The 72,089-nt window shown below is 42.3% G+C and overlaps 3 non-coding genes across 3 annotated transcripts; 1 reads left to right on the top strand and 2 right to left on the bottom strand.

Annotated features, from left to right (window-relative positions):
- Nucleotides 1-19,395: 19,395 nt before the first annotated feature.
- Nucleotides 19,396-19,502, top strand: LOC120272876. Its single transcript, XR_005540409.1, has one exon. It is a non-coding gene; the product is annotated as a small nucleolar RNA R71 (small nucleolar RNA).
- An 8,619-nt stretch (nt 19,503-28,121) lies between these two features.
- Nucleotides 28,122-28,228, bottom strand: LOC120272791. Its single transcript, XR_005540327.1, has one exon. It is a non-coding gene; the product is annotated as a small nucleolar RNA R71 (small nucleolar RNA).
- A 21,243-nt stretch (nt 28,229-49,471) lies between these two features.
- On the bottom strand, nt 49,472-49,578 carry LOC120272752. Its single transcript, XR_005540291.1, has one exon. It is a non-coding gene; the product is annotated as a small nucleolar RNA R71 (small nucleolar RNA).
- Between the last annotated feature and the right edge of the window lie 22,511 nt (nt 49,579-72,089).

Below are 72,089 nucleotides of genomic sequence, written 5' to 3'. Positions count from 1 at the left end.
AATGCTCCCAATAGGACTATTGTTTCAAGTGCAAGACCAACTATTATATCTCCTAATTGATGCTTAATGAGTCATGGACATCCTTAAATACACGGTCCTAAACCTAAGGACATCCGAGACTAACTGTACACTATATCTCGGTGGAGAAATCAAACAGTCTCAACAATTCACACTGTGTAAAGTTACAAGATCCTCTAGGGATTTTAGGTGATAATCCCTATTCCTATGTGTAGATCTAACACTTTGGTCCAGGCAAAAGATCCCTAGTCACAATTAAGCCCCAGGTGCTAAAGTCACTTCAACGCTTCACTTTGTTGCTCACGCAACTAAGCCCCAGTGGAGTTCATCCCTTAGCCCTTTACTCTACTATGACAAAAAAGAACACTTGGAACATGGAGGTAGGATAAATCACATTGAAAAGGAGAGGGGATGCTCCAGTACCTCTTGAGTCATCCTCTCGACCCTCTCCAACCTTGCTTTGTCCAACTGATAACGCCCTTTGTGTGTTACCCATAAGTACATGGGTTTGTCGAGTAATAAATTCCCACATGAGTGGGGAGTAGGAAGTAAAAATAATTAAATTGCTACTTAACCAAGTGAAGATGACCAGTGATTGTGTTGATAAGGCATGGTATAAACAAGAGTAAAAGAAACAAGAAAAAGAAGCACAAGTAGTGAGAAATAAGGCAATTGATAGAAGTGGGGTACTTGGATATTGTTCCACCTAAGATAATCACTTCAAGTGCAAAACCAACTATTATGCTTCCTAACTAATACATTAATGAGTTATGGAGACCGTAAGATACATTGTCACAAATCTATGGTCAACCATGACTAACTCTACACCAAGTCTTGGTAGAGAAATTGATCAGTCTCAACACCTCGCACTATGTATAGTTGCAAGGTGCTCTAGGGATTCCAAGTGATAAACCCTATTCCTATGTGTAGACCTAACCCTTTGGTCTAGGCAGAAGGTCCCTAGTCATAATTAAGCCCTAGGTGCTAAAATCACTTCAACGCTTCACTCTATTACCTGTGAGATGGGCCTGTGACAGTCCACGCCCGTGTGTAATTTTCGCATGGGTATGCGAAACACTTAGATGATTCTCTCGGTTGGACAGAGAAGCCACATAGGTGTGCGACTGCCCTGTGGGTGGGGCATACGGGTATGGGTATTTTTCGCACGCCCGTGCGGTTGCAGTAAGAGATAATGAGTGTTTTCCCCAAGAGAGCACAGGGGCCCTATGAAGCTCACTGATGGAGGCGCACGGGCATGGGTAATTCCACAAGCACGTGTAGATGCACAGAATTCCAAGAGACGCGAGTTTTTCTCTAAAAGCTTCTTGAATTCTCTTCTTCTTCACTTTCAATCACACGAAGATCGACTTTGATCAGTCTCCTAGCCCACATATCACTGTTTTGGAGGTTTTTCTAGTCAATTTCCATGCCGAATTCGAAGTTTTCATACCTATTTCATCCGTAAACCTTTTTACCTTCTCTTCTTCACCAATTCTTATTTTTAATAGATCAAAAGTTTTGAGTTGCATGCAATTTCCACTTTATAATAGTATATGCATGATCAGAAAGCATTTAACCATGGTTTTAAGTTGTAATCTTGGAATATTGTTGTTAAACCGTGCGGATTTCACGCCCTGCAGATCCACACAGGCGTGGATGATTTCCACAGGCACATGTGGAATTCTGCACTACTGTTTCTAGCGCTTTGTTGATCATTTTCTCATCAATTCTTGCAGATATGGCACCTCGTTCGAAGAAGCATGAAGTTAAGCATCTCATAGAGAACGCACCTGAGTCAGTACACATGGAGTTCTTGAATCCCGAGCATCAGGCTCGATTTGAGAGATTATCAACACTTAGTTTTGGTCAATCTCGCTTTGTGGATTTGAGTGTACTGAGAGAGATTCGGCGGGGTAATGACCTAGCTGATGAGATTGATGAGATTCTAGTAGTGGGAAGCTGTTGAAGATTATTGAGCATACAAGAGCCTGCTTTCCATGTGGGACGCAAGAGGTGTTGGCGTCTTTCAAGTTTGATCAACCATATGGGAGATTTGACAACGTGAATGCTATACAGTTCCGATTATTTAGACATCCATTTTGCATGAGTGTCACTGAATTCTCCGTTCATATGAATTTGTGTGATGAAACCTATACAGGTACAGAGGAGTATGGACGCTTGCCAACGGATTTCTCAAGCATAGTTACTCCTCAGCAAGCGTACTGAGTTTTGTGTGGATATAGGCAGTACGAACTAGGAATGTCCAAGACCACCAGTCTATCCTGGCTGAGCTACAGATACTTATACTCAGTCCTCAACAAGTCTGTGTCCGGTCGAGGTGATAACACAGCTATTTTGAGCAGGCAGGACCTACTCTATTTATACTCCATGGTCTGCAATGTGACGATTCACCTCGGGCACATAGTGATAGACTTCTTGAGGCACCATGGCTAATTTGCAAAAGTAGGAGTATTATTCGCTAGTCCCTAAATCACTAGACTCATCCTGGGGATGGGTTTTCTGGATGCCATTCACGGTGTCGAGAGGTCTGTCGTGCCATCTCCTCTGTCTACTCAGTACCATTGTGCTATCACCATGCTCGTTCACTGATCTGCTAAGATCAGCATAGATAAATCTGTATGATAGGTGAGAAAGGAAAGTAGCCTTAGACACTCCTGGCTCATTCTGCCTCTCCCCACAAAGTGTCCTATATGCTCTCTGGGGCATCAGACAGCAGGGCTAATCAGTGTGTAAATCGATCCTACTCCTCTATATTTGTATAAACCTCATTATAAAAGACCAGATAAATGGAAAACTATGTAACACTGATACTGTAATAATGGCCGAATGCTCTGAATTGTATAACATTAACACTATCGAATCTCGAGTAGGATCGGCCAAACTCAAAGGATAAAAGTACCTCCAAAGTGAGCTGATGAATAACTGGCTCACGAATAGACAAGAGAGGCCTCCAGCTACCCATATGCAATATCCCCTCGATCTTATCTGCCATATCCTATGTTGACTGAACATCACTAAGAATGCTCATGTCTGGAAATCGGGTTTGACCAATCCTGAGCTTCAACAACCTCTCGAAACGAACCTGATACTCAGGAATAGCGAAGTCCATGTGACCTGACTCAGGGGAATGCTCCGGTGGATGCTTGTCGGCTTGCTTCTTTGACCGGGAGGCCATTCCTACAACATTTGAAAATAAATTTGTTCAAGACTGCTCATAGTTGATTGCTGCAAAAATCCACACAGTCGTGTGGAATTTCCACACACCTGTGTGGATCCACCATGCGTGAAAAATGGACGGCGCATGCCAAAAACTCACAAATACATCGTCAAAACTACTCAAACTTTTTCCTAAGGATGCATTCCCCCTCTAATTGTAGAAATAATGCAAAATCCAACAGTTTTAACAAGTAAAATCAAGAATTGTCGAAAAAAGAGAAGGAAGAAGGGTTTGCCGATGAGTTAGAGATGCAAAGCCTCAAACCAGCCATAAAAATTGAGAAAAACTCTCTTAAAATGGTGTTGCGAGGTCGGGCGAGTGAGTGTGTGTTTTCTGGGTAGTTGAAAGTGTGAAGAAGGAGAAACTCGATTAGATTTTAAAGAAAACCTGTGACTCTCGAGTTTCTGTACATCAACACTGCATGTAGAAATTACCCACGCCCGTGCGGGAGTCACAGGGGCAGATGTACGCCTCTGTGCGCTACCGGGAAAACACTCGTCTATCTTTGAACGCAACCGCACGAGCATGGAAATAATACCCACGCCCATGCGCCCGACACACAAGGGCAGATGCACGCCCTTGTGGCTTCTCTGTCTAATTGAGAAGATTCACTGACTGTTTCGCACACACGTGCGAAAATTTTGCACGAGTGTGGATCATTACTTGGTAGTAAAAGGGGCAAATGCACGGTCCTGTGAATTCTTTGGCTGGAAGAGAGCTCTTTCGTAGAGATTCACACTAGTGTGCGGAAAATACCCATGCCCATGCATTTATCATAGGATCATCTACAGGGGCGAGTTCACTCCCCTGCGTGCTATCAGGAAAAAATTTCTAAGTTTCTGCAGGAAGACGCACGCCCATGCAAAAATTACCCACGGGCGTGCAGATATCACCAGGTCTCTCTCAGGGGAATTCCAAACCCCTGTGTCTTCTCTGGACGAGCTCACAATGGAGATCCATGGGCTTGCGGAAATTTCACACGCCCGTGTGTTTTCTTTGGATGGCTTAGAAAACTCTGCAGGCTCTACAGAAAATTCCTGAACATGTATACACACTCAGAGCCTGCCCTATCATGCGAACTACACCAATGAAAACATGAGAAACTAGCTCACACGACCAAAATTTCACCAAAACACTTTAAAGCGCACAATGACACCAAAATATCTAAAAGAAAGCTCATAGCAATGTATCAAAACATATAGACACCAACACTCAATACCTTATTCAAGCAAACCCTAGACTAGAAACTAAGAAAAATAATAAACACTTGGGTTGCCTCCCAAGAAGCACTTGTTTAACGTCACTAGTCTTCATGTACCTTGTCTTACCTCACAGGTGTTCATAGATGAAGGTTTTCCTCTTACCCATGACTTGAAAGCATGATAAAGAAAGTCTCTTGAAGGTAGAGGGGAGTTATCAAGCTTGGTACAACTTAATAATGGTTCATCCAACTTGTTCGATTCTTGCACATCCTCAACAACCTAGGGCCGTTTCTTACGGCATCTCTTAGCCCTCTTCATCTTCCGGAGCACTTTTTTCATGATCCCTCGAGTAGATGGTACCTTTTTCTTTAGACCAAGCATCATTAGTTCTTCGTTATTAACTTCTTGGTCTAGCAACCCCTCGCACAGGTCTGGATTAAACATTTCCTGCACATATTCATCAATTATCTCATTAGTAGTGTCGAGAAAATAAAGAGTATCATCAAAGTAAATAGAATGCCGCATGGCGTCAGCGAGGCGGTATGTCAGCTTATCATCTACAACCCTCAGTGTCAACTCCCCACCGTCCATGTCACTCAATTCCTTGGAAGTACGCAAGAATGGCCTCCCGAGTATCAAAGGAACATCGGCATCCTCGCTGACATCCAACACTACAAAGTCTACAGGAAATATATACTTGTCCATCTTGCAAGCACATCTTCAATGATGCCCCTCGGATGTCTCACCATTCGGTTGGCCAATTATAATGTCATCTGAGTGGGCCTAGGCTCTATGATAAGTGGTTGTGTGATAAGAATGTGAAGTGTTCTTTCCTTATAATGAGCATCACTTTTCTCAGGTTTTAGCGCTAATATGTGTGCATTTATGTTACTTTCATGCATATAGGGTTATGAAGCCAAATGTTAGAGAAAGAAGACAATGTAAATCGTGAATGTACCATTTGGAGGAAATCTGGAGAAGGATCAAACCCGAAGACATAAGTCAGGCTCAAGATGCGAGAATGTGTGCCAACCTCCGTGTATTCAAGTTAGCACAATGATTTGGAGGGGTACAAAGGCAGTCACATTCGAGTATCCCGGCTTGTGTAATAATAGCAATATCTTCACTGATGAAGCTATTGTTGAAGAAGCAAAGCGACCTACGACGTAAATGTGTGCTTGTTTATGTTACCTCGATGAAAACATTGATTCGGGAGTGTTTCGGCCCCGTCAACGTAAATGTGTACCCGTTTAAATGTGTGCCTGATTTAAACAATGAATCTACGATGTAAATGTGCGCCACATTTAAATGTGTGCCCGATTTCAGCATTCTTTTCTCCATCTTTCCCCAACTTGAGAGAGGGTGGCCGCTAGGGTTTGGAGAGGTTTCAACTAGGGATTGGGAGAGGTTCTACGGCTCTGACATCATGCTCTGTTTATAAGAAGGTTAGTGGAAGAGCTTTTGTCGGCACCGATCCGGCGAGGAGTATCCTAGGCCGGACAAAGGGACCCTTCGACAAGTAGAGGCTTCTCCACAAGACCATCGTCATGAGTACCGAGGGGGTTTTCTATGGATTACATGTTTTTATATTTGATTTCATTGATTGTAACTAGCTCTATTGAGAGCTAAACCCCTAGTAGGTACTTGGATTTGTGAACCCTAGGATGTATTTATTTTATTAAACCTTGCTATATTGCTTTCATTAATTAATGTGTTAATTGAGTTCCAATCTTGTATGCTTGATTGTATGAATACTCCCTTAGAGTGTGATAAACGTCTAAAAGTACGTACTCTGCATGTATTTATTTTGTAGGATTCTTTATATTTATTTGTTGAATCGATGCCCTTTTGGTTTAAATTGTGTTATTTTTACATTTCAGGCCCATTTGAAGCCTTGGGGCCTCGGCGACGCGATTGGGGATAAATTCAGCAACAAAGCGGCGTTTCCGGGGGCCGGGATTACTGTAGTAGTTTCACTGTAGCAGTCACTGTAGCTCATCGCGGGCTTCTAGGCAGAAACTGAAATTCCCGAGGGGTCGGTATACGGCCGGTATACTGACCCGTTTACCGGTCGGGATCTGGGCACTTATATGGTCTTGAAGGGCATTTTTTGGGGATCTACTTCTTGATTCTTCATCTTCTTTGGGGGTAAGGCCGGCTAGGGTTTGGAAGACACTTCCACATCACTTGAACCCAAGCTTTAGGAGGGCAAAAAGGGAGGAAAATCCGAGCATTTCTCGGCGGGGAGAGCAAGAACGAGGAGGATCTACTTCTAGGGCATCATTGCTTGGAGGTTGAAGACAACGGGAAGCCACCCTTTTGAGTGGCGTCTTCGGAATGCTTTCTCCGGGGATTCTTGCGTCATTCGACCTTCATCATTTGAGGGAGTGTTCCTCATGTTTACTTTAGTTGTTTGTATGGATTATTTGGTTTTCTTGTTGAGCATGAACAACTAAACCCCTAGGTCACCGGATGTAGGTGAACCTAGGGGGTGAACTTGTGATGTTTTGGATTATTTGAGTAGTTTATGCATGTTTGGCTTGTTGAGATCCTTGTTTGGTGTTCTTACTTGTTTTGGTACATTTGATTGAGTGATGTATCAAATTCTTGGTAGCACTTTGTAGCATGACCATTGCCTTAGTGCTAGACTCCACCAAACTAGGAAGGGTTCATTGTATAAATACGGCGTGCCCATCTGGTATTTGTACCCCTCCAATCCTAGGGTTGAAAACTACTTGTGTTTCCATCCTAACTTGTGAAAACCGACATTCTCCTTGCAACCGTGTGGGAAGTTGGGTGGAAGAGATTCCGCGCTCAACACTTGCACCGGGTTAGGGGTCAATTGCTGTGACCATCAGGTTGACCTAGGTTTTGGTTTTCTCGGTCCAACTAGCCACGTGCTTAATTACTCGGTATCCTTTGCATTTTAGTAACCCCCTTGGGAATCCACATCCGTGACCATTTTCCAACCTTGAGCATCTCCCGTGTTTTGCTTGTTTCGTATTTCTTAAGAATTCATCTTGCTTTTCATTTTGCTTTCTTTTCTTCTTTTCTCCTACCTTGGAATCGGTGAGCTAAACAACAGGTAGAAAGTGAGTAGGGTAGCACCTCAGGCCCCTTGGGAATACGACCCACTCGTGCATGCACGAGTGGTTTATTACTTGACGACCCCATGCGCTTGCGGGTGTACACACTTTGTGTCGATCAAGTTTTTGGCGCCGTTGCCGGGGAATCCAAGAATGCTAGGAAAACCTTTAGCTCACTGCTCTAGTTATTTATCTTTGTCGTTATGAATATTTGTCTTTGTATGTGTCATTTACCATTTTGTGCATATTTACTTATTTTGTTTCTTTTGTGTTTTCTGTGATAGCTTATTTTTGTTAGTTTTATCTATTTACACAGGGCCATGGACTTTGAAAGAAAACTGCTTGGCGCTAAAATGTATGCACTTGAGAGAGAAATGGAAGAATTAGATGCCAAGAGAGCATACCAAAGTGATCCAGCCCTGGATTTTCAAGGAAAATTATTGGGTGCTTAGATGTATGCACTTGAGAAAGAAATGGAAGAATTAGATGCCAAGAGAGCATGCCAAAATGATACGGCCCTGGATTTTCAAGAAAAGCTCTTGGCCTCGAAAATCTATGCACTTGAGCAACAAATACGCACGCACACCGCGAATACCTATGCACTTGAAGAACGGTTGGAAAAATTTTTGGCCATGAGAGCAACCCCAACCTATCCACAATAATTGGGTCCATATCAACCCCAAGTTTCTCAATTTCAGCCCCAACAACAACCAAAAAAAGAATTTTTCACCATCGAAGATATTCTAGCAAGGTTTATGATCGGCACAGAGCTACGTTTTACGCATAATGAAAAGAAACTTGATGAGCTTGTTACAGTACTAAAGAGTGTTCAAACGTCGATCCAAGCACTCGAGAACCAAGTCGGGCCAACTTGTTAAGGCAAAATTTCGAGCCTTCTTCAAGTAGCCCATCGAGCAACATCGAAAAATAGCCCAAGTGAAACCTTGAAGGCTGTTGATTTTTAGTGGTGAGAAACAAGTAGTGTTGGTGGCTAAAGAAAGCCTAAGTGTCATGGAAGTTGGGGTAAAAGCAAGATAGTGTGGATAGCTTCATGGACGTGGAAACATGTGAGGAAGTGGAAGAAGCTCAATCGACTACAATTGAAGAAGCCACTTGCCTCAATATTGATCTTTCCATCAATCTACCCATTTTGGTCAAGTGCAAAAACAAAACTTCGGGAATTGTATTTGAAGATGTGTGAAGGAAGCTAAGATCATCATTGAACCCACCAATGCCGGGCTTGGACAATTCCCAACCAAAGATTTTTCCTTGGCGGCCCAAGCAAATGTTATGGGCACTTGATGTTCATCACACTATGGTTGAGAAAAATATTGTGGATAGGATGTTAAAGCCAACAATTGATCCACCTATGCAAAGCTTGACAAGTTCTCAACCATACTTGTTCCCTTGGAGACCCAAACAACACTTTTGGGTAGTTCAAGGTATTTTAAAATGGGTTAAGGAAGCAAATGCGGGTAGGAGATTGAAACCTTCCAAGGACCCGCCAATGCCGAGCTTAAACAACTCCCGGCCCAAGCTTTTTCCTTGGAGGCCAAAAGGTGACTCATGCTTGACCTCCAAATTTGCATCATCCCGGAGGGTAAGTTTCATATTTCTTGGTAGTTCTTATGCAACCTCAAGCCGGGATGAACACACTATTTTCAAGCCTCCCTAGGTAAGAAAGAGGTACGTCGAGCTAATGATGATAAACAAGCGCTTCTTGGGAGGCAACCCAAGTTCCTTACATTTCTTGTAGTCTTTTTCTCATTTGTGTTGTTTTGCTTAACTTGTGTTTTTAGTGTGGTTTGGCTTTAGTTGTGTTTTCATCATTTTTCTTAGTTCATTAGCCTTTGTATTATTTTGTTTGCCATGTGATCTTTGAGTAATTCTTGTTCTTGATGCATTCTTGTTGATATTTTAAGTGTTTATTTGATGTTTCCGGCTTTGATTTTCAAGGTTTGATCCATAAGCGAAGTGTGCGAAATGTGCAAAGTGTGGAGAAAAGTTGTTGTGTGTCAGGAAAATCCCAAGGACCATCCTTGCGGCCGCAAGGATGCCCCTCGGGACTCATCAAGAGAGTCTTGAGGACCATCCTTGCGGCCGCAAGGATGCCCCTCAAGACTACCCGAGTGGGGGCATTATATGTGGGGTTTTGAGACTGCTACTATTCATTCTTCTTCCCCATTCTTCTAACCGTTTCTCCCTCATTTCTCCACCGTTTTCCTTCATTTTTTTTGCTCTAGTTCGCTTTTCTCCTCCTCTTTTCCATTTTAGTAACAAAAATTTGGAGTTTGAGCAAGCTTTTGGCCAGATCCAACCATTATATTTGCTCATCTTACTCTTGGTTGAAGGTTTGATCTTTCACTCAAAACTTTAAGCTTTTCATGCTTTTGTGGGTGAAGTTTCTTGGATTTTTGTTGTTGAATGAATGCGTAATGATTATCAAGAATTTTTCCTTCATTTGTAGAATTTTTGGCTACTTTTACAAGCAAAGCTCTTGAAATTTTTTTCCGAAGTTACTGTAGCACTGGCATTTTCTTGAATTTTTTAATTCTTTTGGTGCTTTCTTTGCTTGTAAGTTGATTGAATGATCTCCACTTTACTTGTGCAGGATGCCCATCAAGAGATTTGCTTCCAAGAGGGCTAGGAGGGAACCTACTCCTCCCGTGCAAGAACCAAGGTTTTCTAAAGAAGAACACAAAACACGTTATGCACTCTTATCACGCAAGGTGTTCGGCACAGTGAGAAAAATCGATTGGGAAGCTTTGAGCACTTTGGGTTTAGATGGCAAGGTGTTGGAGCTCATTTCACATGATGGTTGGGATAAACTATTTTCTATTAAGGAAGTCTCATTCAAGGAGCTTAGCTTAGAGGTCCTTAGCTCCCTCGAGATGGTCAAAGAATACCCATTCACTCATCATTCTAACCACATCACATTCCGAGCTTTTGGGAAGAAACACCGTGTTTCTGAGGATGATATTGGTGTGCACATGGGGTTATACACGGAAGAGTACTTAAGATCATCCGCATTAATGCAGTCAGTTGATGAAATCCCACAGCTGAAGGCGAATGCATCTTATTAGAGGTCCATCTCGGCTAGTTCTTGTACTCGAAAGGCCTCTCGACTCACAAACCCCGCTCTCCGATACATTCATGCTCTTCTGACTAGGAGTATTGGGGACAGAACTGACTCTACTGGAGTAGTGACATGCCACGATCTGATTATATTGTATAGCATCCTTGAGCGTCGTCCTATCCACATGGGGCACTTGGTGGCAGAGGCTCTTTCCCATCAAGGCAAGTTCGTTCGTTTGGGAGCTATCTTCGCGGGACCTTACATCACTCGGCTCATCGGCGGCATGGGATTAATTGAGCGCACTAGAGGCATGTCTGTGGTAGGGTCCATTGTTCCCTTAGGGATTCTAACCCTTGTCTCCATTGGTATTGTTGAGAAGCGGGGAAGTACTTATCGCCTTGCTCATCAGCAAGGATCATGTTCACAGGACCCCAGCACTTCACATGATACTGAGACTGATTCTGAGTCAGATCAAGATGATCGAGGGAGTTCACCATCTTTAGCAGACAGATTTGAGTTGTTTCGCACTGAGGTCCAGCAGTGGATCATGAGCCTTGAGAGTGGACAGAGGGAGATCATCACCGCACAGCAACGGATTGAGCACAATTTAGCTGAACTCCTGACTATTGCTCGCTGCTCATCTTCATCGACCTCTGCTACCACTACTTGTGCTGCATCATCATTTCCTCCAGCTTCATAGACCCATGACATACTTTTGTGTATTTTGTATTTGTTCTTCTGTTCTATCTTTGTTTGTTGTGTGTTGTTCAGACTTGTACTTTTGAGCTAGCTAGGGCCTTTCCCCTACTATGCTCCTATTTTGTTTCTGTTGGCGCTCTTTCTCCTGTATTTTATTTCCATTTCCCCCTTTAAAATAAAAATTGTGAATGATGATTGGCTTCTTGTTCTTTTCAGGATCATTAATTTTGTGAAGCTTGTACTTTTTGCCCTCATTATGTGGTATGCCCCTGATCCATGTGGAGCAATTTGGAATCACACCAGGGAATCAGGGAAGTTTCTTTACCCCATTTCTGTGCTTATTGTTTTTTATTCCCCATTTTTCTCTGCTGACTTAGGTACATTGAGGGCAATGTACGACTTTAGGTGTGGGGATGTTTTTCTTACTTGGAGTATTTTATCGTTTTGCATGCTTACTACCTATGATGGCTATGAATGTTTAGTTAGGGACTTCTTGGCTTGGTAGAATGATAGGTGTGAGCTGTACATTGCACGTGCTTGAATGTAGCTCTGTTTCATCTCTAGTGCACCTGTATACATGTTCACGATCACTCTCACCTTGTACGCTCTAACAACCCCATCATGATGACATTGGCATTAATTTGTTAAATTCGGTCTTCAATGCACTTTTAAAAGCTTCTGAGTTCCTCCACTAAACTTGTCTCAGAAAGGTGTTGTTTGTCGTGGGATCATGAGAGGTTAAAAAGTCGTCTATGTCGAGTATTCCTCTGCTTTATAAGTTTATAAGCATGAATGCATCTATGTAGACTGTAATTGAGTAAGTGGGTGACTCTTGTGCCTAACCAGCATGTGCATCCATCTGAAAGATTATTTTCTGTGCAGTCTATGTTAGGCGGACCCAAGAAAAAGAGAAAGTGTGTATAAGTGTGTGGGAAGAAAATAAAGCATCTCTTGTGATCTCTTGGAAACTGTTTCACAATCACTTAAGGGTTAAAATCGTGTTGAGGAACCAGAGGACTTTTACTTGAGTATTGAAGAAGTCTTTGGCACTTTAATGTCATCTTCATTATGTGTGTGGTGAAAGGGCATCCTGGGATAATCCAGGGTGTGGAGGTCAAGGTGGGAGGTTGCACACACTCATTGGGGCATTCTAGATGAGACAAAGCTAATATCACTTCACTATTCATTGACCAGCTCACTCCTTGATTTCTGTCCATTCGTGCTTGTGGAGTTCTTTACTTTTGAGCTTGAGGTCGTATTTTTAGCTGTTTATCTTATTTCCCTTAGTTTTTCATGTTTGTTTGCTTGGGGACAAGCAAACGCTTAGGTGTGGGGATGTACAAAAACTTGATGAAATCCGCAAGTACACGGGTCATCAAGTAATACCCTGTGCATGACACAGGGGTCGTATTCCCTAGGTCCCAAGAGCTGCTATTACTCCCCCCTAGATGACACTGTCTAGTCTACCAAATATAGGACTAAAACAAGATAAGGAAAATAACAAAGAGAAAACTATAAACACAAGGACTAAGGCTCACCACATAAACATACTAAGGAAGCAAGTAACAATGGAAGTGTGAGGTCCCCGTGCGAGGATCCCCTCCGGACTACTAAAGCTAGATGCATGCTAGAATTACAAAGGCAACGGTGGTTGGACCAAGAGACATCCAAAGATAGATCACCCCGATGGTCACGGCGGTAATCCCTAATCCAATAAGAGTATTGGCTAGGAATCTCTTCCGACCAAATCCTCCTACGATTGCATTATAATTAGGGGAATCTCAAATTAGGGCCGAAACTCAACCTAGGTACAACGCTAATGGTTGGAGGGGTATGAAATACCCAATGGTCATGGTGTATTTATACATGTTTCCCTTCCAAGCAAGGTGTGTCTAGTATAAGGGCGATGGTCACGCACCAAATACAACCTAGAAGTTGAATCACAAAGTTCTCATGCAAAACAACACATCAAAGAGCACCAAGCAAGGATCACAAACCACACAAATGCCATAAATGTAAATCAAAGCATCTATACAAGCAAGTTCATCCCAAGGTTCACCGGATGTCTGGTGACCTTGGGAGTCTAGTTCATCATCAACAAAGGAGCAAGTGTAGAAGATAAGAGATACAAAGAAAAGTTCATAACAAACTCCCCTAAGATGAAGACTAGAAGGTGGTGATGAGAACTCGTCGGATCCGCGCCGGAGAGCTCCTAGATCATTTTTCTTGAGTGTAACCTTCTTCTCCCTTCGATTTGCCACTCAGATCTGCCTTCTCCCGTAGCCTTGAAGCTCTAGAGGATGATGGTGGAGAGTGGTGGCCAAAAGTCCCTTAATTGATGCCCTAACAAGCCTTATATATGCCCAGATCCCGATCGGTAAACGGGTCAGTATACCGGCCGTATGCCGACCCCTCGGGAATTTCAGATTTCTGCTGAGAAGCCCGCGATGACCTACAGTGACTGCTACAGTGAACTACTACAGTAACTACAGTGATGTGCTACAGTGATCCCTGGACCGGAAACGCCGCTTTGTTGCTGAATTCATGCCTAATCGCATCGCCGAGGCCCCAAGGCTTCAAATGGGCCTGAAACTTAAAAATAACACAATTAAAACCAAAAGGGCATCGATTCAAATAAACGTCTAAAATAGCAGTCACTGTAGTAGTTTCACTTTAGCAGTCACTGTAGCTCATCGCGGGCTTCTCGGCAGAAACTGAAATTCCCGAGGGGTCGGTATACGGCCGGTATACTCGACCCTGCTTTACGGTCGGGATCCGGGCACTTATATGGTCTTGAAGGGCATTTTTTTGGGGGATCTACTTCTTGATTCTTCATCTTCTTTGGGGGTAAGGCCGGCTAGGGTTTGGAAGACACTTCCACATCACTTGAACCCAAGCTTTAGGAGGGCAAAAGGGAGGAAAAATCCGAGCATTTCTCGTGGGGAGAGCAAGAACGAGGAGGATCTACTTCTAGGGCATCATTGCTTGGAGGTTGAAGACAACGGGAAGCCACCCTTTTGAGTGGCGTCTTCGGAAGGCTTTCTCCGGGGATTCTTGCGTCATTCGACCTTCATCATTTGAGGGAGTGTTCCTCATGTTTACTTTAGTTGTTTGTATGGATTATTTGGTTTTCTTGTTGAGCATGAACAACTAAACCCCTAGGTCACCGGATGTAGGTGAACCTAGGGGGTGAACTTGTGATGTTTTGGATTATTTGAGTAGTTTATGCATGTTTGGCTTGTTGAGATCCTTGTTTGGTGTTCTTACTTGTTTTGGTACATTTGATTGAGTGATGTATCAAATTCTTGGTAGCACTTTGTAGCATGACCATTGCCTTAGTGCTAGACTCCACCAAACTAGGAAGGGTTCATTGTATAAATACGGCGTGCCCATCTGGTATTTGTACCCCTCCAATCCTAGGGTTGAAAACTACTTGTGTTTCCATCCTAACTTGTGAAAACCGACATTCTCCTTGCAACCGTGTGGGAAGTTGGGTGGAAGAGATTCCGCGCTCAACACTTGCACCGGGTTAGGGGTCAATTGCCGTGACCATCAGGTTGACCTAGGTTTTGGTTTTCTTGGTCCAACTAGCCACGTGCTTAATTACTCGGTATCCTTTGCACTTTAGTAACCCCCTTGGGAATCCACATCCGTGACCGTTTTCCAACCTTGAGCATCTCCCGTGTTTTGCTTGTTTCGTATTTCTTAAGAATTCATCTTGCTTTTCATTTTGCTTTCTTTTCGTCTTTTCTCCTACCTTGGAATCGGTGAGCTAAACAACAGGTAAGAAGTGAGTAGGGTAGCTCCTCAGGCCCCTTGGGAATACGACCCACTCGTGCATGCGCGAGTGGTTTATTACTTGACGACCGCGTGCGCTTGCGGGTGTACACACTTTGTGTCGATTAGAGTGACACTACGGTTGAGAGTTCTTTTTGGAAACTCTTGTTAGTGAGTGACACACCACGAGAGTTAGACAAAGCTAGATTGGAGAGGGTTGAGAGGTTGAGTCGAGATGTAGTGGGGCGTCCCCTTTCCCCTCCGGTGTGATTCATCCTACCTCCATTTCCTCATGTTCTTTGCGGTCATAGTAGAGTGAAAGTGCTAAGGGATGACCTTCCACTGGGGCTTAGTTGCAGAGAAAATGGAGTGAAGTGTTGAAGTAATTTTAGCACCTAGGATTTAATTGTGACTAGGGACCTTTCACCTGGACCAAAAGAGTTAGGTCTACATCTAGGAAGAGGATTTATCACTTGGAATCCCTAGAACACATTGCCATTATATACAAGTGCGAGGTTGAGAGATTGTTCAATTTCTCCTCCGGGACATGTATAGAGTTAGGCATAGTTGACCTTAGATTTTGGATCATGAATTGAAGGATCTCCACGACTCATTAATGCATTAGTTAGGAAGCATATTGGAGGGTTTTTGCACTTGAAACAATTGTACTAGGCGGAACAATATCCGGGTACCCCATTTATATCGATTGCCTTACCTCCCCCTTTACTTGTGCTTTCTCTCTTATCTCTTTTACTTTTGTTTACATTACATCATGTTGCACAACTATTATTCACTTTTCTGTTAGTTAAGAAACAATTCGGGTATTTTTATTCTCTAATCACTGTGGATACGATAGCCACTCATCTTTGATTTATTACTTCGATAAACCCGTGCACTTGTGCGACATACGCAAGGGGCGTTATCATGTTTATGGCGCCGTTGCTGGGGAGTAGGCGTTTAGAAATACTTTGCAGTTTGTTTTCTTAGCTATTCATTCTATTTCACATCTTCTTCTTATATCATCGTTCTGATTTATTCTTTTTCTTTGAGTACCGAAAAATGATTGACATGCCCGAGTTATTCGATACTATCATAGGAAATGTTGAAAATGTAGAACAAAATGTCCAGATGTTTGCAGTACAGGATACACAGTGTCATTTCTTACAAGAGTCATAGACTATTCAACAGCATATTGAAGAATCAGTTGGAGATTACATTGCCAGAATTTAAGAGCGGAACTATGAATTTGGTAATGTGTTGGATCAGTTTGAGAGATCTACACTGGCATCACTGAGTGATCACTTAGAAGAAAGTTTGGAGAGAGTCATCGCTGAATTTGACTCGTCCTATCATGAACAAAGGCAGAAACTTTTCTCTATCGATTTGTCGATGTCAGGAAGGGAGATTTGTGGAATCGAAGCATTGATAGCCATTGAAGACCATACAGAAACACATGCACAAGTGGAAGAAGAGAAGAATTATTGTGAATATGAGGCGAACAATTTTGAGTAGATTGACATATTGAAGTAGAGCAGGTTGCGGCCATCAATTGATGAACCAGCAGAACTTGAGCTTAAAACCCTACCAGCACATTTGGAGTATGCCTTCTTGATGGAAAAATCTAAACTCCCGGTGATTGTGGCTTCAAACTTGTCAGTAGATCAAAAGGGCAAGCTTGTTAGCATGTCGAAAAGGCATAAATCAGCTGTTGAATGGAAGATTTCAGACATGGGTCTTTCTTCTTGTTCGGTATGTTCTTTTACAACACCACCGAGCAAGATACATCTTGAATTATGGAGGCACTCTCCTCCAATTTTCATTTGTTGGTCAACAAATCTTTCAAGAACTTGGCATACCTAGGCATTTGAGATAATGCCTCAACAAAGGGAAAGTTTATATGTAGTTGCCTAAACAAACCCAGAAACTTCTTGTACTACTCATCCACTTGGACATTCTTCAATCTAGAGGGATAAGTGATTTTTGGCTTGTAAGGTGGGGGATGCCACCTCCTTCTCCTTTGTTTCTCCTTTCTCAACCTCTACGACCTCCGGTGCTTCAACATTGGTCTTCTCACTTGGAAGCCTATCTTCAACCTCATGACCACTTCTCAAAGTGATCACCTTCACATGTTCTCATGGGTTGGTCTCGGTATTACTTGGCAAGCTTCCTTGTGGTCTCTCCGATAGGAACTTCGCAGTTTGCCCACTTGATTTTCTAGATTGTGCAATGACGCGGTGTGGTCACATAGTGTAGCCTTGACAGATTGGAACCGTGTATCCGATGATTACACAAATCGAGTCAAGGCCTTCTCTAGATTGGTCATGTGGGTCTCCAAACCTGAAACTCGATTTTTCATGTTTGGGGTTTGTTGTTGTTGAAAACCCTGTGGTGCGGTTGCCTTTTGTTGCCCTTGATTGTGCCATGAGAAGTTAGGGTGGTTCCTCCAACCCGAATTGTAGGTATTGCTATAAGTGTTGCCTTGGTTTCTTATTGCATTACGAACATAATTAACTTGTTCAATGGAGGATGTACCACTAACGGCTATCGGGCAATCGGAGGGGGTATGTCCTCCACCGTACTCGGTGCAAGTAGTCATGGCCGCCACTCTATTAGAAGTTAGAAGGTCTAACTTCTTACTCAATGATTCCACTTGGGCCGCCAAAGAAGTGACTGCATCTATTTCGTCGAGTCCGGCCACTTTCTTCTTTTCCCGCGCGTTTGATAAACGCCTAAATGTACATATTTTATATGTATTAATCTTATATTACTTGTGTATATTTTAATGAATTGATGTATATCTTTAAAGAGGCGAACGATGCTCAAAAATGCAAATTGGATGAATTCGACAACAAAAACGGCATTTTTAGGGCTCCAGTAATGTAGCAGGCGCTGTAGTAGTACTGTAGCGGAGTCGCTATTCATGCTGCGGGTCATTCATCTGTGAGCTTCACAGGGTCCATGCGCCTGCATGAGTGCCCGTATGGTTTGCTGGAAATTCACAACTCTCAGCACTGTAGCTGAGTACTGTAGCACCGACACTTTTTCTGGGCGATACGGCAGTGTGCTTCATGGGCTCCATGCGCCCGCATGGAGCACGTATGGACTTGACGGGATATATATGGGCCTGAACTTCTGGGGGAAGAGAGGAGGTTTTGAGAGATAGCTTTTTGGGAAGTTCTTGGAGCCGACTTCCACAAGTTCAGAGGAGGCAAGATCACGCGTTTTAGAGCGGGGGAATTAAACGGAGAAGCTTAGTTTTGTTAGATCTTCATCGATCTCTTCTTTGGGAGCTTGTAGATGACGAGGGAAGCCACCACAATCGTGGCTTCCGTGGAAGCTTTCCACCTAGCTTGGCTTGTCATCTCACTTCCATTGTTTGAGGGAGTTTTCTTATGCCATTTATAGTTGTTTTCATGGACCTATTGTTTATATTTGTTTGCATGGACGAGTAGACCCCAAGGTCACCGGATGCCGGTAAACCTTGGGGTGAACTTGTGTATTTTGATGATCTAATTATGTCTATTGCAAGTGTTTTGTGTTTGTGATTCATTCTTGGTGCATTTGTTATGTCGCTTACATGAGAACTCTGTAAACCAACTTCTAGGTTGTACTTGGTAGCGTGCTAGAAACACCAAGTTTGGAAGGGATTCATGTACGGATACGCCATGACCATCGGGTATTTTGTACCCCTCCAACATTAGGGCAAGACCGAGTTGTGTTCCAGCTCTAATTAGGGATTTCCCCCTTTGTTAATGCAATCATATGAGGATTTGATCAGAAGAAATTCCGTATCAATACTTATACCAGATTAGGGGTCAATTGCCATGACCATCGGGTTGACCTACTTTGGGAAATCTCTAGGTCAAAACCTTCACTTGCATGACATTCTTAGCATTCTTTCCACTTTAGTAGCCCCTAGGAGAGCCGCATCTGTGACTATCTCTTTTCCTGGATTTTATACCCTTGTCTTATTTTAGACTCCACTTGTAGCTCTTTCATTTTAATTAATAGAGTAGAGAAAACCTTCGAATCTTTCGGCTAGACAATACGCAAAGAGGAAGTAAGGGTAGATCCTTGAGCCCAGTGAATACGGCCTTCTCATGCTAGCACGAGAGGTATTACTTGACGACTCCGTGCACTTGCGGATTGTGCATCAGCGTTCCACTGGTAGATATTCATGGCCATATCCTCCACCAACTGTCAGGATTCAACCCATTGTTCCTCCTATGGCGGCATCAAGCAATTGCCTTATACGGATTCAACCCATTATAGAAAGTCTGAATAATCATCCATTCAGGAAATCCATTTTGTGGGCACCTCCACAAAAGATCCTTGAAGCGCTCCCATGTCTCAAACAATGATTCTAATTCCATATGCACAAATGACGATATCTTATTTAGAAGCTTTGCCGACTTCCCCGGAGAAAAGTATCTAGAAAGAAAAGCTTCGACCATCTCATTCCAAGTCGTGATGGATGCTTTTGGCAAGGAATGAAGCCACTGCTTGGCTCTTCCTTTGAGAGAAAATGGGAAAACCCTCAATCTGATAGCATCATCTGATATACCGTTAATCTTCAGCATGTCACAAACTTCCAAGAAGTTCTCTATATGGTCTTTTGGGTCCTTATCAGCCAACCCATTGAACTGCATTGACTACTGAATCATTTGGATGAATGCTGGCTTCACCTCAAAGATTGGAGTGATCGCTTCCCCGCAAGTGTACGGGATCGCCAAGTAATACCTCGTGCAAAGACACGAGGATCGTATTCCACGGGGCTAAGGATCTCCTATTACTCCTTCTCGAGCTATTATCTAGCCTAAGATCTTAAGTGATGGATTTTACTCTACTAAATACAAATAAAACTAAACACAAGATTTGCTAGCAAATTAGAGAGAACAAGCAATAAGCAAGCAAGAGAATCAATGAAGTGCAAAGGCCTATGGATGTGGATCCCCTTGAGGGGTTATCATGCAACATGGATGATGATTTAAAGATGCAAGGGTAAATTGGACCATGAGATTCCAAGATTAGAACAACCCCAATTTCTCGGCGATTGAACCCTAATCCCATACGAACATAGATAGGAATTTCTTCCAAATCTACATTCCTACGATTGCATTAAGTACAAGGAAATCTCGCTTAGGAATAAACCTACTCTTCTTCGGATTAAACCTACATGGAGGGCTACCAAACACCCAATTTCTCGGCGTGATGATACAAGTATCCCCTTCTAATCCATTCATGACCTAATACATGCGAGCAAGTCACATCTACATGCATCATTCATAAAAAGAGCTACGGATTTCTCCTTGGTGTAACACTTAGCATGAAAAACAATGGATTAGATCTCAAAACATACCCAAGCATAGAATTAACAAGTAATCATCCAAAAATACATGATAAAACCCCCAAGGTTCACCAACACCCGGTGGCCTTGGGGGTCTAGTGTGTCATCATCTCATAACAAAGCATACAATCAAGCAAAAACATGAAACAAGACATAGTAATGACACTCCCTAGATGAAATGGTGAAGGATGAGGCGAGAATATGCCGAATGACGCTTCCCCCGCCAAAGGAATGCCGAATGACGCTTCCTCTAGCCGCGGTTCTCCTTCCTTCAAGTCGTGATCGATCTCCCCTTTGAATGATGTTGCCTTCTTGCCTTGAGAGCCTTGGACCTTGGGCTTGAATGATCTTCTAGCTTTCTTGCCCTTCTTCTCCTCCCCAAGGTCGCCCAAAATCTCCCAAATGATCTCCCAAAAGTCGGCCAACAAAAAGTCCTTTAATCAGCCCTAAAAGTGAGTATATATACCCCCCGAGGCATACGGGCCGTATAGGGGTCGTATGGGGGTCGTATAGCACTCAGAAACCCTAGATTCGCGTTCCATACGGGGTGCATACGGCCTCCATACGGCCCCGTATACTGGGTAGTATGGAAATCTGGACAGAACACCAAATCAATCCGTCTACATACAGATACGGCCCCTCATACTCGGGTAGTATGGGGGTAGTATGAAATTCCTGCTTTTCTCTTTTTGCCAAAATGATATCTTCTTGTTCTCCATGGCTTCCATATGCCCTACAAAGCAAATAATAGACGATTAAGCTCGAAACGGGCATCAAACCTCACAAAATACATGCAAAGTGCATACGATACATATATGAAAACACCTACATTTAGACACTTATCAAACATCCCCACACTTAAGCGTTGCTTGTCCCCAAGCAAACAACTCATGAAAAACAAAGAGACTGAGAAGTGGCTAAATGCAATACCTCGGCTCAAGCAAATATAAGATTCCAAAAAGCAAAGGATAATGAAACATAGATGTTGAGTTATAGTCATTAAGCATAATAAAAAAATATCCCTGTCTCACCCCTAATATGTATGTGCGTGTAAGTGAATCCTTTATCTCATTTGCCCCTGATCCGGGTCTAGCTCAAGGACTTCAATCAAGACAGACTCTAGATGCTAATCACTCCACATACAAAGAATACTAAGTCTTAAACTACTAAGTGCTACTTCAATGGCCAAGTAAGATCCTTCTAATTCTATAGCTTGAAACTAAATCCTTTTTTTCTTTTCAAAACCTTTGGTAGGTACTCAAAAAGATCACTAGGGTTTTTTTATTTTCAACTCAATATTCAACATCGAGTCCCGACTAACGTAGACCCGCATCAAAAATCATTTTAAAAATCTTTCTAGAGGATGCACATGCTCGGTTAGGCACAAGAGCCACCCAACTACTCGATTACAGTCTACATAGACGCATTCATGCTTCATTAGCGGAGGAATACCGACATAGACTCATTTTTCTTTTTCACTTTCACTCTCACCCTAGATCACATCTTCGTAGTACACTACATGCCACAAAACTCGGATTAGCTCAACAAGACTTAGAAGTTCTTAAGAAAAACATTGAAGGATAGAACTTAGTGTTCTAAGGCCAAGTACTCAAAGTAGTGTGTTAAGCATACAAGAGAGTTAGAGTAGTCACATTGGCTATTCCTGTGGCATCGACAAAAAAATTCAGTGCACAAGACAATACTATGGGGTGAAACAGATTCAATAAAGCATAAAAAAACAAGTAACTCACATCCATCATTAGTCCAAGCTAAAAAGAATCTTACAAGAATGAATAAAGCCATCATTGGTAACACTAGCATGTAAACAATGTTCCTAAAACATGAAATGCACCCATCCCCACACTTAGTGTTGTACATTGCCCTCAATGTACATTAATCATGAAAAAACATGCAAGAAGGGGCAATGCAAATAATAATAGAGGAGGGTGAAAAACAAAACTTCCCCGGTTTATCTTGTGTTCGTCGTGAGGTGCGACTAGACAAAAGGTGTGGTGAGCAATACACGTCTTGTCCGACCTCCATTAAAAACTAGGAAAGCTCACCAAATTCCCTCAATGCCTCTGAGGCAAAAAGGGGGCATCATCATTCCATAAAGATTTTAAAAAATATAACACAAGGGAAAAACTACGGAGTAGTCAACAAAACACAAAGATAAAAATAACATAGAGTTCGACAACACAAGTCGGTAGGGTAGAACCATGCCAACTCAACAAAAATACAACAAAAAAATACAAAAACAAAGCAAACTAAAAGTAAATGCTAGGTGTCCATGCTCATCCTTGTCCTTAGAATTAAGTCTCTCATAACAAAAATAACATCTTGTTCCATGTGGTCACCCCGTGTGGTGTAAATATCACTCCATGGTTTCTTGTTAATTTCTTCATCCCCAAAAATTCCTACAAACCATGAAAAAAACTCAATCAAGCATAGAGGAATCCAATATGATTCAAAATGTAGTGTAAGAGATGAAGAAACAATGAAAAATATGATGTATAGTGTCCATACGGCCGTATGGGGGCCGTATGGTTACTGTTCATTTCGACGGAACCTCCCCAAAAAAACATGAAAAATCGAAAAAAATTTTTTTACATAAATTCAAGGGAGACTTCATCCATAACAATCACACCATCCAAAACCAAGCAAAAATGCTAAAAGAAAACTCCACATAAAAAGCTCCAAGAATGCCCAAGAAATGAAATAAAGATAAAAACTAGGGCATTGAAAAAAAGCATACCGACGTAAATCTTGAGAAAAACAAGCTTTTAAACTCGAGGAAAAACTACTAGATCGACGTCTCAAATGGATGAGGAGAAGATTTAGGAAGAAAAAAATGAGGAGATTTGGCCAAGAAATGAGTGAGAAAGAAGAGAGAAAATCGGTGGAGAAAGAGAGAAAAGAAGAGAATGGAAGAAGGAGAAGAGAGAGAAGAGAGATGAGGGTTAAATGGGCAAGAACTGGGCCATACGGCCCCCATACGGCCAACCCATTGAACTGCATTGACTACTGAATCATTTGGATGAATGCTGGCTTCACCTCAAAGATTGGAGCTGTAATTGGGGGTCGTACAATGCTAGATTGTGTCCCCAGTACTGACGGTGTGGCATAATCAGATAATGTTCACTGTTGTTCATTCTGTTCAGCCATGTTGTCAAATCCTTTAACTTCCACGTCAGCTAGATTGGATGGTTCTTCCACAGGTTCTTTTCCCCTTCTTCTAAGTGTCCATTCAAGTTCGGGATCTCCTTCAATTAATATCGAAGGATTTCCCCTTGTCATAACCTAGAGCTGCACCAAAATAAGAAAACAAATTTAGAATGATGATAGAATAAGAAGGTATGAAATAGAATCGATGAAAGAATGTATAAGTGATAAGTTCTTGTTCGATATGAAGGCGAAGCGTTCATTCCTTATATTGAGCATTACTTTTCTCAGGTTTTTATACTAATATGTGTGTTTTTGTGTTACTTTCGCGTAGGTAGGGTTGTGAGGCCAAGTATGAAGGAAAGAAGCCAATGTGGATTACAATGCACCGATTTTAGAGGAAATCTTGCTAAGGTTCAAACCCGAAGACATAGGTCGATGTGAGATGCTAGAGTGTGTGCCAACCTCCTCGTATTCGAGTTTAGCACATCCATTTGGAGGGGCACAAAGGCAGTCACACTCGAGTATTCCGACTTATGTATATAGAACAAGAGCTCCACCAACTTGCCTATCATTGAATAAGCAAGTGATCCACGACGTGAAAGTGTGCCCGTTTGCATTACTACGATGAAAGTATGGATTCAGGAAGCTATTCAGGCTGGATACTGTAGCAGAGCACTGTAGAAATACGGTAGCAAGTACTGTAGCAGCACCGTTCACAGCCTGCCGGGAAAATAGGAGTTCAGAGAATGCACACGGGCGTGTGGAAATTATCCACGCCCGTGTGGAAATTCCGCACGGGCGCGTGAAGCATCCACGCCGGTGTAGTCGCCCGATTCCAGCCCTATTTAAAACTAAATCAGCCCGGATTTTAGTATTCTTTTCTCCATCTTTTCCCCAACTTGAGAGAGGGCTTCGGCTAGGGTTTTGAGGGATATTGGCCAAGGTTTTGGAGAGGTTCTATGGCTCTGACATCGTCATACCTGAGGAAGAAGGTTGGTAGGGGAGCTTCTGTTGAGGCGTATCCTATACCGGACGAGGGAATCCTTGACGACGAGTAGAGGACTTTCCACAAGACCATCGACACGACTATCGAGGGGGTTTCTATATGGATTCATTGCTTTTACATTGATAAATACTTGAGTAGACATATTTTTATATATGTTTTACATGCATTGAGCATCATTTTTACTAAGGTTTATGTCTCATATTATGTATTTGGTGTTCTTTTATGCATATAGGTTGTGAATGCCTTGAAGAGTAAAATGGAAGCAAAGATGGGCTATAAAGACATAATGTTGGGAGTTCTTGTTCAATTCAAGTACCAAGACACGAGAGGAGTTTATAAACGTGGAGATGTGTGCCAACTTCCAAGAAGATTCAAGTCAATTCACTAGTTGGAAGGGCACAAAGGCAGCCACATCTTCATGTTTCTTCTCTTTGTGAAGATTGCAAGACCTCTCAAAGATACATCGATGAAGAAAAGTTTTATAGCCTACCACATGGACGTTTGCCCGGACATGTAGCCTCAAGAGAAGAGTGATTGGACCGCGTTTTGTGAAAAGTAAGGTAGCAAACTACTGTAGCAGTACTGTATCAAAAATTACTGTTCACGCGGCCGCGTGGAAATTCCACGCGCCCGCGTGGAAATTTCTGCAGCCCACGCGGCCGCGTGGAAAATCCACACGGGCGCGTGAGGGCACGTGACAGGCGCGATCTAAGGCCTATAAATAGCCGTTTTGCCCTATTCTTTCTCATCTTTTGTGCGGCTCTTGAGGGGTTAGACGGCTAGGGTTTGGAGACGAGGTCTTTGCGGCTTTGGAGGCGCTTCATCACCAACTTTGATCGATTCCTCCTCCGTCATAGCATCAAGGAAGCCACCGGTGAACCTAGCTTCGGAGTGGGTCTTTTAAGACGTCGAAGCTCTCCATCAAGGCCATCAGTTCATATATAAGGGGGTTTATTTCTATGGTTTTAATGTACTTTCATTCATTGATGGTGTGTTTTGTATGTTGCTCCATGGACAGCTAAAACTCTAGAGGGTATTTGGGCTTAGTGTTTCTATTTAATCCGAGTTTGGTTAAGTTTTAATCTTGTATTCTCATTGCTTGCTTGTTTAATTAATCCTTGTTGTTGATTAGATTTGCAATGATTTGTTACTTTGATGTGAGAGAGGTCTCCATTACAGTTAGAACTTCAAGGTTAAAGAGTGTTGAGAGGGTGAGTCATGAGATAGTGGAGTGTCCCCTCTCCCTTCCAATTGAGTGTATTCTATCTCCGTTCCTTAAGCTCTATGCAACCATATTTGGTGTGAGGCATGAGATTGAGAGATTTCTCTGTCGGGACGTTGTAGGGGGTTAGGATCCTTCGCCGGGAATTAGGGTTGGATCAATCTTTAGGAATCGGATACACCTCTTGGAATCCCTAGAGTGCTTTGCAGTCATATATGGTGTGAGGTGTTGAGATTGAGCGATTTCTCCACCGGGACCTCGTAGGGGACTAGTATCGGTGATCGGGAGGCCGGATCCGATTATATTTGGATTTCCACGACTTAACTTACTCATCATAGAAACACTTTGCTTATTCAGTACCTAATACCTGAATCCTAGCGGGAGCATTGCCCGAATACCCCACTTTTACTGATTGAGATCTCCATCCATTTTACCCTTGCATATTTGTCTCCGGTATTCATTTCTTCGCACATTAGATCACCACACCTTTCTATTTATCATTAGGTTAGAAAGCAGAGAAGAAGTTAGTACTAGTAGCCCTGTTCCCTGTGGATTCGACTACCCATTCACCGGGGTTATTATTACTTCGACACCCGTGCACTTGCGGTACATACACGCATATTCGGACGTGTCATATATTCTATTTCTTTGATTGTACTTAGCTCCATGTAGAGCTAAACACCTAGTGGGTACTTGGGTATTTGTGAACCCTAGGATGTATTCGTTTCTTTGAATCTCTTTATTATGCTTTCAATAAATTGATGTTGATTGTGTGTTCCAACCTTGAATGCTTGTTTGCATGAACATTTCCCCTAGTGTGACACTAGCATTGAGAGTTCTCGTTGGTAACCTTGTGAGTGAGTAACACACCACGAGCGTTAGACACAACTAGGTTGGAGAGGGTTGAGAGGTTGAGTCTAGAGGTACAGGAGCGTCCCCTTTCCCCTCCGATGTGATAAATTCTACCTCCATTCCTCGAGTTCTTTGCGGCCATAATAGAGTGAATGGTCTAAGGGACGAACTTCCGCCGGGGCTTAGTTGCGCGTGCAACGGAGTGAAGCGTTGAGGTGATCTTAGTATCTAAGGCTTAATCGTGGTTAGGGACCTTCCACCTGGACCAAAGGGTTAGGTCTATAATTATGAAGAGATTTATCACTTGGAATCCCTAGAGCTCATTGCAACTCTATACGAGTGCGAGGTTGAGAGGTTATCTAATCTTTCCTCCGGGATATGTATAGAGTTAGGCATAGTTGACCTTAGATTTGGGACTATGTAATTAATGATTTCCACGACTCACCATTGCATTGATTAGGAAGCATAATAGAGGGTTCTTGCACTTGAAACAATTATCCTAGGCTGAGCATTATCCGAGTACCCCATCTTTATCGATTGCCTTACCCCCTTTCTTTACTTTTGCTCTCTTACTTGTTTTTTTATTGTTGAGAATTGAATCATTGTCACACTTACCATCATTGATCTTTCACATAGCTAAGAATCAAATTAAGTATTTTTATTCCCTATTCCCTGTGGATTCGATACCCGCTCACCCAGGATTATTACTTCAATAAACCCGTGCACTTGGGGGATATACGCAAGGGGATCTTGTCAAGTTTTTGGCGTAGTTGCCGGGGAATAGGCATTTAGAGATAATTTGCACTTAGTTTTCTTAGGTATTTCACTATACATTCTATTTCATATCTTCTTATTCTATCATCGTTCTGATTTCTTTTCCTTTCTTTTTTTTTTGGTTGCAGCTTCAGGTTATGACCCGAGGGAATCCCTCAATATTGATTGAAGGAGATCCCGAGCTTGAACGTATACTCAGAAGAAAAGGGAAAGAGCCTGTGCAAGAACAGTCTAATCTAGCTGATTTGGAAGCAGAAGAATCTGAAAACATGGCAGAACAGAATGAGTAATAGCGAACATTATCTGATTATGCCAAACCTTCAGTGTTAGGGACACAATTGAGTGTTGTGCGTCCCTCGATTACAGCTCAGAACTTTGAGTTGAAGCCGACATTCATCCACATGTTGCAATAGTCTGCACAATTCAATGGTTTGGCCGATGAGGATCCAAACAGTCACATAGAGACCTTTCTCGAGGTGTGTGATATGCTGAAGATAAATGGGGTGATGGATGATGCCATCAAATTGAGAGCCTTCCCATTTTCCCTAAAGGGGAGAGCGAAGCAGTGGCTACACTCGTTACCTAGAGCGTCAATTACCACGTCAGAGGAGATGGTAGAAGCTTTTCTAGTTCGTTATTTCCCTCCCGTAAAATCAGCAAAGCTTAGGAACGAGATCTCATCCTTTGTTCAGTTAGAATTGGAGTCTCTATTCGAGACATGGGAAAGGTTCAAGGAGCTCCTGAGAAAGTCCCCACAACACGGATTCCTGGAGTGGATGATTGTTCAAACCTTTTACAATGGTTTGGACCCGAGTACAAGGCAACTCTTGGATGCGGCAGTAGGAGGTACCTTAGGTAGCAAGACCCCCGATGAGGCTCGTCAGTTGATTGAAGAAATGGGGTTAAACAGCTACCAATGGAATGCTAGGAAGAAGAAAAAGGTGGCTGGTCTCCATGAGATAGATGCGGTAACTTCATTGGCGGCCCAAGTGGAAAATTTGAGTAAGAAGTTAGATCTTCTAACTTCAAATAGAGTGGTGGCTGTGGCTAATTGCACTGGGTGTGGTGGAGGACATGCTTTCTCCAATTGCCCGATCTCTATTGGTTTGTTTCTTCGGTGGAGAATGTTGATTTTGTAGGTAATGGCATGAGACATCAAGGAAACCCATATAGCAATACCTACAATCCAGGTTGGAAGAATCATCCCAATTTCTCATGGAGTAATCAAGGTCCACAAAAGGCCATGGGGCCACCGGGTTTCCAACAACAACAACAAGCCCCTCAGGTGGAAAACAGAGTCTCAGGTTTGGAAACCCGAATGACTGACCTAGAGAAACACTTGGCTAGATTTGTGCAATCTGCAAATACTAGATTTGAATCAGTTGAGGCTACACTTCGCAACCACACCGCCTTTTTGCATAACTATGAAAATCAGGTGGGGCAAATTGCGAAGTCTCTCTCTGAAAGGCCACAAGGAAGCTTGTCGAGCAATACAGAGACCAACCCTAGAGAGCATGTGAAGGTGATCACTTTGAGAAGTGGTCGTGAGGTTGAAGGTAGGCTTCCGAGTGAGAAGCCAAAAGAACACGCACCCGAGGTTATAGAGGTAGAAGAGGGAACAAGCAAAGAGAAAGAGGTGGTACCCCCACCTTTCAAGCCAAGAATCACTTATCCCTCTAGATTGAAAAATGACCAAGGGGATGAATAGTACAAGAAGTTCCTGAGTTTGTTCAAGCAACTCCACATTAATATTCCTTTTGTTGAGGCATTGGCCCAAATGCCTAAGTATGAGAAGTTCTTGAAAGACTTGTTGACCAACAAAGGGAAGTTGGAGGAGAGTGCTTCGGTGATTTTAGATGCTTCATGCTCGGCGGCATTACAAAATAACATGCCGAACAAGAAGAAAGACCCAGGAAGCTTCATCATTCCGTGTAATATTGGCAATCTAGGTGAAGAAATAGCATTGGCGGACTCAGGGGCAAGTATCAACGTCATGCCATACACCTTCTTTCAAAAGCTAGGCTTGGGCGAGCCTAGGCCTACTCGGATGACTTTGCAACTAGCGGACCGAATAGTGCGACATCCAAGAGGAATCATTGAAGACGTACTTGTGAAGGTTTACAAGTACATTTTTCCGGTTGACTTTGTAGTGCTAGACGTTGATGAGGATGTGGATGTACCCTTGATACTTGGGAGACCGTTCTTGCGGACTTTCAAAGTATTGATTGATATGGATGGTGGAGAGCTCACATTGTGAGAGCTTGAGATGACAAGCTTACATACCGCCTTGCTGAGGCCTTGCGGCATTCTCTCGATTTCGATGATACTTTATATTTTTTAGACACTACTGATGAGATTATTGATTAATACATACAGGAAATGTTCAATCCAGATCCATATAAAGGTTTGTTCGATGACAAGATCCCCTTGCGTATATCCCGCAAGTGCACGAGTTTGTCGAAGTAATAATCCCGGGTGAGCGGGTATCGAATCCACAGGGAGTAGGGAGTAAAGACACTTAATTCGATTCTTAGTTATGTGGAATATCAACAATGATAAGTCTGACAATGATTCAATTCTCAACAATTAAAAGCAACAAGTAAGAGAGCAAAAGTATGGAGGAGGTAAGGCAATCGATAAAGATGGGGTACTCGGATGATGCTTCACCTAGGATAATCGCTTCAAGTGCAAGAACTCTCTATTATGCTTCCTAATCAATGCAATGGTGAGTCATGGAAATCCTTATATACATAGTCCCACATCTAAAGTCAACTATGCCTAACTCTATTAATGTCCCGGAGAAGAGATTAAAAAATCTTTCAACGTCGCACTCGAATAAAGTTGCAATGAGCTCTAGGGATTCCAGGTGATAAATCTCTTCCTAATTATAGACCTAACCCTTTGGTCCAGGCAGAAAGTCCCTAACCACAATTAAGCCCTAGATACTAAGATATCCTCAACGCTTCACTCCGTTGCACGCGCAACTAAGCCACAGCGGAGATTCATCCCTTAGACCATTGACTATATTATGGCCACAAAGAACTCAAGGAACGTAGGTAGAATCTATCACGTCGGAAGGGAAAAGGAACGCTACTGTACCTATCAACTCACCCTCTCAACCCTCTCCAACCTAGCTTTGTCTAACGCTCGTGGTGTGTCACTCACTCACAAGGTTACCAACAAGAACTCTCAACCCTAGTGTCACTCTAGGGGAAATGTTCATACAATCAAGCATTTAAGGTTGGAACTCACAATAAACATCAATTTATTGAAAGGATAATAAAGAAGTTCAAAGAAACAAATACATCCCAAGGTTCACAATCACCCAAGTACCCACTAAGGGTTTAGCTCTCCATGGAGCTAAGTACAATCAAAGAAATCGAATGTAAAAGCAATGAATCCATAAAGAAACCCCATCGATGGTTGTGTCGATGGTCTTGTGGAGAGTCCTCTACTCGTCATAAGGGATCCTTTGTCCGGCCTAGGATACACCTCGCCGGATCGATGCCGACGAAAGCTCTCCCAATAACCTTTTTCCAAATGGCGCGGGATGTCCGAGCCGTAGAACCTCTCCAAAAACCTAGCCAATACCCCTCAAAACGCTAGCCGAAGCCCTCTCGCAAGTTGGGGAAAAGATGGAGAAAAAAATAGCTAAATCGGGGCTGAATCGGCTTTAAATACTGCTGGAATCGGGCGACTCCACGGGCATATACGGTACACGCGCCCGTGCGGAATTTCCACACGGCCGTGGATAATTTCCACACGCCCGTGTGGATTCTCTGTTTCTTTGATTTCTCAGTCGGCTGTGAACAGTGCTGCTACAGTGCTCTGCTACTGTCTTCGACCTGAATAACTTCCCAATTCCATATTTTCATTGGGGTAACGCAAACGGGCACACGTTTACGTCGTGAATCACTTGCTTCTTCAATGATATACATGTTGGTGGAGCTCTCGTTCTTATGTGCATAAATCGGAATGCTCGAGTGTGACTGCCTTTGTGCCCCTCCAAATGGATGTGCTCACTCGAATGCTAAGAGGTTGGCACACACTCTAGCATCTCACACCTGACCTATGTTTTCCCGTTTGAACCATAGAGAGATTTCCTCCAAAATAGGTGCATTATGATCCACATTGGCCTATTTCCTTCATACTCGGCCTCAGAACCCTACCTGCATAAAAGTAACATAAAAACACACATATTATTGTAAAAACCTGAGAAAAGTAATGCTCAACATAAGGAATGAACACTTCGCATTCATATCACACAAGCACTTATCATTCGACCAAGAGGAGGGCAATGAAGAAGTAATGATGCTTGGATCGACGGAAGAAGTACCATCTACCCCGGGGATCTTGAAGAAAGTGCTCCGGAAAATGAAGAGGACTAGGAGACACCATCGGAAACACTCCAAGTCTGTTAGAGACATACGTGAACTGAAGAAGTTGGACGTATCATTCTTAGGTAGTCCAAAGCCCGATAATACACCCTCTACTCTCAAGAGACTTTGCACATCATGCTTTCAAGCCATGGGTAAGAGGGCAACTTTCATTCATGAACCCCCGTGAGGTAAGACAAGGTACGGCAAGCTTAATGACATAAAACAAGCGCTTCTTGGGAGGCAACCCAAGTATTTACTGTTTTCTTATTTTTAGTTAGGTTGTTTGCATTAATAATTTGTTAAGTGTTGGTGTCTTAATTTCTTAGATGCTTGTGCTGAGATTTCCTTGTGAACTTTGAATTTTAATCGTGTGTTTTCATGTGGAATTGGCGAAGTTTGGTCGTCTGAGCTCTATTTCATGTTTTTCACTGGTAAAATTTACATAATAGAGCAGGATCTGAGTGTGTAAACATGTTCAGAAATTTTCTACAGAGCCTGTAGTTTTTCTAAGGCATCCAGTGAAGACACACGGGCGTGTGAAATTTCCGCACGCCCGTGGATTTGTATTGCAAGCTCATTGAGAGAAGGTACAGGGGCGTGCGGTGGCCCCTGTGAATGACCATACAATTACCACACGCCTGTGGATAATTTCCGCACGGGCGTGGGAATTCCTGCAGAGTTTGGCGAATTTTCCCGAGAGCACACAGGGGCGTGGACTCGCCCCTCTGGGCGACCTTGTGAACCACGCACGGGCGTGGGTAATTTCCACACACCCGTGCGAAACTCTGCAGAGGAGTTCTCTCCATCCCGAGAAAACACAGGGGCGTGCGGCTGCCCCTGTGAGTTGGACATGTGAATGTCCACGCCCGTGCAGAATTTCCACACGGGCGTGTATAACACTTGGTATTTTTCTCGAATGTCTAGAGAAGACACAGTGGCATGCGGCTGCTCCTGTGGGTCGGGCGCACGGGGTGGGTATTTTCCGCACGCCCGTGGGAAATCGTTCAGAGACAGTGAGAGTTTTTCCCGAGAGCGCCCAGGGGCATGCATCTGCCCCTGTGAAGCTCTCCTGTGGGGCCCACGGGCGTGGGTAATTTCCACATGCCCGTGTTAATGCACAGAATTCCAAGAGATGCCATTTTTTCTTTAAAAACCTTTTGAATTGTCTCATCCCTTATCTCCAGTCGCCTGAAAACCACCTCTGATCATCTTCTCGACCGATCATCGTTGTTTTTGGAGGATGTTTCGTCGTATATCGTGCCGATTCTCAGAATTTTTGCATTTATTTCATCGATAACCTTTTATCCTCTTTCCTTCGCCAATTATTGTTTTTCATACACTAAATATCTCATTGTGAATTTTCATTTTTACAATGCATGGTGTATGTTTAGAAAGCATCTGGACGCGGTTCTAAGTTGAATTTTTTAGAGTTGTTGTGCACCCATGCGGGACCTTCACGCCGTGCAGATCCACACGGGTGTGGTTAATTTCCACAAGCCCGTGTGGAATTCTGTAGCATATTACTTTTGAGCTTCTTTGATTGTTTTCTTCTTTTGTACGACAGATATGGCACCTCGCATGAAGAAGAACAAAGTTAAGCATCTCAGAGTCACCCCAACTAAGCCACTACACTTGGATTTTTAAAATCCTGTGCATAAGACTCGATTTGAGAGATTTCAGCACTCGGTTTTGGTAAGACTTGTTTCGCGGATTTACAAGTGCTGAGAGATATTCAGCGGGGTGAGTAGATGGCTAATGTAATTGATGAGATGCTAGCAGTAGGAAGCTGGAGGAGGCTACTGACGATAAGTGAGCCAGCTTACCGCACATTGACGCTTGAGGTTTTAGGGTCTTTTGAGTTTCGGTTAATGCATGGGAGATTTGACATTACGGATGCTATACAGTTTCAGACATTCGGACATCCATTTTGCATGAGTGTCACTGAGTTTTCGATTTGGACGGGCCTGTACGATATCGCTTATACAGGTACAGTGGAGTATGGACGATTACCGGCGGATTTTTCGGTATCAGTGACTCCACATTATGCGTATAGGATTCTGTGTAGACATGGGGAGAATGAACCGGGGTTGTCGAAGGCTACTAGCCTATCCCAGTCGAGCTACAGGTATTTACACGCAGTTATCAGCAGGTCTGTGTCAGGTCGAGTCGATAACACATCTGCTCTGACCAAGCAGGATCTTCTCTTTTTATACTCCATGGCCCGCAATGTACCGATTCACTTAGAGTGCATATTAGCAGATATTCTGAGGTACCAGGGTCAGTCTTTGAGAGTGGGTTTATTATTTGCTGGCCCCTACATTACCAGTCTCATTTTGGGAATGGGTTTGGGGGATGCTTTACGTGGTGCTGAGAAGATAGTTGTGCGTACCCCTCTTGCGCTTGATACGATCAGGATGATGGGGTTGGTACGGAGATGTGGGCCAAGGGTCTATATTCTTGCTACAGCTACCCCAGAGACCGCCAGGAGCGAAGGAGTTACTGCAGAGGGTTCCCCGCAGATTCCCAGACCTACCTCAGTACAGGGTCCTCGAGCTTATGACCGTATTGAGAGGCTTGAGAGCGTTGTGAGAGAGATTCAGACCGAGATGGCGGAGCTCCGCGCTATACAATCAGCTCAGTATACAGATCTTATGGCCCGGTTCGACTTTCTATGAGATCTACTGAGATTCAGACCCTCAGTTCCTCCGGCATCCTCATCCCCTACCCCGGCACTGGTGGACCCACCATGTGCATCTTCACCAGCATACACTTTAGTTTTTTTTTCTTTTATGCATTTTATTTTAGACTTGTTCACTCAGAAAGGGTTCTCCTTCTGAGTCTATTTTCATTTTGCATCTTGAGTTGTATTCATTATCTATCTTTTATATGTACTTGAGATATTTTGTTTTTATGGAGCTTCACTGAACCCCCTCGTGTATGTGTGCAGATGGTCTTGTCTTCTTGGGAATTGAGACTTAGTCATGGGCACGCCCAAGGTGCTTAGGCACTTAGCCGTGTGAGCTTCACAACCCGTCGGAACACTACCCCCATGGAATTAGCTTCATCAAACGCAACACTAGGAGTCAGGGGAGAATTGTTTTGATTGCTTCTCCCACATTTGCTTCTAAACGATATATATTTTGAGTGAGCTTGCATGTGTACATTGGGGACAATGTACAACTTAAGTGTGGGGGGGAGTTTCATAGAGCACACATTCTTTTCTATTGTTCTTGATTGATATATGCTCACATAGCCAATGGCGGTTCACCTTAGTTGCGAGGATTGTATTCTTGAGTTTAAGAGAATTTCTAACATTGAATGTTTTCATGCTCTAGTTCTTGCTTGAATTTCTAGGAATTTTTGCCTGATTTATACTTAGTGCACTACTCACTCTTTAACTCTTTTGGAAACTCATGTTCGATTTTAAAGGGCATAGTTATAGTTGTTTCTTGTGTTAAATTCTAAAAAAAAAAAGAGTTTTATTGTTCATTTGTGCTTGTTGGGTGGAAAGAGCTACCACCTATGAAGTATGAAGCTATTCTCATAAGTCGGATACTAGCTATGCCTTAATAAGAGAAAGAGCTATCTCATAGGATGAGTGAAAGCTACCGCTCCGGTAGAAAGAGCTACCACCTCGAAAGTGTGAAAGCCACCTTAGCGGCCGCTTTGGAGAGGGCTACCTTAGAGGATGTGTGAAGCTACTACCATCTTTGAAATTGCTGTCACCATTGTAGATAAATAAGTTCCTTGTACTTAGAACTTTGAGGAGTATACTTTGGGTTGACTTGAGTGAGTTCACACACGTACACGATTTCGGGTTTTGTTTCCTTTTTTATTCAAATTTTTAGCTGGAGCATTGATTTTTTGTATTTAGTGTTGAAATTTCCCTCACTTGTAGAATGCTCTCTTTGTATATTTTGGTGAACCTAAGGCCAATCACTTTCAATATTTTCTTCATTTATGCACATAACGTTTTAATTTTTGCTTGAGGACAAGCAAAAGCTTAAGTGTTGGGGAGTTTGATAAGTGTTTGTGCGATATGAATGCGAAGCGTTCATTCCTTATGTTGAGCATTACTTTTCTTAGGTTTTTACACTAATATGTGTATTTTTATGTTACTTTCGTGCAGGTAGGGTTGTGAGCCCAAGTATGAAGGAAAGAAGCCAATGTGGATTACAATGCACCGATTTTGGAGGAAATCTTGCTAAGGTTCAAACCCGAAGACATAGGTCGATGTGAAATGCTAGAGTGTGTGCCAACCTCCTCGTATTCGAGTTTGAAACATCCATTTGGAGGGGCACAAAGGCAGTCACACTCGAGCATTCCGACTTATGCACATAGAACAAGAGCTTCACCAACGTGCCTATCATTGAAGATGCAAGTGATCCACGACATGAATGTGTGCCCGTTTGCGTTACTCCGATGAAAGTATGGATTCGGGAAGCTATTCAGGCGGTTACTGTAGCAGAGTATTGTAGAAATCCGACAGCAAGCATTGTAGTAGCACTGTTCATAGCCGGCCCAGAAAATAGGACTTCAGAGAATCCACACGGGCGTGTGGAAATTATCCACGCTCGTGTGGAAATTCCGCACGGGCGCGTGAAGCATCAACGCCCGTGTACTCGCCCGATTCCAGCCCTATTTAAAGCCGAATAAGCTCTGATTTTAATATTCTTTTCTCCATCTTTTCCCCAACTTGAGAGAGGGCTTCGGCTAGGGTTTTGATGGGTATTGGCCAAGGTTTTGGAAAGGTTCTACGTCTCTGACATCATCATTCCTGAGGAAGAAAGTTGGTAGGGGAGCTTCCGTCTAGGCGTATCCTATACCGGACGAGGGAATCCTTGGACGACGAGTAGAGGACTTTCCGCAAGACCATCGACATGACTATCGAGGGGGTTTCTTTATAGATTCATTACTTTTACATTCTATTTCTTTGATTGTACTTAACTCCATTGAGAGCTAAACCCCTAGTGGGTACTTGGGTATTTGTGAACCCTAGGATGTATTCGTTTCTTTGAATCTCTTTATCATGCTTTCAATAAATTAATGTTGATTATGAGTTCCAACCTTGAATGCTTGTTTGTATGAACATTTCCCCTAGAGTGACACTAGGGTTGAGAGTTCTCGTTGGTAACCTTGTGAGTGACTGACACACCACGAGCGTTAGACACAGCTAGGTTGGAGAGGGTTGAGAGGTTGAGTCGAGAGGTACAGGAGCGTCCCTTTCCCCTCCGACGTGATAGATTCTACCTCCGTTCCTCGAGTTCTTTGCGGCCATAACAGAGTGAATGGTCTAAGGGATGAACTTCCGCTGGGGCTTAGTTGCGCGTGCAACTGAGTGAAGTGTTGAGGTGATCTTAATATCTAAGGCTTAATCGTGGTTAGGGACCTTCCACCTGGACCAAAAGGTTAGATCTATAATTAGGAAGAGATTTATCACTTGGAATCCCTAAAGCTCATTGCAACTCTATACGAGTGCAAGGTTGAGAGGTTATCTAATCTCTCCTCTGGGACATGTATAGAGTTAGGCATAGTTAACCTTAGATTTGGGACTATGTAATTAAGGATTTCCACGACTCACCATTGCATTGATTAGGAAGCATAATAGAGGGTTCTTGCACTTGAAACAATTATCCTAGGCGGAGCATTATTCGAGTACCCCATCTTTATCGATTGTCTTACCCCCTTTCTTTACTTTTGCTCTCTTACTTGTTGTTTTTATTGTTGAGAATTTAATTAAGTATTTTTATTCCCTATTCCCTGTGGGTTCGATACCCGCTCACCCGGGATTATTAGTTCGACAAACCCGTGCACTTGCGGGATATACGCAAGGGGATCTTGTCAATAAGATAACAAAGTGCAAAGTATCTCTAAACGATAACTCCCCGGCAACGGCGCCAAAAACTTGACAACACCCCTTGCGTGTTACCCGTAAGTGCACGGGTTTGTCGAGTAATAAATTCCCAAGTAAGTGGGGTATCGTATCCACATGGAGTATGGAGTAAAAATACTAAACTTGCTACTTAACCAAGTGAAGATAAACAATGATTGTGTTGATAAGGTGTGGAGTAAATAAGAGTAAAAGGAACAAGAGAAAAAAACACAAGTAGGTGAGAGATAAGGCAATCGATAGAAGTGGGGATCCTAAGATAATCGCATCAAGTGCAAACCAACTATTATGCTTCCTAACTAATACATTAATGAGTTGTGGAGATCCTAAGATACATGGTTCCAAATCTAAGGTCAACCATGATTAAATCTACACCAAGTCCCTGTGGAGAAATCTATCAGTCTCAACAACTCACACTATATATAGTTGCAAGACGCTCTAGAGATTCCAAGTAATAAACCCTATTCCTTTGTGTAAACCTAACCCTTTGGTCCTGGTGGAAGGTCCCTAGTTAGAATTAAGCCCTAGGTGCTAAAATCACTTCAACGCTTCACTCCGTTGCCTTTCCAACTAAGGCCCAGTGGAAGGTCATCCCTTAGACTGTTCACTCTACTGTGACAGTAAAGAACTCTTGGAACATGGAGGTAGAGTAAATCAAATCGAAAGGAAAGGGGATGCTCCACTACCTCTTGACTCACCCTCTCAACTATCTCCAATCTAGATTTGTCTAACCCTCATGGTGTATCACCCATCCACAAAGGTTAGCAATATAGACTCTCAACCAAAGTGTCACCCTAAGGGAGAAATTATTCAACAAGCATTCAAGATTGGAACTCAATTAGAACATCAATTAAGGAAAGCATAATAAAAGGTTTAAAGAAACAATAGCATCCTAGGGTTCAAAAATCAAAGTACCCACTAGGGGGTTTAGCTCTCCATGGAGCTAGTTACAATCAAAAATGAAATCGAATGTAAAATCAAGTAATCCATAGAACCCCCCCTCCCCAGTGTTCATGTCGATGGTCTTGCAGAGTAGTTGAGTCTTCTCTAAGGGTTTTCTTGTTCGGCCTAGGGCATACCTCGCCAGATCTAAGACATGCCAAAAGCCTCTCGAAACCCTAGCCGACGACTTCCCAAACGATGGAGAAAAGTGGAAGAAAAGATGTGAAAAAGATCCTCGAAATTCGGCTGAATCGCAGCTTAAATATGGCTGGAATCGGGCATCCACACTCCCTGTGGATGTTTCCCATGGGTCTGTGGAATTTCCACACGGGCATGGTTAATTTCCACATGCCTGTGTGGAGTCTCTAGAAATCTCATTTTTGGCCGGCTGTGAACAGTAACTGCAATAGTAGTCGGCCACAACACTCCATTTCCACACTCTTAATCGAGGCAACATAAATGGCACATGTTTATGCCGTTGATCGCATGTATTCTTTAATCAAAAGCTTCATTGGTAGAGATCTTTTCATCAACGCACAAGTCAGGATATGCAAATGTGACTGCCTTTGTGCCCCTCCAATCCATTGTAATGACTTTAATTCATAGAGGTTGGCACTTATTCACATATCTTGGAGTCCCACTTGTTTCTTTGTGTTTGTTCCTTCTGAGATTCCACCAAACAATGTGATTACGATCTATTTTGGCTTTTATTTCTCAATACTTAGCTTCACAACCCTATATGCATGAAAGTAACACAAATGCACAAGTATTGGCACTAAAACTTGATAAAAGTAATGCTCATCATAAGGAAAGAACACTTCACATTCTTATCACACAAGCACTTATCACTAACCTCATGGTGTGTAACTCATCTACAAAGGTTACCAAGATGGCCTCTCAGTCGTAGTGTCACTCTATGGGAGAAATCATTCAACAAGCTTTCAAGATTAGAACTCAATTAGAGACATCAATTAAGGAAAGCATAATAAAAGGTCAATGAAACAAAAACATCCTAGGGTTTACATAATCCAAGTACCCATTAGGGGGTTTAGCTCTCCATGGAGCAAGATACAATCAATAATGAAATCAAAAATAAAAACAAGTAATCCATAGGAAAACCCCCTCGGTATTCATGTCGATGGTCTTGTGGAGTAGTCTCGTCTTCTCCAAAGGTCCCTTTGTTTGGCCCAGGGCACACCTCACCGGATCAATGCCAATGAATGCTTCCCCAATAACCTTTTTCCAAGAGAAGCGCGGTATTGAATCCGTAGGATCACTACAAAGACTTGCCATTGCTAGGTGGTACCAAGCCCGATAACTCTCCCTCTACCTTCAAGAGACTTTGCTCTTCATGCTTTCAAACTATGGGTAAGAGGGCAACCTTCATCTATGAACCCCCGTGAGGTAAGATAAGGTACGTCAAGCTTAGTGATCTTAAACAAGCGCTTCTTGGAAGGCAACCCAAGTATTTATTGTTGCTCTAGTGTTCAGTAGTGTTTGCATGAATAAGGTGTGATAGGTGCTTGTGTGATATGAATACGAAGCATTCTTTCTTTATGTTGAACATTACTTTTCTTGGGTTTCTACACTAATATGTGCGTTTTTAGGTTACTTTCGTGCAGGTAGGGTTGTGAGGCTGAGTATGAAAGAAAGAAACTAATGTGGATCATAATGAACCGATTTTTGAGGAAATCTTGCTAAGGTTCAAACGAGAAGACATAGGTCGGGTGTGAGATGCTAGAGTGTGTGTCAACCTCCTCGTATTTGAGTTAGCACTACCATTTGGAGGGGTACAAGGGCAGTCACACTCATGCATTTTGACTTATGCACATAGAACAAGATCTCCACCAACTTTTCTGTCATTAAAGAAGCAAAGTGATCCACGACGTGAACGTGTGACCAATTGCGTCACCTCGATAAAAGTATGGACTCGGGAAGTATTTTAGGCCAGGCACTGTAGCAAAATTACTGTATTTTAGGCTAGGGTTTTGGAGAAGTTCTATGGCTCTGACATCGTCATTCCTTAGGTTGGTAGGGGAGCTTCCATCGAGGTGTATACTATACCGGACAAAGGAATCCTTGGTCGACGAGTAGAGGACTTTCTACAAGACCATAGACACGACTATCGAGAGGGTTTCTCTATAGATTCATTGCTTTTACATTCTATTTCTTTGATTGTACTTAGCTCCATGGAGAGCTAAATCCCTAGTGGGTACTTGGGTATTTGTGAACCCTAGGATGTATTTGTTTCATTGAATCTCTTTATTATGCTTTCAATTAATTGATGTTTGTTACAAGTTCCAACCTTGAATGCTTGATTGTATGAACATTTCCCCTAGAGTGACACTAGGGTTGAGAGTTCTCTTTGGTAACCTTGTGAGTGAGTGACACACCACGTGCGTTAGCCAAAGCTAGGTTGGAGAGGGTTGAGAGGGTGAGTCGAGAGGTACAGGAGCGTCCCCTTTCCCCTCCGGTGTGATAGATTCTACCTCCGTTCCTCAAGTTCTTTGCGGCTATAATAGAGTGAATGGTCTAAGGGATAACCCTCCGCTGGGGCTTAGTTGCGCGTGCGACGGAGTGAAGCGTTGAGGTGATCTTAGTATCTAGGGCTTAATTGTGGTTAGGGACCATCCAATTGGACCAAAGGGTTAGGTCTATAATTAGGAAGAGATTTATCACTTGGAATCCCTAGAGCTCATTACAACTCTATTCGAGTGCGAGGTTGAGAGGGTATCTAATCTCTCCTCCGGGACATGTATAGGGTTAGGCATAGTTGACCTTAGATTTGGGACTATATATTTAAGGATTTCCACGACTCACCATTGCATTGATTAGGAAGCATAATAGAGGGTTCTTGCACTTGAAACAATTGTCCTAGGTGGACCATTATCCGAGTACCCCATCTTTATCGATTGCCTTACCTCCTCCTTTACTTGTACTCTCTTACTCGTTGTTTTTACTTTTGAGAATTGAATCATTGTCACACTTATCACTGCTGATTTTTCACATAGCTAAGAAGCGGATTAAGTGTTTTTATTCCTTACTCTTTGTGGATTCGATACCCGCTCATCTGGGATTATTACTTTGACAAACCCGTGCACTTGCGGGATATACGCAAGGGGACCTTGTTAAGTTTTTGGCGCCATTACCGGGGAGTAGGTGATAAGTGCTTGAGTAGACATATTTTTATATATGTTTTACATGCATTGAGCATCATTTTTACTGTGGTTTATGTCTCATACTGTGTATTTGGTGTTCTTTTATGCATATAGGTTGTGAATGCCATGAAGAGTAAAAAGGAAGCAAAGATAGGCTATAAAGACACAATGTTGGGAGTTCTTGTTCAATTCAAGGATCGAGACACGAGAGCAGTTCATAAACGTGGAGATGTGTGCCAACTTCTAAGAAGATTCAAGTCAATTCACTATTTGGAAGGGCACAAAGGCAGCCATATCTTCATATTCCTTCTCTTTGTGAAGATTGCAAGACCTCTCAAAGATAGGTCGATGAAGAAAAGTTTTATAGCCTACCATATGGACGTGTGCCCGGACATGTGGCCTTAAGAGAAGAGTGTTCGGATCACGTTTTGTGAAAAGTACTGTAGCAACTTCACTATAGCAATGCTGTAGCAAAATTACTGTTCACGCGGCCGCGTGGAAATTCCATATGGGCGCGTGGGGGCACTTGACAGGGGCGATCTAAGGCCTATAAATAGCCGTTTTGCCATATTCTTTCTCATCTTTTGTGCGGCTCTTGAGCGGTGAGACGGCGAGGGTTTGGAGAGGAGGTCTTTGCGGTTTTGGAGGCGCTTCATCACCAATTTTGATCGATTCCTCCTCCATCATAGCATCAAGGAAGCCACCGGTGAACCTAGCTTCGGACTGGGTCCTTCAAGACGTCGAAGCTCTCCATCAAGGCCATCAGTTCATATATAAGGGGGTTTATTTCTATGGTTTTAATGTACTTTCATTCATTGATGGTGTGTTTTGTATGTTGCTCCATGGAGAGCTAAAACCCTAGAGTGTATTTGGGCTTGTGAACCCTAGGATTCTAATCTTTTGTGGATTTGCTTAGTGTTTCTATTTAATCCGAGTTTGATTAAGTTTTAATCTTGTATTCTCATTGCTTGCTTGTTTAATTAATCCTTGTGGTTGATTGGATTTGCATGATTTGTTACTTTGATGTGAGAGAGATCTCCATTAGATTTAGAACTTCAAGGTTAAACAGGGTTGAGAGGGTGAGTCATGAGATAGTGGAGTGTCCCCTCTCCCTTCCGATTGAGTGTATTCTATCTCCGTTCCTTAAGCTCTATGCAACCATATTTGGTGTGAGGCGTGAGATTGAGAGATTTCTCATCCGGGACCTTGTAGGTGGTTAGGATCCTTCGCCGGGAATTAGGGTTGGATCAATCTTTAGGAATCGGATACAACTCTTGGAATCCCTAGAGTGGTTTGCAGTCATATGTGGTGTGAGGTGTTGAGATTGAGCGATTTCTCCACCGGGACCTCGTAGGGGACTAGTATCGGTGATCGGGAGGCCAGATCCGATTATATTTGGATTTCCATGACTTAACTTACTCATCATAGAAACACTTTGCTTATTCGGTACCTAATACCTGAATCCTAGGAGGAGCATTACCCGAATACCCCACTTTTACTGATTGAGATCTCCATCCATTTAACCCTTGCATATTCATCTCCGGTATTCACTTCTTCGCACATTAGATCACCACACCTTTCCATTTATCATTAGGTTAGAAAGCAGAGAAGAATTTAGTACTAGTAGCCCTGTTCCCTGTGGATTCGACTACCCACTCACCGGGGTAATTATTACTTCGACACCCGTGCACTTGCGGTACATACACGCATATTCGGACGTGTGTCAAGTTTTTGGCGCCGTTGCCGGGGAACAGGATATTAGGAATGCTAGGACTTTGTTGCTCTAGCCACTTATCTTTTTCTTTATTTTGTCTATTTCATACTTTCTTTTTCTTCCATCATTCTCATCGATTTTTTTTTTGTTTTTATCTATTTCACTCTATCTTCTTCCACTGTTCTATTTTGTTTTATTTTGTCTTATTTACTTTTTCTTACATGGAACTTGAATGATGATTAATCCAGTTGTAGATTTATATTTTCAGGTTGATGCTCTCACTTGAAAAATTGATCAATTTATCAATGTTCATCAACAACACAATCCATATCGCATCAACTATCATCCAAATCAAAGGAGCTATCCAAACCTATTATGGGATATTGATGGACAACAATGGGAAGCACCTCAACAAGAACTTCAATGGGATGAGAAAGTTGAAGAAGATATACTTCGGTTGGAAAGAGTGTTACCGAGATTTATTGAAGCAACCGATACCCGTTTCCAAAATATTGACGCCACATTAAGTTGTCATGATGTCTCCATCAAAAACATTGAGCATCAATTAGGAGAGATCTTGGACATGCTTGCTAAGGAAAAAGAAGAATTTGAACAAGCAAGACAAATGTCTCCGGGACATGATGAGGCCATGAGCACAATTGAAGAAGTTGGGCAAATTGAGTACATTGATGTAGAAAATAAAAAGAAAGAAGTTGAATATCATTTTGAGATTTTGGATTGTGTGAATGAAGATTGTGCTTGTGAGCGAGGAAATTTTCAAGGGGATTTGCTAGTCTCATGTTCCTCTCAAGTTGAAAATACACAAGAAGAAGCAAACCCCAAGTTAATGGAACAAGCATTTCTCTTTGGGATTGATCAACTCTTACAATGCAAGAAAGAGACTTTGGGAAGGGAAGAAGATGTGGGTAGGAGATTGAAACCATCCAATGACCCACCTATGCTAATCTTGGACAATTCCCAACCCAAATTATTTCCTTGGAGGCCAAAAGTAAGATGGTTGGACTCTCCAACAAATACTTCATCTAGGCAAGTTGACTCTTGGTTTAAAGGAAGTAGCTATGCAATGTCTAGTCTGGAGGAACACACTCTTTTCAAGCCTCTATAGGATAAAGAAGAGGTATGTCAAGCTTATTGACGTAAAACAAGCGCTTCTTGGGAGGCAACCAAAGTTTTTAATTGTTTTCTAGCTTAGATTTTTATTTCTGCAGTAATAAAATCATGAGTGTGCGCTTTGTTAAATTTTTATTGGTGCTGAGTTCTTAATGAAGATTTTTGGTTGTTTAGTTTAAATGTATGTGTGTGGCATGGTTTAGGATGATATTCATGTTTTTAGTTGGGAAATTGGACTTAATTTCATGTAAATATCTCTATTGATGTGTTTCTGCAGAAATTCTGCAGCCCACACGGGCGCGTGGAATTTCCATGCGGTCGTGTACAGTACCCACGCCCCCATGTGGAGTTTTCACACCCCCATGTGGGGTTAATTGATGAAGAGGACCACTATTCACAATTTCCATTCACACATCCCTTCATCTTTCTCACACACCCACACTCCCAAACATTTTTCCTTGGTCATTAAAAAGTTTAGAAGGGTTTTGCCTGCCATTTAATCATACTTTATTCTTCAATTCACACCGGTGCGCTCTCATTTTTCTAACCTTCTCCATGCCTCCATTTTTCAAACTTTATGTGGATATGTTGGTTCTTATGCATTGTTCTTCATGGAAATCACCTTAATATGCTAGAGAATACTTTTATAAGAGTTTTGGAGCGCCGTTGTGGGTCGGTATGGCATTTTTGGCCATAACCTAGCTCTCACGCGGTCGTGTGGGATGCCCACGCGACCGCGTTGGCTGAAAATTGTGCCCAGGAAGCCCACGCGAGCGCGTGGAAAATCCACGTAACCACGTGGGCTGAAAAAAAAATGCCCAGGAAACCCACGCGACCGCGTGGATCCACGCGGGCGCGTGGATTTTTCACGCGCCCGCGTGGGCTACTTTCAGGCCAAAAATTGGCCACACGGGCGAGTGGATTTTCCACGCGCCCATGTGGATTTTAGCAGCTTGCCATTTCATATAAATTTGCATTTCTTTGGCAGTTTTCTTGCAGGTATGCCACCAAGGACCGAAAAGTTTTGATCGTATACGATTAACCTTGGATGGGAACATTCTTTTGGCACACCGGCAACACCAGAAGACGACGTCGATGCTTGAGGCGTCCCACTCATGATTCTTTAGTTTCCTTTACTTTTGTTTTCATTTTTTTAGTTATTATTTTATCTTTTAGAGTTTAGTTAACTTTGGGTTTTGTTTTGTTTGTGCAAGTTTGTGCTTCATGTGTTTACTTATAAGAACTTGTACATCTTTTCTATTTTGTTGAGCTTCACTGAACCCCTTGTCTACGTGCAGATGGCCTTGAGAGTGATGTTGATAGTGTTTTAGTCATAGACATGATCATGTGATATTGTCACATGGTCGTGTGAGCTTCACAACCCATACAACAAGCCCATGAGTTAGACTTCACCAAACGATTAATGAGAAGTTCAGGGGAGTATTGCTTTAATTGCATTCCCACACACATTATGCTTCCATTGTTATTATTTTTATTGTGCTTGCATGCGTACATTGAGGACAATGTACATCTTAAGTGTGGGGGAGGGTTCACCTTATACATGACTTTTACTTTTGTTTTCATGAGCATGCTCTTGTTGCCAATGAAGGTTCACCTTAGGGTTAAGAGTTTAATTCTTAATTTTTGGAGGTTATAAACATGGATTTTATCATGCTCTAGTTTTCATCCAATTTTATTAAATATTTTTGTCTGATTGCACTTTCTGCACTTTTCTCGCTCATTAGACCTATGAAGACTCTAGTTCATTATGTTTGGGACTTTAGTGTGCTAGTTTTTATTTGAAAAAGAAAAAAAAAATCAGAAAAATTTGAAAAAAAAAAATGGAAATTGTTTGTTGTTTGTACATAGGGTGTGGAAAGAACTACCACCCATGATGTATGTAGCTACTCTCATAAGTCGGATACTTGTTATGCCCTAATGAGAGAAAGAGCTATCTTATGGGATGTGTGAAAGCTACCATCCTCGGTAGAAAGAGCTACCACCTCGAAAGTGTGAAACCCACTCGGGAGGCATCTTGGGAAAGGGCTACCTTAAAGGTTGTGTGAAGCTACTACCTATTCTTTCTGTTTATAAATAAGTCCCATGTTAATAAGAACTTGGTAGTGGACATAGTGTTGACATGAGTTGAGTTTTTCACACACACACGCATTCGGATTTTATCACATTCATTTTTGATTGGATTGTTTGCTAGAGCATTGATTGTTTTGTCTAGTGTTTGATTCTCTCCATGACTGTAGAATTTTATTCTTGTACTCATTTGGTGAACCTAAGGCCAAGCACTTCTCTTTTCTTTCCATAGGTATAATGTTTAATTTTGCTTGAGGACAAGCAAAGACTTATGTGTGGGGGAGTTTGATAAGTGCTTGAGTAGACATATTTTTATATATGTTTTACATGCATTGAGCATCATTTTTACAATGGTTTATGTCTCATATTGTGTATTTGGTGTTCTTTTATGCATATAGGTTGTGAATGCCTTGAAGAGTAAAAAGGAAGCAAAGATAGGCTATAAAGACACAATGTCGGGAGTTCTTGTTCAATTCAAGGATCGAGACACGAGAGCAGTTCATAAACGTGGAGATGTGTGCCAACTTCTAAGAAGATTCAAGTCAATTCACTATTTAGAAGGGCACAAAGGCAGCCACATCTTCATATTCCTTCTCTTTGTGAAGATTGCAAGACCTCTCAAAGATACGTCGATGAAGAAAAATTTTATAGCTTACCACATGGACGTGTGCCCGGACATGTGGCCTTAAGAGAAGAGTGTTCGGATCGCGTTTTGTGAAAAGTACTGTAGCAACTTCACTGCAGCAGTGTTGTAGCAAAATTACTGTTTACACGGCCGCGTGGAAATTCCACACGCCCGCGTGGAAATTTCTGCAGCCCATGCGGCCGCGTGGAAAATCCACACGGGCGCGTGAGGGCACGTGATAGACGCGATCTAAGGCCTATAAATAGCCGTTTTGCCCTATTCTTTCTCATCTTTTGTGCGGCTCTTGAGGGGTGAGACGGCTAGGGTTTGGAGAGGAGGTCTTTGTGGCTTTGGAGGCGCTTCATCGCCAACTTTGATCGATTCCTCCTCCGTCATAGCATCAAGGAAGCCACCGGTGAACCTAGCTTCGGAGTGGGTCTTTCAAGACGTCGAAGCTCTCCATCAAGGCCATCAGTTCATATATAAGGGGGTTTATTTCTATAGTTTTAATGTACTTTCATTCATTGATGGTGTGTTTTGTATGTTGCTCCATGGAGAGCTAAAACCCTAGAGGGTATTTGGGCTTGTGAACCATAGGATTTTAATCTTTTGTGGATTTGCTTAGTGTTTCTATTTAATCCGAGTTTGATTAAGTTTTAATCTTGTATTCTCATTGCTTGCTTGTTTAATTAATCCTTGTGGTTGATTGGATTTGCATGATTCGTTACTTTGATGTGAGAGAGATCTCCGTTAGAGTTAGAACTTCAAGGTTAAAGAGGGTTGAGAGGGTGAGTCATGAGATAGTGGAGTGTCCCCTCTCTCTTCCGATTGAGTGTATTCTATCTCCGTTCCTTAAGCTCTATGCAACCATATTTGGTGTGAGGCATGAGATTGAGAGATTTCTCCGCCGGGACCTCATAGGGGTTAGGATCCTTCACCGGGAATTAGGGTTGGATCAATCTTTAGGAATCGGATACAACTCTTGGAATCCCTAGAGTGGTTTGCAGTCATATGTGGTGTGAGGTGTTGAGATTGAGCGATTTCTCCACTGGGACCTCGTAGGGGACTAGTATCGGTGATCAGGAGGCCAGATCTGATTATATTTGGATTTCCACGAATTAACTTACTCATCATAGAAACACTTTGCTTATTCGGTACCTAATACCTGAATCCTAGGGGGAGCATTGCCCGAATACCCCACTTTTACTGATTGAGATCTCCATCCATTTAACCCTTGCATATTCGTCTCCGGTATTCACTTCTTTGCACATTAGATCACCACACCTTTCCATTTATCATTAGGTTAGAAAGCAGAGAAGAAGTTAGTACTAGTAGTCCTGTTCACTGTTGATTCGACTACCCACTCACCGGGGTAATTATTACTTCGACACCCGTGCACTTGCGGTACATAAATGCATATTCGGACGTGTGTCAGTAGGCGTTTAGAGATACTTTGCACTTTGTTTTCTTAGCTATTTCACCATACATTCTATTTCATATCTTCTTAATGTATCATCCTTCTGATTTCTTTTTCTTTCTTTTTGGGTGCATCTCCAATTTATGACCCGAGAGAATCCGTCAATATTGATTGAAGGAGATCCTGAGCTTGAACATACACTTAGAAGAAAAGGGAAAGAGGCTGTGCAGGAACAGTCTAATTTAAGTGATTTGGAAGTGGAAGAATTAGAAAACATGGCAGAACAGAATGAGCAACAGCGAACATTATCCGATTATGCCATACCTTCAGTGTTGGGGACAAAGTCGAGTATTGCCTGTCCCCGGATTACAGCTCAGAAATTCGAACTGAAGCCGGCATTCATGCACATGTTGCAGCAATCCGCACAATTCAATGGTTAGGCCGATGAAGATCTAAACAGTCATATAGAGAGTTTTCTTGAGGTATGTGATATGTTGAAGATAAACGGGGTGACGGATGATGCAATCAAGTTGTAAGCCTTCCCATTTTCCCTAAAGGGGAGAGCGAAACAGTGGCTACACTCATTACCTAGAGCGTCAATTACCATGTGGGAGCAGATGGTAGAAGCTTTTCTGGCCCATTATTTCCCTCTTGGAAAATCATCAAAGCTTAGGAATGAGATCTCATCCTTTGTTCAGTTGGAATTAGAGTCTCTATTCGAGACATGGAAAAGGTTCAAGGAGCTCCTGAGAAAGTGCCCGCAACACGGATTCCCAGAGTGGATGATTGTTCAGACCTTTTATAATTGTTTGAACCCGAGTACAAGGCAACTCTTGGATGCGGCAGCAGGAGGTACCTTAGGTAGCAAGACCCCCGATGAGGCCCGTCAGTTAATTGAAGAAATGGGGTTAAACAGCTACCATTGGAATGCTAGGGAGAAGAAAAAAGTAGCCGGTCTCCATGAAATAGATGCGGTAACTTCATTGACATCTCAAGTGGAAAATTTGAGTAAGAAGTTAGATCTTCTAACTTCAAATAGAGTGGCGGTCGTGACTAATTGCACATGGTGTGGTGAAGGACATGCTCCCTCTGATTGCCCGATCTCTATGGGTGATATTTCTTCGGTGGAGAACGTTAATTTTGTGGGTAATGGCATGAGACCTCAAGGAAACCCATATAGAAATACCTACAATCAGGGTTGGAAGAATCATCCCAATTTCTCATGGAGTAATCAGGGTACACAAAAGGCCATGGGGCCACCGGGTTTCCAACAACAACAATAAGCCCCTCAGGTGGAAAACAGAGTCTCAGGTTTGGAAACCCGAATGAATGACTTAGAGAAGCACTTGACTAGATTTGTGCAATCTGCAAATACAAGGTTTGAATCAGTCGAGGCTACACTTCAAAACCACACCGCCTCTTTGCATAACCTTGACAATCAGGTGGGGCAAATTGCGAAGTCTCTCTCTGAAGCCTTTCCACTGCTGATTTATAGAAGGTTAATTTTAGCAATCCTGTCCGACTTACAGATTTTGAACTTCATCTTGTCCATAAACCTACTTCCCTATCTTATCTTTTTCATTACTCAATTTTCTGTGATTTCTTTGATTAAATAGATGAATATAACTCATTTTTACACTAAAAAATGGTCGACATGTTTACACAATGAGTTTAAAAGCAATCTAGGATCTATTTGGGGATTTTTGGCAAGGGGGCCGTGCTGTTTCACGCCTCATGGATCCACACGGGCGTGTAGAAATTCCACACGACCGTGTGGATTCCTGCAACACTAATTTTCTTAAGTTAACTAAATAAATTCTTTTCCAAATTTGTGCTAAAATGGCCTCTAGTATACGAACAAAGAAAGTAGTCAGCAAGCAACGCCAAGAGCGCTCTTCCGAACATGAACATATAGAGTTTGACATTCCCAAACATCAGGTTCGATTTGAGCATTTGTCCAAAATGAAGTTTGGTCAAAAAAGATTCCCGGACTCGAGTGCTATACGGGGGATACAGAAAACTAATGAGATGATCGATAAGATTGAGGAAATGCTAGCTGTGGGCAATTGGTGTAGATTGCTCACCATCCGTATGCGGACACTAGAGTTATGACGCCATACAGTTCAGAGTATTTGGGCGTCATTATAGTATGAGTGTCACATAGTTCTCGATCTCGTTGGGGTTATATGATGAAGACTTTACTACCATAGAGGAGTATGAACATCTCCCTACAGATTGCCCAGGTAGCTTAACTCCTCACCGTGCATATCGTCAAATATGTGGATGTGGTTAGTATGAACTAGAGGTATCGAAGGCTACCTGTTAATCTCAACTGAATTATAGATATATGCACATCGTCCTGAGCCGATCAGTAAATGGACATGGTGATAGCACTGGCGTTTTGAGCTGACGGAAGCTTCTTTACTTGTATTCCATTGTCCAGCGCCAGCCGATTCATCTTGGCCACATACTAGCAGAATATCTGAGACATCAGTGTCAGTATACTATGATCGGTGTTTTTCTTCAGCCCATACATCACTAGACTCATCATTATTATGGGCCTACAAGACGCTATTAGAGGGATTGAGAAGACAATCATACCGACCAACTTTGCTGTAGAGATGATTAGACAGGTGGGGATGCTTCGCAGGTATGGGTACGGAGTGCATGTACTGATCATACCCGATCTTGACATGCCTGATGATAGCGGTGACACGATATAGGGATCTCGGTTGGCACATGATCCTCTACCTACATAGACTGAGACTGAGACACCATCGGTGGCTGAGGATCTGTCCCAAGTGTGCATGTTTTCACACTGGGAATGCTGTGGGGGTGATAGGGACGGAGATTATTGAGACTCGCACAGAGATTACTGAAGTCCTAGCAACATAGGCCATGTTGTACACAGAGTTCATGGCGCATTTTGATATTTTATAGCAGTTGCTAGAGCGAGACACGAGATCACCATTGGTGCTATGACCATGGACTTCTCCGGTTCCTCCAACATCACCATTACCTAGTGCATCAGCAACAGCACCATTAGTAGAGCCCGAGTGTGACACCGACACTTGATTCGTCACTTTTATTTCTTTATTTGCTTTATTTTGTTTTGTTGTTAGACTTGCACTATTTCAAAAGGACTTTCCTTCTGAGTTTATTTTTGTTTTGATGTCTCGAGTTGTAATCATTGCTTTATCTTTTATATACTCGAGCTGTTTTAGTTTTATTGAGCTTTACTGAACCCCTCGTGTATGCGTGTAGATGGTCTTTTCAGTATGGGAATTGAGAACTAGTCATGGACATGGCCAATATAGGCCATGTGTGCTTCACAACCCATTAGAACTTTACTCACAAGGATTTATCTCCATCAAACGTAACACTCGGAGTCAGGGGAGTATTGTTTCAATTACCACTCTCACATCTATACTTGATTGATTTATTTTCTATTGTGCTTGCATGGTACATTGGGGACAATATACATCTTAAGTGTGGTGGGAGTTTCATAGTGCACATATCTTTTATATTAGTTTGATTGTTATACATGCTCGCATAGCCAATGGTGATTCACCTTAGTTGTAATGATTGTATTCTTAAGTTTAGCAGAATTTTTAACATTGAATGTTCTCATGCTCTAGTTTTTACTTGAATTTCTAGGAATTTTTGCCTGATTCACACTTGTTGCATTACTCACTGTTTAAATTCTTTTAGAAACTCAAGTTTGATGTTAATGGGTCTAGTTATAGTTGTGTCTTTTGTTAATTTTGAAAAAAAAATGGAAAAACGAAAAGAAAGAACAAAATCGTTTCATTGTTTAGTTGTGCTTGTTGGGTGGAAAAAGCTACTACCCATGGAGCATAAATCTACTCTCATAAGTCGGATACTAGTTATGCCCTAATGAGAGAAAGAGCTATCTCATGGGATGAGTGAAATCTACCACCCCAATAGAAAGAGCTACCACCTCGAAAGTGTGAAAGCCACCTTAGCAGCCGCTTTGGAAAGGGCTACCTTAGAGGATGTGTGAAGCTACTACCATCTTTTCAAAATTTCATTTCTTTTTTGTAGATAAATAAGTACTTTATTTAATTAGAACTTTATGGAGTATACCTTGGGTTGACTTGAGTGAGTATACACACACTTACATGATTTTGGGTTTGTTGTCCTTCTTGATTCAAGTTTTTAGCTAGAGCATTGATTTTTTGTATTTAATGTTGAAACTTCCTTTACTTGTAGAATGCTATCTTTATATGCACTGGTGAACCTAAGGCCAAGCACTTCCAATATTTCCTTCATCTATGCCTTAATGTTTTAATTTTTGCTTGAGGATAAGCAAAATCTTAAGTGTGGGAGAGTTTGATAAGTACTTGTGTGATAAGAATGTGAAGTGTTCTTTCCTTATGATGATCATGACTTTTATCAGGTTTTAGCGCTAATATGTGTACATTTATGTTACTTTCATGCATATAGGGTTGTGAAGCTGAATGTTAGAGAAAGAAGCCAATGTAGATCCTGAATGCACCATTTGGAGGAAATCTTGAGAAGGATCAAACGCGAAGACATAAGTCAGGTTCAAGATGCGAGAATGTGTGCCAACCTCCTCGTATTCAAGTTAACATAATGATTTGGAGGGGCACAAAGGCAGTCACATTCAAGTATTCTGGCTTGTGCATGTATACCAAGATCTCCACCAATGTAGCCATTTATTGAAAGAGCAAAGTGATTTACGACGTAAACATGTGCCTGTTTATGTTACCTCGATGAGAACATGGATTCAGGAGTATTTCGGGACGGTTTTGTAGTAGGGTACTTTAGCAAACACTGTAGCAATTCATTATAGTAGGTGTTGTTCACAGCGGCCAAGAAAAGTGATTTCTAGAGAATCCACATGCCTGTGTGTTAATTCCACAGGCCCATGTAGTGAATCAAAGAGGGCGTGTGGATTCCCGACTCCAGCCCTATTTAGGGTCGATTACAGCCCCGCTTTATCTTTTCCCCAACATGAGAGAAGGCGGTGGCTAGGGTTTTTAGAAGTATTGGCTAGGGATTAGGAGAGGTTCTACAGCTCCAACATCACACTCCGTTTGGAAGAAGGTTAGTGGGAGAGCTTTCGTTGGCACCGATCCGGCGAGGTGTATCCTAGGCCAGACAAAGGGACCCTTGGACGAGTAGAGGCTTCTCGACAAGATCATCTTCATGACTATCAAGGGGGTTTTCTATGGATTACTTGTTTTTATATTCGATTTCATTGATTGTAACTAGCTCCATGGAGAGCTAAACCCCATAGTGGGTACTTGGATTTGTGAACCCTAGGATGTATTTGTTTCATTAAACCTTGTTATTATGCTTTCATTAATTGATGTTTTATTTGAGTTCCAATGTTGAATGCTTGATTGATTGAATGCTCCCTTAGAGTGATACTAGGGTTGAAAGTTCACCTTGGTAACCCTTGTGAGTGAGTGACACATCACCAGAGTTAGACAAAACTATATTGGAGAGGGTTGAGAGGGTAAGTCGAGAGGTAGCAGAGCATCCCCTTTCCCCTCCGGTGTGATTTATCCTACCTCCATTTCCTCGATTTTTTTGCGGTCATAGTAGAGTGAATGGGCTAAGTGATGACCTTCTGCTAGGGCTTAGTTGCAGAGGCAACGGAGTGAATCATTGAAGTGATCTTAGCACTTAGGGCTTAATTGTGACTAGGGAACTTCCGACTGGACCAAATGGTTAGGTCTACATCTAGGAAGAGAATTTATCACTTGAAATCCCTAGAACTCACTGCGATTTTATACGAGTGCGAGGTTCAGAAATTGTTCAATTTCTCCATTGAGACATGTATAGAGTTAGTGACAAGATCCCCTTGCATATATCCCGTAAGTGCACGGGTTTGTCGAAGTAATAATCCCGGGTGAGTTGGTATCGAATCCACAGGGAGTAGGGAGTAAAGACACTTAATTCGATTCTTAGCTATGTGGAATATCAACAATGATAAGTGTGACAATGATTCAATTCTCAATAATTAAATGCAACAAGTAAGAGAGCAAAAGTAAGGAGGAGATAAGGCAATCGATAAAGATGGGGTACTCTGATGATGCTTCACCTAGGATAATCGCTTCAAGTGCAAGAACTCTCTATTATGCTTCCTAATCAATGCAATGGTGAGTCGTAGAAATCCTTACATACATAGTCCCAAATCTAAGGTCAACTTAACTCTCAACCTCGCCCTCGCATAGAGTTGCAATGAACTCTACGGATTCCAAGTGATAAATCTCTTCCTAAATATAGACCTAACCCTTTGGTCCAGGCGGAAGGTCCCTAGCCACAATTAAGCCCTAGATACTAAGATCCTCTCAACGCTTCACTCCATTGCACGCGCAACTAGGCCCTAGTGGAGGTTCATCCCTTAGACCACTCACTCTATTATGGCCGCAAAGAACTCAAGGAATGGAGGTAGAATCTATCACGCCGGAGGGGAAAGGGGACGCTCCTATACCTCTCGACTCACCCTCTCAACCCTCTCCAACCTAGCTTTGTCTAACACTCGTGGTGTGTCACTCACTCACAAGGTTACCAACAAGAACTCTCAACCCTAGTGTCACTCTGGGGGAAATGTTCATACAATCGAGCATTCACGGTTGGAACTCACAATAAACATCAATTTATTGAAAGCATAATAAAGAATTTCAATGAAACGAATACATCCTAGGGTTCACAATCATCCAAGTACCCACTAGGGGTTTAGCTCTCAATGGAGCTTAATACAATCAATGAAATCGAATGTAAAAGCAATGAATCCATAAAGAAACCCCCTCTATGGTCGTGTCGATGGTCTTGTGGACAGTCCTCTACTCGTCGTCCAAAGATTCCTTTATCCGGTATAGGATACGCCTCGATCAAAGCTCCCCTACCAACCTTCTTCCTAATGGAATCACGATGTCAGAGCCGTAGAACTTCTCCAAAACCTTGGCCAATACACCTCGAAACCCTAGCCGAGGTCCTCTCACAAGTTGGGGAAAAGATGGAGAAAAGAATACCAAAATTGGGGCTGAAATCGGCTTTAAATAGGGCTGGAATCGGGCGACTGCACGGGCATGTATGATGTCACACGCCCCTGTGGAATTTCCACACGGGCGTGGATAATTTCCACACGCCCGTGTGGATTCTTTGTTTCTCTGATTTCACGACCGGGCTGCTACAGTAACCTGCTACAGTACTATGCCAGAAATACTCCCGAATTCCATACTTTCATTGGGGTAACGCAAACGGGCACACGTTTACGTCGTGAATCACTTGCCTCTTCAATGATGTGCACGTTGGTGGATCTCTTGTTCTTATATGCATAAATCAGAATGTTCGAGTGTAACTGTCTTTGTGCCCCTCCAATTGAATGTGCTCACTCGAATACGAGGAGGTTGGCACACACTCTAGCATCTCACACCTGACCTATGTCTTCGCGTTTGAACCTTAGCAAGATCTCCTCCAAAATGGGTGCATTATGATCCACATTGGCCTATTTCCTTCATACTCAGCCTCACAACCCTACCTGCATAAAAGTAACATAAAAACACACATATTAATGTAAAAACCTGACAAAAGTAATGCTTAACATAAGGAATGAACGCTTCGCATTCATATCGCACAAGCACTTATCAAACTCCCCCACACTTAAGCTTTTGCTTGTCCTCCATCAAACATTAAAACATTCTGTGCATTGATGAAGAAAATATTGAAAGTGCTTGGCCTTAGGTTTACCAAGGTATACAAAGAGAGTATTATACAAGTAAGGAAAATTTCAACACTAAATACGAAAATTCAATGCTCTAGCTAAAAACTTGAATCAAAAAGGACAACAAACCCGAATTTCGTGTATGTGTGTGAACTCACTCAAAACAACCCAAGGTATACTCCTCAAAGTTCTAACTACAAGGGACTTATTTATCTACAAAAGTGACAAAATTTTAAAAGATGGTAGTAGCTTCACACATCCTCTAAGGTAGCCCTTTCCAAAGCGGCCGCTAATGTGGCTTTCACACTTTCGAGGTGGTAGCCCTTTCTACCCGAGTGGTAGCTTTCACTCATCCTATGAGATAGCTCTTTCTCTCATTAGGGCATAACTAGTATCCGACTTGTGAGAGTAGCTTCATACTTCATAGGTGATAGCTCTTTCCACCCAACAAACACAAATAAACAATAAAACTATTTTGTTCCTTCTTTTCATTTTAAATTTTAAATTTTTATTTTTTTTTGAGTTTAGCACAAGAAAATAAACCTAACTAGTCCCTTTAACATCGAACATGAGTTTCCAACAGAGTTCATAGAGTGAGTAGTGCACTAAGTGTAAATCGGGCAAAAATTTCTAAAAATTCAAGCAAGAACTAGAGTATGAAAACATTCAATGTTAACAATTCTCCTAGACTTAAGAATACAATCATTGCAACTACGGTGAACCGCCATTGGCTATGTGAGCATATATCAATCGAGAACAATAGAAAAGATGTGCGCATTATGAAACTCCCCCCCCCCCACACTTAAGTTGTACATTGTCCTCAATGTACACATGCAAGCTCACTCAAAATATATCATTCAAAAATAGATGTGGGAGAAGCAATCAAAACAATACTCCCCTGACTCCTAGTGTTGCGTTTGATGAAGCTAATTCATTGGGAGTAGTGTTCCAACAGGTTGTGAAGCTCGCACGGCCAAGTACCAAAGCACCTTGGCCGTAGGCATGATTAAGTCTCAATTTCCAAGAAGACAAGACCATCTGCACGCACACACGAGGGGATTCAGTGAAGCTCAAGAAAAACAAAAATAACTCGAGTGTATAAAAGATGAAGCAATGAATATAACTTGATAATGCAAAATAACATAAACTCAGAAGGAAAAATCCTTTCTGATTGAACAAGTCTAAAAACAAGAAAATAAGATAAAGTAAAATGCATGAAAGTAAAAGGAAATTCAAGTGTCGAAGTCGCTCTCAGTCTCCACTGCTGCTGCTGCTGAAGTGGAAGAATATAGTGGGTCCTCTAGTGCTAGGGTCGAGGATGGAGGTGCTGGAGGTAGTGGCAGTGCCTGAAGAGTCCTCAGCTGCAGGACGAATGATGAGGCAACGTCTCGCTCTAGGATCTACTGTAATATGTCAAAACGCGCCATGAACTCTGTATACTGAGTGGCCTACGTAGCCCTAATCTCAGCAATCTCTGCTCGAGCTTCAGCCACCGCTGTCCGTACCACTCCCACGGCGCTCTTGAGCCTTTCAAAACGATCATGGGCCTAAGATGGTGGAACTGTACGCACGGGGGGTGGTTCTACTGCTGCGGGAGGTGTCTCGATCTCCATCGGTGTGGGTTGTAGCTCGGGGGCGGACTGAGATACCCCAGCTTCATCTTCGAATGGTATGTTCAGAACTTAGACACCATTTGAATATTTTCGGGTCAACCCCATGAGCCTCATGGTCTCTAACCCAAGTGGTGCTGGGATTATCGCTTTCTCGGTTCCGCTTATTTTGTCTCGCAAACCCATTCCCACAATGAGTCTGGTAATATATAGACCTGAGAAAATGACACCCAATCGAGGATATTGTCCTTGATGCTTCAAATACTCTGCTAAAATGTGTCCCAGATGGACCGGTTCATTCCGAACCATGGAGTACAAGTACAGAAGCTCTTGCTTGTTGATGACTCCCGTGAAGATATCTGTAACTAGGTCGAGATAAACATGAAGCCTTAGACACTCCTGGTTCATAACGCCCCTTTCCACATAATAAAGAATACGCCTTAATGGGAGATAAACCCATCATGTCAATTGGAAGGTTCTCATACTCCTTAGTTTCAGTATATTCGTCATCATATAGACCAAGTCTAGTGGAAAACTGTGTGACACTCATACTATGATGCTGCCCAAAACCTCTAAACTGAATCGCGTCAACACTATCAAAGTGAGCATAAGAGTGGTCGAACTCAAATGAAGCAAGCACCTCCAGAGTAAGTGTGCGGATATCAGGGTCACGAATGTTCACTAACCTGTGCCAATTTCTGACCAATAGTAATTTCTTGACCTCGTCAGCCATATCATCTGCTAGATGTACCTTCCTGAGTAACGCAATATGTGGAATTCACATTTGACCAAACTTAAGCTTCTCTAATCGCTCAAATCGAGCATGATGCGCCGGTAGTGTGAATCCCACAACTTCTGGTTCAGGGGCAGGCTTTCGAGGCCGCTTAGTAACTGTTTTCTTTGATTTGGTAGCCATGCCTGCATGTATTAGAAAAGGAAAATCCATTAGTTTCATTCAGTCTGCAGAAAAAAATGAGAACACAAGGTCATGCGGAAATTCCGCACGCCCGTGCGCTTCCACGGGGCGTGGAAACCCCATGCTCTTTGTAGCCAATCTCCACACCACCTCTCTGTTTCACTTCCATATCATCTTAGAAACAAATTATAATCAGTTTAGCAAGAAAACGATGCGTATTTACCATTTCAATCGTAGATAATCAGTTAGAATCCAACAAAATCGAAGAAAAGAGGAAATCAAGGTTTACCAATGAACTGCACGTAAACACTTCTACAATCCACACAATGCCCTATCAATCGACGTGAAGACGACAGTAGTAATAGAACAAGAATGTCAGAAAAATGCTCTTTGATTGGTTTAGGGTTATTTGAGGAGAAGGGTGTTACTCTTGTATTAGGAGAGCGGATGGTCTTTTAAAACCTGAGGAACCACACGGGCGTGCGGGAGTCGTACACGCCTGTGCGCTTGCAAATAACGGGTTCACAGGGGTGGACACACGCCCCTGTGACCTTACTAAATATTTGAGAAAAATTATACACGCCTGTGCGGAATTCCCACACGAGCGTGTACCTTCACAAACCGAACTCACAGGGGCCAGCCGTACGCCCCTGTGTTTTCTCGGGATGGAGAGAACAACCTGCAGAGTTTCGCACGGGCGTGCGAAAATTACCCACGCCCGTGCGTGGTTCACAAGGTCACCCACAGGGGCGAGTCCACGCCCCTGTGTATTCTCGGGAAAATCTACCCAACTTTGTAGGAATTTACACGCCCGTGCGGAAATTACCCACGGGCGTGCATTAGTCGCATGGTCATCCACAGGGGCAGCCTCACGCCCCTGTGCCTTCTTTGGATGAGTTCGCAGTACATATCCACGGGCGTGTGGAAATTCCACACGCCCGTGTGTTTTCTCTGGATAACTTAGAAAAACCTGCAGGCTCTACAGAACTAATCTGAACATGTTTACACACTCAGAGCCTGCCCTATTGTGCAAGATATACAAGATAAAAACACAAAATAGAACTCGAACGACCAAACTTCGTCAGTTCTCAACAAAAAATATATAAAGAATTCTTTTAAAAACCCACAATAGGATCACAGCACAAGCAATCAAAAATTGAAACACCAACATTTAACAATTTATTCATGCAAACAAACTAAACTAAAAGGTACGAGAACAGTAAACCCTTGGGTTGCCTCCCAAGAAGCGTTTATTTAACGTCACTAAGCTTGACGTATCTTTCTTACCTCACGGGGGTTCATGGAGGAAAAATACTTCTCTATTATCACTACAAATCTCTCCGCCATGGTATGGTTTCAGCCTATGTCCATTTACCTTGAATGTACCCTTCTCTGAATGATTAATCTCAATGGCTCCATGAGGTGAAACTTCGGTTATAGTATACAGACCAGACCATCTTGATTTAAGTTTCCCCGGGAATAAACGTAGATGGGAATTAAATAGTAGCACCTGATCACCGACTTTGAAATCTTTTAGGATTTTAATATGCTTGTCATGCCACTTCCGAATTCTTTCCTTATATATCCTCGCATTCTCATATGCCTTCATCCTCCATTCATCTAGCTCATTGAGATGTAGTATTCGTTGCTCTCCAGATTTGCACAAGTCGAAATTCATCAATTTAATTGCCCAATATGCTTTGTGCTCTAACTCCATCGGTAAATGGTAAGATTTTCCATACACAAAATTATAAGGAGTGGTCCCTATTGGTGTTTTATATGCTGTTGTATGAGCCCAAAGCGTGTCGTCCAACCTTTCAGACCAATCTCGTTTACCTTGATCCACTGTTTTATTCAAGATTCTCTTGAGCTCTCTGTTTGTAACCTCCACTTGCCCACTCGTTTGTGGATGGTAAGGTGTCACGAGGCGATGATGAACTCCATAACGCTTTAACACTTTCTCTAATTATGTGTTACAAAAGTGTGTTCCCCGATCGCTAATGATAATCCTTGGACTTCCGAATCGAGCGAATAGCTTCTTAAGAAATTTTACCACAGTTCATGAATCATTAGTTGGAAGAGCCTGGGCTTCCACCCACTTGGAAACATAATCAACTGCTACCAATATGTATTGATTGCCATTGGACTTTGGAAATGGTCCCATGAAATGAATTCCCCATACATCAAATACCTCGCAAAATTGCATAGGATTTTGAGGCATCTCATCCCTTCGGGACAAGTTTCCAGCTCTTTGACAACTGTCACATCATAAAACGAATTCATGAACATCTTGGAATAAAGTCGGCCAGTAGAACCCAGCAGCTAGAACCTTCTCTGCAGTTCGACTTGACGTATAGTGCCCCCCCCATTGGGCCTGAGTGACAATGTGCAATGATGTTCCACCCTTCCTCCCCAGAAACACACCTTTGCACCACCTGATCTGCACAAATACGGAACAGGTATGGATCTTCCCAGAAGAAATTCTTTAGATCACTGAAAAATTTCTTCTTCTGTTGTAAGCTTAACCCCTGCTTTAATACCTTTCCTTACAGATAATTTGCAAAATCCGCAAACCAGGGGGTATCTTCCGATTCTGATTCCTGTATCGCATACAAGTGTTCTTCGGGGAAGAAATCATTAATTTCCTTGCTTGCCGGTTCTTGCCCCTCACAACCTTCTAATCTCGATAAATGATCGGCAACCACATTCTCAGTCCCCTTTTTATCTTTGATTTCCATATCAAATTCTTGCAATAATAATATCCACCGAATCAATCTCGGCTTTGCATCTGCCTTGTTCATGAGATAACGGAGTGCAGAATGATCTGTGAACACGGCGACATTAGATAGGATGAGATATGACCTGAATTTATCACAAGCAAATACTACTGCTAATAATTCTTTTTCAGTAGTGGTGTAATTCTCTTGTGCACTTGTGAGGGTCTTGCTAGCATAATAAATCGATTGAAATTGCTTATTTCTTCTCTGCCCCAAAACCGCTCCCACCGCATAATCACTCGCATCACACATGACTTCGAATGGCTCATCCCACTTCGGTGTTGTCAGGATTGGTGCTTGCACTAACTTCTCTTTTAATACATTGAATGCATTCAAACAGTCATTCCCGAAGTCAGAAAGGGTATCCTTTTCTATAAGTTTAGTCAACGGTTGAGAGATTTTCGAAAAGTCCTTAATAAACCTTCTGTAAAAACCCGCATGACCTAAGAAACTGCGGATCCCTTTTACATTCGTAGGTGGTGGAAGTTTGTCAATTATCTCAATCTTCACCTTATCCACCTCCATACCTGCCTGAGATATCTTATGTCCAAGAACGATGCCTTCTTGTACCATAAAGTGACACTTCTCCCAGTTAAGGACGAGATTCGTTTCTTCACATCTCACTAATACTCTTTCTATATTGTTTAAGCAAGCATCAAAAGAGTCCCCAAAAACTGAAAAGTCATCCATGAAAATTTCCATAATATCTTCTAGAAAATCATCAAAAATGGCTGTCATGCAACGCTGAAATGTTGCAGGGGCGTTACACAACCCGAAAGGCATTCTTCTATAAGCAAAGGTACCATAAGGGCAAGTAAATATGGTTTTCTCCTGATCCTCTGGGGCTATCGGAATTTGAAAGTATCCAGACATGCCATCAAGAAAACAATAGAAATGATGTCCTGCTAATCTCTCTAACATTTGGTCAATGAAGGGCAAAGGGAAGTGATCTTTCCGAGTGACATCATTTAGTCTTCTATAATCAATGCAGATTCGCCAACCAGTCACTGTCCTCGTGGGGATTAACTCATTCTTCTCATTCCTCATTACTGTTATTCCTCCTTTCTTTGGGACAACTTTGGTCAAACTCACCCACTTGCTATCGGATATGGGGTAGATGATCCCTACATCCAAAAGTTTTATTACTTCCGCCTTAACAACCTCCATCATATTCTTGTTTAATCTTCACTGAGGTTGGATTACAGATTTATAATCATCCTCCATTAGGATCTTATGAGTGCAAAATGATGGATTTATACACTTAATGTCAGAAATCTTCCATGCGATAGCCGATTTTTGCTTTTTCAACATGCTAACAAGCTTATCCTTTTGCTCCGCAAATAAGTTCAATGCCATAATTACGGGGAGTTTAGAGTCTTCCTTTAGGAATGCATATTCCAAATGTGCTGGAAGAGTTTTAAGCTCCAATTCTGGTGGTTCGACAATTGATTGCCACAAGCTACCCCCCTTTAATTTATCAATCTCCTCAAAATCATTCACCTCATGTTCACATTTACTTTCTTCCTTATCCACCTGGACATCTATCTCTTTATAGTCTGCAACAGATGTCAACTTGTCTATTCTACAGAATTCCAAATTTGAGATAATAACGCCAACTGAAAAGAGTTCTTGCCTCTGATCTTGATAAGAAGACTCAAACCTAGCAAGGATTCCCTCTATACTGTCATCAAATCGGTCATTCATTGACATTGACGTGGATTCCTCAAACTGCTTTATCACCCTATCCAACTCGTAGTGTTGCCCTTAAATCCTGGCGATGTACTCTTCAACCGACTCTTCCAAGGGATGTTGAGCTGTACATTGTCCATGATAGGAATAACACGATGTATCATTCCATGCTACTATTTGAACTTTTTTCTCTATGTGTTCGACCATTCTCATGATCGTGTCAAATGATTCAAACATGTTAATCATTTTCTGCAGCAAGAAAAAATACGGAAAGATTAGAGTAATGATGGAATAAGAATATATGAAATAGAATGTGTAGTGGAATAGCTAAGAAAACAAAGTGCAAAGTATCTCTAAACGCCTAGCTCCCCGGCAACGGCGCCAAAAACTTGACAAGTTCCCCTTGCTTATATCCCGTAAGTGCACGGGCTTGTCGAAGTAATAATCCCGAGTGAGCGGGGTCGAATCAACAGGGAGTAGGGAATAAAGACACTTAATTCGATTCTTAGCTATGTGGAGTATCAACAATGATAAGTGTGGTAATGATTCAATTCTCAGAAATTAAAAGCAACAAGTAAGAGAGCAAATGTAAGGAGGAGGCAAGGCAATTAATAAAGATGGGGTACTCGGATGATGCTTCACCTGGGATAATCGCTTCAAGTGCAAGAACTCTCTATTATGCTTCCTAATCAATGCAATGGTGAGTCATGGAAATCCTTACATACATAGTCCCAAATCTAAGGTCAACTATGCCTCACTCTATACATGTCCCGGAGGAGAAATCGAACAATCTCAACACCTCGCACTCGCATAGAGTTGCAATGAGCTCTAGGGATTCCAAGTGATAAATCTCATCCTAGATGTAGACCTAACCCTTTGGTCCAGGCGGAAGGTCCCTAGCCACAATTAAGCCCTAGATACTAAGATCATCTTAACGCTTCAGTCCATTACACGCGCAACTAGGCCATAGCGGAGGTTTATCCCTTAAACCATTCACTCTATTATGGTCGCAAAGAACTCGAGGAACGTAGGTAGAATCTATCACGTCGGACGGGAAAGAGGACGCTCTTGTACCTCTCGACTCACACTCTCAACCCTCTCCAACCTAGCTTTGTCTAACGCTCGTGGTGTGTCACTCACTCACAAGGTTACCAACAAGAACTCTCAACCCTAGTGTCACTCTAGGGGAAATGTTCATACAATCAAGCATTCAAGTTTGGAACTCACAATATACATCAATTTATTGAAAGCATAATAAAGAAGTTCAATGAAGCGAATACATCCTAGGGTACACAATCACCCAAGTACCCACTAGGGGTTTAGCTCTCCATGGAGCTAAGTACAATCAAAGAAATCGAATGTAAAAGCAATGAATCCATAAAGAAACCCCCTCGATGGTCATGTCGATGGTCTTATGGAAAGTCCTCTACTCATCGTCCAAGGATTCCTTCGTCCGGTATAGGATACGCCTCGATCGAAGCTCGCCTACCAACCTTCTTCCTAATGGAATCACGATGTCGGAGCTGTAGAACCTGTCCAAAACCTTGGCCAATACCCCTTGAAATCCTAGCCGACGCCCTCTCGCAAGTTGGGGAAAAGATGGAGAAAAGAATGCCAAAATCGGGGCTGAATCGGCTTTAAATAGGACTGGAATCGGGCAACTCCACGGGCGTGGACGATACACGCGCCCGTGCGGAATTTTCACACGGGCGTGGATAATTTCCACACGCCCGTGTGGATTCTCTGTTTCTCTGGTTTCTCGGTCGGCTGTAAACAGTGCTGCTACATTAGTAGCTACAGTGTTCTGCTACAGCCTTCGACCTGAATAACCTCCCAATTCCATACTTTCATCGGGGTAACGCAAACGAGCACACGTTCACGTCGTGAATCACTTGCTTCTTCAATGATATATATGTTGGTGGAGCTCCTGTTCTTGTATGCATAAGACGGAATGCTCGAGTATGACTGCCTTCGTGCCCCTCCAAATGGATGTACTCACTCGAATACGAGGAGGTTGGCACACACTCTAGCATCTCACACCTGTCCTATGTCTTCGCGTTTGAACCTTAGCAAGATCTCCTCCAAAATAGGTGCATTATGATCCACATTGGCCTATTTCCTTCATACTCAGCTTCACAACCATACATGCATAAAAGTAACATAAAAACACACATATTAATGTCAAAACCTGAGAAAAGTAATGCTCAAAATAAAGAATGAACGCTTCGCATTCATATCGTACAAGAACTTATCAAATTTCCACACAGCCATGCGTCTTTACTGAGAGCTAATCATAAGGGGACATAGGGGCATAGACTCACCCCTGTGAATGACCTTACGACGGTCACACGCCAGTGGTTAATTTCTGCATGGGCGTGTGTCTTCCTGCAGAGACTTAGAGATTTTTCAAGAGAAGACATAGGTGCGTGGACTCGCCCCTGTGGATGATCCTGTGAGAAACACACGGGTGTAGGTAATTTGCACACTCCCGTGTGCATCTCTACAGAAGAGATTTCCTCCATTACGAGAATACATAGGGGTGTGATCCACACAGAGTGTGAACACTTGCAAGCGCAAGGGGTCATCAAGTAATAAACCACTCGCCCACACACGAGTGGGTCATATTCCCAAGGGGCCCGAGGAGCTACTTTACTCACTTCTTACTTGTTATTTAGCTCACCAATTCCAATTCAAGAGAAAAGAAAGGAGGAGAAAGCAAAAATGAAAAGCAGGAGAAAATCTTAAGAAGTATGACAAAATCAAAACACGGGAAATGCACAAGGATGGAAAATAGTCATGGATGTGGGTCCTCAAAGTGGTTACTAAAGTGAGTAGGATATTCGAAAAGTTAAGTATGTGGCTAGTTGGACCGAGAAAACCAAAACTTAGGTCAACCCGATGGTCACAGCAATTGACCCCTAACCCGATGCAAGTGTTGAATAAGGAATTCCTTCCACCCTACTTCCCACATGGTTGCAAGGAGAATGATGGTTTTCACAAGTTAGGGTAGAAACACTAGTAGTTTTCAACCCTAGGAATGGACGGGTACAAATACCCGTTGGTCATGGCGTATTTATACAATAATCCTTTCAATGTTTGATGGAGTCTAGCACTAAGGCAATGGTCATGCTACAAAGTGCTACCAAGAATTTGATACATTACTCAATCAAATGTACCAAAACAATCAAGAACACCAAACAAGAATCACAAAAAGCCAATCATGCATAAATTACTCAAATAATACAAAACATCACAAGTTCCCCCCCAATGTTCACCTACATCCGGTGACCTTGGGGTTTAGTTGTTCATGTTCAACAAAGCAACCAAACAATCTATACAAACAACTAAAAGGATGACAAGGTCCCCTTGCGTATATCCCGCAAGTGCAATGGTTTGTCGAAGTAATAATCTTGGATGAGCGGGTATCGAATCCATAAGGAGTAGGGAATAAAAATACTTAATTCGATTCTTAGCTATGTGAAAGATCAATAATGATGAGTGTGACAATCATTCAATTCATAACAATGAAAGCAACAAATAAGCGAGCAAAAGTAAAGAAGGGAATAAGGCAATCGATAAAGATGGGGTACCCGGATAATGCTCCGCCTAGGATGATTGTTTCAAGTGCAAGAATCCTCTATTATACTTCCTAATCAATGGAATGGTGAGTCGTGGAAATCCTTAATTACATAATCCCAAATCTAAGGTCAACTATGCCTAACTCTATACATGTCTCGAGGGAGAAATCGAACAATCTCAACACCTCGCACTCGTATAGAGTTGCAATGAGCTCTAGGGATTCCAAGTGATAAATCTCTTCCTAATTATAGACCTAACCCTTTGGTCCAGGTGGAAGGTCCCTAACCACAATTGAGCCCTAGATACTAAGATCACCTCAACGCTTCACTCCGTTGCACGCGCAACTAAGCCCCAGCGGAAGTTCATCCCTTAGACCATTCACTCTATTATGACCGCAAAGAACTCGAGGAATGGAGGTAGAATCTATCACGTCGGAGGGGAAAGGGGGCGCTCCTGTACCTCTCAACTCACCCTCTCAACCCTCTCCAACCTAGCTTTGTCTAACACTCGTGGTGTGTCACTCACTCACAAGGTTACCAACAAGAACTCTCAACCCTAGTGTCACTCTGGGGGAAACGTTCATACAATCAAGCATTCAAGGTTGGAACTCACAATAAACATAATTTATTAGGCCCCAGCGAAGGTCCCTTAAACATCAATTTATTGAAAGCATAATAAAGAAGTTCAATGAAGTGAATACATCCTAGGGTTCACAATCATCCAAGTACTCACTAGGAGTTTAGCTCTCCATGGAGCTAAGTACAATCAAAGAAATCGAATGTAAAAGCAATAAATCCATAAAGAAACCCCCTCGATGGAAGTGTCGATGGTCTTGTGGAAAGTCCTCTACTCGTCGTCCAAGGATTCCTTTATCCGGTATAGGATACGCCTCGATCGAAGCTCCCCTACCAACCTTCTTCCTAATGGAATCACGATGTCGGAGCAGTAGAACCTCTCCAAAACCTTGGCCAATACCCCTCGAAACCCTAGCCGAAGCCCTCTCGCAAGTTGGGGAAAAGATGGAGAAAAGAATACCAAAATCGGGGTTGAATCGGCTTTAAATAGGGTTGGAATCGGGCAACTCCACGGGCGTCGACGATACAGGTGCCCGTGCGGAATTTCCCCACGGGCGTGGATAATTTCCACACGCCCATGTGGATTCTCTATTTCTCTGGTTTATCGGCCGGTAGTGAACAGCGCTGTTACAGTACTTGCTACGGTGCTCTGCTACAGTCTTCGACCTGAATAACTTCCCAATTCCATACTTTCATCCGGGTAACGCAAACGGGCACATGTTGGTGGAGCTCCTGTTCTTATATGCATAAGATGGAATGCTCGAGTGTGACTGCCTTTGTGCCCCTCCAAATGGATGTACTCACTCGAATGCGAGGAGGTTGGCACACACTCTAGCATCTTACACCTATCCTATGTCTTCGCGTTTAAACCTTAGCAAGATCTCCTCCAAAATAGGTGTATTATGATCCACATTGGCCTATTTCCTTCATACTCAGCCTCACAACCATATCTGCATAAAAGTAACATAAAAACACACATATTAATGTCAAAACCTGAGAAAGGAAATACTCAACATAAGGAAAGAATGCTTCGCATTCATATCACACAAGCACTTATCAATGCCAATGCAGATGCACAATTCCAGCCTATTTCAAGCCGCGATTTCTGCCGATTTGGGGATCCTTCTTTCCATCCTTTCTTCATCTTTTCCCCATCATTAGAGGCACCCATGGATAGGGTTTAGAGAGGCTTTGGCAAAGTTTTTGGAGTCATTCTAAGGCCTTCAATACCGTGTTCCTTCAGAAGAGAGTTATCGGGGAAGCTTTCGTCAGCATCGATTTATCGAGGTGTGCCTTAGGTTTGACAAGGGAATCTTTGAAGAAGATGAGGCTACTCCACATACCATCGACATGAACACCAAAGGGGTTTTATTCATAGATTGCATATCTTTACTTTTGATTTCAATATTGATTGTATTTGCTCCATAGAGAGCTAAACCCCTAGAGGGTACTTCGACTTGTAAACCCTAGGATTTTATTGTTTCATTGACCTTTTATTATGCTTTTGACAACGCCCCTTGTGTGTGACCAGCAAGTGCACGGGTTTGTCAAAGTACTTATTCCCAGGTGAGTGGGTATCGTATTCACAGGGAATAGTGAATAGAAATCCAACGATTGATATTTAACTAGGATGAGAATGAATCAATGATGGTGCGAATAAGATTGATATGAATAGACTAAAAGAAGTAATAAATAGAGGCATGATAAAATGAGAGGATAGGCAATCAATAAAAGTGGGGTACTCAAACAATACTCCCGCTAGGACTAATGTTTCAAGTTCAAGACCAACTATTATGTCTCCTAATTTATGCTTAATGAGTAATGGAAATCCTTAAACACACGTTCACAAACCTAAGGTCAACCATGACTAACTCTACACTATGTCCCTGCTGAGAAATCGATCAATCTCAACACCTCACACTATGAGAATGACAAGACACTCTAGGCATTCCAAATGATAAACCCTATTCCAATATATAGATCTAACCTTTGGACCAGGCGAAAGACCCCTAGTCACAACTAAGCCTAGGTGCTAAAGTCACTTCGACGCTTCACTTCGTTACCCTGTAACTAAGCCTAAGCGGAGGCCATCCCTTAGCCTATTCACTCTGCTATGATCGCAAAGAATTCTTGGACCGTAGAGGTAGGATAAATTACATCGGAGGGAAAAGGAGGCACTCTGCTACCTCTCGACTCACCCTCTCAACCCTCTCTAACCTTGCTTTGTCTAACCCTCATGGTGTGTCACTCATTTACAAAGGTTACCAAGATGGTCTCTCAACCCTAGTATGACTCTAAGGGAGAAATCATTCAACAAGCATTCAAGATTAGAACTCAATTAGAAACATCAATTAAGAAAAGCATAAAAAAAGGTTAATGAAACAAAAAGCCTCCTAGGGTTTATAAAATCCAAGTACCCACTAGGGGATTTAGCTCTCCATAGAGCAAGATACAATCAATAATGAAATCAAAAGCAAAAACATGCAATCCATAGTAAAACCCCCTCGGTATTCATGTCGATGGTCTTGTGGAGTGGCCTCGTCCTCTCCAATGGTCCCCTTGTCAAGCCTAGGGCACACCTCGCCGGATCGGTGCCGACGAAAGCTCTCCCAATAACTATCTTCCAAGAGAAATGGGATGTTGAAGCTGTAGAACCACTCCAAAAGCCTTGCCAAAGCCTATCTAAACCCTGACCACTAGGCTCTCAAAAGTTGGAGAAAAGATGGGAAAAAGGATGCTGAAATCCGGCTGAATAACGGCTTTAAATAGGCTGGAATCGGGCATCCACACGGGCTTGTGGATGTTCCGTAGGGGCGTGTGGAATTTCCACACGTCCATGTCGATTCTCTGAAATTCTGATTTTTGCCAGCTATGATCAGTAACCGCTACAGTAAATTACTACATTGATTTGCTATAGTAACATGCTACAACACCCCCACCAAAAACACTCCCGAATCCACTTTTCATTGAGGCAACATAAACAGGCACACGTTTATGCAGTAGATCGCGTGGCTTCCTTAATAAATTAGTTCATTGGTGAAGATCTTGCTATCATTGCACAAGTTGGGATACGCAAATGTGACTGCTTTCATGCCTCTCCAACTCATTGTAATGGCTTGAATACATGGAGGTTGGCAAACATTCAAGTATCTTAGAGCCCCTCTTGTGTCTTCGTGTTTGTTGATTCGAAGATTCAACCAAATAGTGCATTCATGATATACTTTTGGCTTCTTTTCTTAATACTTAGCTTCATAACCCTACATGCGCAAAAGAACACAAATACACATGTATTAGCGCTTAAACCTAATAAAAGTCATGCTCATCATAAGGAAAGAATGCTTCGCATTCTTAACACATAAACACTTATAAAACTCCCCCACACTTAAGCTTTTGCTTGCACTTAAGAAAAAATAAAACATTAAAGTATAGAAGAAGGAAATATTGAAAGTGCTTGGCCTTAGGTTCAAAAAATCATGCAAAGAGAGCATTCTACAAGTAAGGGAAGTTTCAACACTAAATACCAAAAATCAATGCTCGAGCTAAAAACACAAATCAAAAAGGACAACAAACCTGAGATCATGTAAGTGTGTGTGAACTCACTCGAGTAAACCCAAAGTATACTCCTCAATATTCCAAGTATAAAGGACTTATTTAACTACAAAACATAACAAAGCAAAAGGATGGTAGTAGCTTCACACATCCTCTAATGTAGCCCTTTCTGAAGCGCCCGCTAAGATGGATTTCACACTTTCGAGGTGGTAGCTCTTTCTATCGGGGTGCTAGCTTTCACTCATTCCATGAGATAGCTCTTTCTCTCATTAAGGCATAACCAGTATCCGACTTATGAGAGTAGCTTCATACTTCATAGGTGGTAGCTCTTTCCACCCAAAATGCACAACTAAACAATATATCTATTTTTTCTTCTTTCTTTTCTTTTTCCAATTTTTTTTACCAAAATAACACCTGAAACAAAACTAATTAGTCCCTTAAATATCAAACTTGAGTTTCTAAAAGAGTTTCATGAGCAAGTGGTGCAACAAGTGTCAATCTGGCAAAAATTCCTAGAAATTCAAGAACAAACTAGAGCATGAAAACTGATAAGTGCTTGTGTGTTAAAAATACGAAGTATTCTTTCCTTACCATGAGCATTACTTTTATCAGGTTTAAGCACCAATACATGTTATTTGTATTCTTTTGCGCATGTAGGGTTGTGAAGCTAAGTATTAAGAAAAGAAAAAAAAATGTAGATCGTGAACGCACTATTTGGTGGAATCATGGAAGGAACAAACGTGAAGACATAAGTGGGGCTCTAAAATACGTGAATATGTGCCAACCTCAATGTATTCAAGCCATTACAATGAGTTGGAGGGGAACGAAGGCACTCACATTTGCGTATCCCAACTTGTACAATGATAGC

This window comes from Dioscorea cayenensis, chromosome 11 (genome assembly GCF_009730915.1).
Source record: "Dioscorea cayenensis subsp. rotundata cultivar TDr96_F1 chromosome 11, TDr96_F1_v2_PseudoChromosome.rev07_lg8_w22 25.fasta, whole genome shotgun sequence".
Lineage (NCBI taxonomy): Eukaryota > Viridiplantae > Streptophyta > Magnoliopsida > Dioscoreales > Dioscoreaceae > Dioscorea > Dioscorea cayenensis.
Note: the sequence above shows the minus strand (reverse complement) of the source record. Positions and strands in the feature narration are given on the sequence as shown.